This window comes from Lethenteron reissneri, chromosome 26, assembly GCF_015708825.2.
Source record: "Lethenteron reissneri isolate LAM-NWPU_2019-01 chromosome 26, ASM1570882v1, whole genome shotgun sequence".
In the NCBI taxonomy this organism is placed as follows: domain Eukaryota; kingdom Metazoa; phylum Chordata; class Hyperoartia; order Petromyzontiformes; family Petromyzontidae; genus Lethenteron; species Lethenteron reissneri.
Genome location: NC_083804.1, coordinates 13,157,241 through 13,229,329, shown reverse-complemented (window position 1 = coordinate 13,229,329; position 72,089 = coordinate 13,157,241). Strand labels below are relative to the sequence as shown.

Genomic DNA, 72,089 nt, shown 5'->3' with positions numbered 1-72,089 from the left:
GTCCACACCAGAGACAGCTTTCTTTCGAGCCTCGTCTCAAAAAGGCATCCTCTGGTCTAGCCAGAAGCGCCAAAAGGTGTTTGAGACGAGGCTCAAAAGAAAGCTGTCTCTGGTGTGGACCAATCAGTTTCAAGGACAATGCATTTATTATCAGAGTATGTTTTTTGTTTGCATTCTGACCACGAGCATTGTGGTTAATGCAGACATGATTCCTTGAAAAAGGTTTCAGTTTGGTGTTTTAACATCTTAACACCTGTTTTGTTGCCAGATAAAAGGGGGAAATACCTATTATCAAACACCGCAAACTCCAAATATAGAGGCATCAGGGTCGGAATCGAACCCACGACCTCCTGTATACCAGACGAGGTAGTTCACATCTCGTCACCCCGGGGGCACTAGATATACAATCCTTTCACACAACTCAAATCGCACTCTCTCTCTCACACACAACTCAAATCACACACAACTCAAATCACACACTCATACTTCACAGCACAGACACGCACAGAACTCAAATCACACACACACACACAATTCACAGCGCAGTCACAACTCAAACCACACACACAAATAGCTCATAACATTCCCAGTATTGCAACAAAACACACCCACCGCGGATTTGAACAACCCTGGCATGCTTAAGAGACGACGAGTGCCCTTAATCCGCAGCTGCCATACTCTCGCACTGCAAGAATAAAAATATGAATTATCCCCGGAAAAGGAGGAGTGGGAAAGTGAATGGACATTGTGGGGGAAATCCCCATTATCATGTGACACCCTCCACTACATAAGGGCGCGCACGTGGAGAGAGAGAGCGGTGGCTCTGGAGGAAGTGAAAGTGCGTGGCTGGAGCAGCACACAGGACCGCGCACAAGAGCAGCAAGCCAGAGAGAAGCAAGCGAGTCAAGTAGTGAGTGGCACGTTGCAACAATTAAACGGCGACCAACAGAACACACCGCAATTCACTTCGCAACCGCCGTCACAGCCGCTACGATGCTGCTGAAGAGCCGAGGTGGATGCAGACGTCCCCGCTTGCCTGCAGGTAGGTGCCAACGCGACTTTGAGCGCACGCAGCTCACGAAAACGAGCACAAACCACACGGGGATGAAACATTCTCTCCCCATCACCCGTAAACGCCTGTTGAGAGTGTTGGAGCAAAGTTGCCGTGAGCGAACACGCATCTTGTATTGTGCGGTCAGCAACCACGCCCCGGGTCGCGCTTGATCTGTCATGCACACCGCACCGGGCGAGGGTAAATGCGTGCACCGGAGCGCTTCGGATATTTGTTTTGCCACTGACCTTGGCCGAATCGAACTGAGGTCGTTGTGGGTTCGTTACGCGAGTTGCGTGAGCCACTCCGCTTTGGGGCTCCCATCACCACCACCGCCACACCAAGTCGCGACACACTCACACACACTCACACACTATTCTCAACACTATACAACACGTAAGTTTTCGCGAGCCGTAGTAAAGGTTTTTTTGCAGTTAGATCAGCGTAAATATAATATGGCGTGAACCCACCACGACCACACGACACAGCCAATTAGTAAGGGTTGTCATGTTAAGCTGGTTCGAGTCACCGCCAGCGAAATGCCTTACTCAAATTGTAAAATGTGGGTTTACTCTCCAACACACGAGTGTTCTAAAGTAGTAACTAATTGGCATGTTTCGTGTACGTGACAAATCTTACGAGTTGGGTGTGTCGGGTGGTAGTGGGTTAACGACACAATCATAGAAACGCGATCTAACCCAAAAACCTTTATTATGAATCCCTCATATAGCAGACTTGGGGCAAGTGCTGTTAGCAAGCACCTATTGAATATACACACGACGAACAGCACACACAAATTCTGAGCACACTCACTAATTTTGTACGTAAGCAAAGGTTGTGATACTATTCGCATTTGGCCAGCTTCATACACATTATGGTTTAAAAGTCAATGTGATATACAGTAGTTGTGAATTGTATGTGAATATCAAACTTTGAAACAACTTTTACCTCGGTCAGATATTTGTATAAACAAAACTACTTTTGCATCAGTTGCAGAAGTTTACAGTCTTACAAATTAAAAGGTCCGTTTTTGTTTACGTTATAAATTGTAATCAATGTTGTTTATGAGGGGTGGATATACTTTTGGAGATTAGGTCTTAAAAGTAAACATGATAACGATACTTCTGTGTGTTCTATTTTAGTGGTATTTAAGCATGATAACGAAAGTGGGGTTCTATTGTGCTGTAAAAATAACAGAGGTGTTATATTACAGTTCAACAGAGTACATAATGAGGTAATAACACAAGCCCAATTGTTTAATATTAGATTTAAACTTCCTAAAACATCATCAAATCCTAGTTTACACTACACATTTACACTATGGGCCTCTTCATCGTGTACATTGAGATAAGGATGACCACATTTTCTCAACTCCTTGAGTTGGTGGTCGAAACAACAAAATATCCATACACATTTAGTTATTTTTAACTCTGTGGTCTGGATACGAGCTTCTGTACACGCAATGCTCATCTTTCTTTGTGTGTTGTCAAATCTATTCGCCAGATGTTTGCTGATTGTCTTCTCACTGCAGCGTTCATCTCGCTTGAATCCGCCAGGGAACGAGACGTAGCCAAGTGAAATATATATTTATGTCCAGACACTGCTGCCTTGCAGAACGTGTTGCATTGCATATTCGTAGGAAATATAATACTGCCGTCATGTGCGGCGGTTAGCACGCTGGCATTTCGATCCCGCCTCAGTCCACCCAGCAAGTGTCATTTAGTCGATCGGCAGATCACGTGTAGTGGAGTAAAGTGTGGGTAACTCTCCATCTCTTTCAAGACATCTGGCCAGCGTGGAAGAGTAGGCTAAATATCACCGAGAGGGGCTCTCAAGAGCTCCTCATGGTGGTGGTGGTGGTTTCTGTGCCAGGCAGTGGCTTGCACCATTAACTTTTCTTTACTGCCATGCGAGGGGATTACACAGGCGACTTCTGGATTGACAACTCAACCTGCCAACCATTACACCGTCACAACAAAAGGCGTCGTTATAACTGCACACAGGCTTTTTCTTATTTTAAATGGCTGGGCATGGAAATTGGAACAGAAAGAATTCATAATCAAACGTTTTTGGGTTTAGATCGCGTTATTTATAAATGTGTCGTAACCCTCCACCACCCGACACGGCCAATCAGTAAAAATGTGTCACGTTGACAAAGACAAATAGTTCACTGCTTTAGCCCACCGGTGTGTTGAAGCCACAACATTTACAACACACCGGTGGGCTAAAGCAGTGAACTATTTGTCTTTGTCAACGTGACACATTTTTACTGATTGGCCGTGTCGGGTGGTGGAGGGTTACGACACATTTATAAATAACGCGATCTAAACCCAAAAACGTTTGATTATGAATAATATTGGTCGCGAAAGCCTACGTGTTAAACATGAAAGAATGTTGGGTACCTTGGTTATCTATGCATTCATCACGGCCCCTTTGCGTCGTCAATCTGGCACGTGCAAGCATGACAGTGTATGGGAAAATTACTGTATCTAACCTGGAGCAGATATATTCCTATGACTTTGTTTTTGCGGGTTTGTGCGCGAAACATGTTTTGTCATGTTAGCCGTACATGCCCACGGAATCCAAGTGATAGGAAATAAAAACTGACGTTAGGTCGTTTGATCAACCAGTGATTAAATTCGGTGGCCAAGTTTCTTAAATCAATCTCCCTGATGACGGACACTTGTGTTGCGACAGAAACGTCGTGTTATTTTATTATTATTTTCTATCTACGGGACTTTACCGAAAGAACCAGAGAGTATTTATTAAATAAATCTGGCCTCTGTCCACCCAGCAGTATAGTTGGGCACACCATTTTAAAAAGCATAATTACAGTGTTGGAAACACATTCTTCCAATTAATTTTTAAGTGATATGAATATTTGTGTTTATGCAATACCGATATTTAATAAACCTGTACTGTAATAACATAAAACTTAAAGGCGTAGTGCACAGTGACGGTGATCACACAAGTGTTCATGTATGGCTCAGAGTTCTGGGAAAGAAAAATGGTCTGGAACACATAAGGGTGACAGAGATGATATTGCTGAGATAGATTTGTGGAGTCAGTTGAAAATATCATCAACACAGAAGTGGCACGAGTAAAAGTAATATCGTCGAGAGAGGAGAAGTTGAGTAAGGATAGACAGATATGGTTGTAACACATGGCCAAGATGTCAGTAAACTACATTTTAAATAAAGTTCAGACCATGAAAGTTTAGGAAAAGAGAGAGAATGGCAGAGCAAAGAAGACATGACGAGAATTTGTCAACGGGGGTCGCGTTACTGTGGTGATGGCGATAGATCGAATACTGGAGAAAGTCGACTCAGAAAGTAAACTACACTTAATGAGATAAGTACTAAGAAGAATAACTTATAACATAAACACTAAAAAAGTACCATTGTACATCGAACCAATTTCCTAAGGGTAAAATTTATTTGAAGTCTGGAAATTGTTGCCACCCGCAAACATTGTTATTATACAAGCATGATGTGACACTGCATCAGCGAGAAAAGCTTTCCATTTTCCTCGTCAATTTTTTGACAGAATCAAAAGAACACAAACGCAATTTGTAATCGAATTGCGTTGGTGTTCTGCTGCTCATGAAAATTGTCCCAGTATTTTTTTTTATAAGAGTTAGAGGGTTATCGAGTTGTACGGTGAACCTTGACACCTATGTTTGTGCCGTGGTGGCGAGATGTTAACTACCTCGCCTGGTATACAGGAGGTCGCAGGTTCAATCGCTGACCATGACACCCGTATTATTTGGAGTTTACATTTTTTTCCCGTGGTCACGAGGATTTTTTTCCGGGTCGTCCGGTTTTTCCCTCCACATTTATAAACATGCGTTCAGAGCATTCGGCTGCTATACATTTCCACATGATAAGCCATTTACTTTGTTGCACAATCATTTGTGGCCAGGTCGCTTCTGAAAAAAAAAACTATATAGCTCAGTGGGCCTTACCTGGTAAAATAAAAAGTTGAGTTTAGCTTGATTGATGCCCATCCATAGCTAACACCACTTGAAAGTGCTATTGGAACCTTTACCCCCTTCGACCAACGCCCACGGGCTATTTTTTTTACATTTGTCATGGCTAGGTTACATTCAATCCGAAACGGCGGTGTGCACCACTTAATTATGTATGTGTTTGTTTATCTGCTTGACTGGGTGTGATAGTCATTGCAAAAATCCATACTGTACAATTTATAGATTATAAATGTCGTTACGTGTTAGCTACGCAAGTGTCAGTTAACACCCTGGACACTCTTGATGAAAACAAATATTTCAGAAAATATTTCTATAACTAGACCAGTCGACCAAAACTCTTGCTTTCATTTTTATGTAGCCTGGGGTGCCACGGTGGTGAGATGTTGACTACCTTGCTGTATATTTGGAGTTTGCATGTTCTCTCCGTGGTCACGTAGATTGTTCTCCAGGTTGTCCGGTTCCCCCCCCCTCACCACACATTTAGAAACTAGAAACAGGCGTTTCGGGTATTTGGCTGCTATAAATGTCCACAAAGGCCACTTCGTTCAGCTATCATTTATGGCCAGGTCGCTTCTGAAAAATATCTATATAGCTTCATGGGCCTTACCTGGTAAGATAAAAAAAATAGCCTGTCATTTGTTGGAAAATACATGCAAACAAACGATTCAAGTGTCATCTCTGGGATCCGACGGGGAGTAGTTCTGTCGTTGGATGTCATGGTGGCCGCATTCTGGAAAGTTCTTAGCGAGAGCTGAGTCAGCCACACTGCTGCACAGGATTTTCCCGGGTTCTTTTTTGGTATATTTGTACGGGAATTCCTCTTGACGAGCAAAAATAAGGCGACAATTGTGTAGTGTTTGGCCGTAGTCATCTACACATTCTGTTTTCATTCTGCCATTGCTGCTTGCAGCCTACATTCCTGTAGACGTTTTTTTTACATACACTGTAAAGTAGTACTGCATATTGCAGAGTAGAAAATAGTGCAGTCAATTGAAAGCTGCTGCTACTACAGATTGAAGCAAACTAAACGGTCACAGCAATGATGAGTATTTAAATCCCTAGAATGCCAAATTTGAATGAATGTCTTAACCCGTGAGACAATGGATCCCAGTAATCACGGAACGTTGGGCCAAAGTTAGTCCAATGTTTTCAAGCACATACCAACGTTGGCTCAACATTGCACATTTCCTTGGTGAAGCCCTTTGGCTGTCCACAGGACACACATTTTCACATCGTCTTTACCAACTGCAGGAACGCGACGCTCTCGTGCGTTTGCAACCACTGGACAACCCATCCTTAAATTAGTGCTTATGCGTTTTACATGAATTAAGCAAAATGCCTTTTTTTTACAAACATCCAAGGCAGATAGTGTAGTTATGGATTGGTATAATCAACTGTCGATGTTCCACAGACTTTTCAAGCACAAAGTTGAATACTGTATGTGATGATAAACAGTTAGATATCCCCCCCCCCCTCCAAATCCGGACTGACTTCTTCTGCTATAAAACCAGACATGCTGAAGGCAATGCTACGCTCCACACAAAAAAACTGTCACAGCAAGCGGTGGGCGGACAGATTTGTTCGGATGGCTTTGGGTGATGAATGCAGTGACTGCGTAGCTATTTGCGGGTTGTACCACGTGTTGTTTGGCACGATCTGAATCAAGTGGCCTCCCTGTCGAGCCCGTGGCCTCTCGAAGCAGACAAGGCGAACGACAATTCTCTGTCGCAGCTCCAGTCGTCCGCAGTTCGCTGCACGTCGGCGTCATTGTCTTAAGACCCTTCTCTTTATGCACGTCCAATTAGTGCGCTTACAATTTTCTGAATGAATTAATGACGTCTGATGTTTCGCTGCATGTGCTGTTGGAGCTTCTTTAAATACACAGTATATAAAAAAAAGTGAAAATATGATACTACGCATAAATACACTGCATTGCATGTCTATGTTTTTCAATCCGGCCATCTTTTGCTTGACAGTGGTATTGTAGAGAAGGGCCTCGAGGGACGAGCACGGGGAAGTGTGAGTTGTGGAAAGGTCGTGCAAGGGCATGCATGATGCAACCTTGCGCAAGTCTCTCTGTGAGAGTGAGGGCAATTGGGGGCTGCAGGTGTGCGCGTGGGGACACGGGGTTGGCGCCATGGGAGCACGTGTGGACTCAGAATGAGGGGGGCTCTATAAGCAGGAGTGTGCGTGAGTTCTGGGTCGCCTTGGGGAGAGTGAAGTCGCCGTCGTTGGGAGAGAGAGGAACGAGAGCCTGCGTGCACGACATCCCAGCCGCCGCAGAAGAAGAAGGGCTCGAGATGTAGAGGTCTCACTTCGTCGCCGGGTGGTGTTGGATGATCCCCCGCCCCGGGCAGACGAGGGGAGTAGACAAACGGGAGTCGTACCCGGGCGTAAATAGCTGACGGGATGTCCGCGTAAAGGACAGAGTTCTGACGTGCGCCATAATGGGTGTAAGTGTCGAGTGCAGAGAGTATAAACAAGCAGTGAGTGTACGGTGGCCAGAGTGTGTATGAGTGAATAAACGGCAAGCGGCCTTAAGTAAGAATATTCGTCTTCGTCTGGTTCTACAATTACCCTTGGTGTCAAGAAGTACTATTCTACAGTATCATAGTGTTGAGAAGCGGTTGCATTTAGATGCGATATAAATCCCAAAATGTATTGTGGGGGTGATTAATTTAGATACCCCACTACAATAATAGGGAATCATGATAAAGAAAACATTGTATTTCAAGCCTCAACACATTTGCCACCAAAACTCAATACAAGAATTCAACATTTGAACACTCAATATTCAGTCAGCTGTTAACACATTCCTGTGGAGGGAGCTGGAAGGAAAGTTGGGTTGCTCGGTCAATGGCCAGGGTCAACGGCGACGTGGGGTATTCCGCAAATATGCCCGACTGTGAGGGTGGGCACAAGCCGGCGTGAGTAGGTGAAACGTTGAGTTTTATAAGGGCACCATGGGGTGACCAGCCCCTCCCCACCCAGCCCCGCCCCTCCCACCCCCCACCCAGCCCCACCCTCCCCACCCAGCCCCTCCACACCCTCCCCACCCAGCCACTCCCCACCCAGCCCCTCCCCACCCGTCCCCACCCTCCCCTCCCCACCCAGCCCCTCCCTCCCGACCCTCCCCACCCAGCCCCTCCCCACACAGCCCCTCCCCACCCTCCCCTCTCCACCCAGCCCCACCCCTCCCATTTTTGGATGCATGATGGACGGACGGACACAATAATCCCCTGTGGGCTGGTGTAACCAGGAGGTTCCTACCAGTAAGAAGAAATATAGAGGGTCATTATAAATCAGTAGGACATCTATAAATGTATCACTCTGTATGATGAATGGTATTAAGGATATTGATTCCAAACTGATGTAACATGAAGTTGGTGTGACATACTTTCTTACCTATCTAGTCTATAATTAATCAGACTTTATACGTTTCTGTTCTAAAGAGAAAATTTAGGTGATTTAAAAAAAAACTTTTTGGGCGTAACTGTAATTTCGGGGAAGTTTTGGGACTTTTGTGTGCAGCAGTGAGCATCACGATCAGCTGATATGTGAGACGAAATAAATGCTGACACTCAAAGATAATTTCCACGTCAACTTTTTTATAGCTTGATTTTTGTTCATGTTTTTAAAGTACCTGCCCAATATAATAATTACCGCTGAAGGGACACAATGTAAAAACACATGACGTAATATATGTACCTCGGGCTGTTATTGAAGCAGCTAGACATGAACGTTATGAAATAACGCAGAGAAAAAAAACAGGGTGGAGTGCCTTTAAGAAGTGGAACATGATAATGAAAAGAAGCAAACCAATGTATATGAAGAATACCATTTTGAATCAGTACATACTGCTGGCTTTGACATTAATCAGATACATGGAGGCTAAAAAAATGGAACAAAAGTTTAACATTCCGTAAAGAAGCTTGAAGACATGCATACCTGTTATTACACTGAGAGACAGACAACTTGCATGCCGATTTTGAAGCAAAGACAAAGCAGAGCTCATTTTGACAACGAAGAAAATTGAATGGGCTTGGGCAGGATGCATGGCTGGGTGGGGATGATGGCCGACCCATGAGGCTGTTGATCGAATGGAAGCCAAAGGAGAGAATGCGTCCAAGAGGACGACCACCACAGAGATGCAGCGATGAGATCGGTTCATGTGCGGGGAATGAAAAGGATGGCAGCAGCACTGGGCCGTGAGGGATGGCATCAGCATCGATACACATTTCAAGATTATAATAATGATGGAGAATGCTTTCCTTTTTTAAAATCCTTTATATTAAGTTCACTTGCTTGCTTGCTTGCGCGCTTACGACCGTGCAAATCTTTCGGTCGTTTTTTAACCCACTTCCCGTGATCCAATCGAGCTGACATTTTGCACACAGACTCGTTGTGCGTGACAATTTCTTTTCGTGAAATTTTCTTTCCAAAATGTTACACTTTTTAGGAAAAAATAAATTATATTTAATTACCAATTGCTTAATGGTGGCAGGCAATCATCTGACCTATAGTTGGCAGCCATCTCAAGCCAGAGGACGAGAGGACTCTAGCCGCCACGCATATAAAGAATTTTTTAAAAAATTGGCCAAAGGTAACAAATAACATCGGATTACAAACATTTCCTTCATGTTTGTGTTGCACGTGGAAGCAATGGTTTAACAAATTTTTTTTTTTTACCAATTGGTAATAAATATATTTTTTACTCTAACCCTAACAAAAATAACCTCGATTAAAATACTTTTTTAAAAGCCATGTTTTAACTTGAGATATTTTTTACATTACAACATCGAATCCATGTACTTAATGTTGAATAGGTAAAAAGAGATCACATTATCGTAATAATATACGCTAACATACATAAATTGGCCTACGGAAAAATGTGTCATGTAATCTAATAATTTGTCTTTTTCTTTCCCCACAGCACTTTTCACTCTCCTCCTACTACAGTACCGACAAGTGCCTGGTACGAACGCTCATCCTGCCAATGAAGATGCTTCTGGTCATCTGGAAATGATTAAGAACATTGTATCGATGGCCAAATTCAAAAACAACATGGTAAGAATCGCTTAGCTCACTACTACACAAGTTGTTTCACTCAATAGTGTAGTTACTTCACATTGATTATTGACGTATTTGTTAAGTAATTCCAGCGTGGAACAGCAAGCAAAATACTCCCGAGAATGGCTCTCTAAAGCTCCCCCTAGTGGAGCAAGAAATGTAAGGGCCATTAGTTTTCCTTTAACAATCCAGATTTATAAAATAAATATCTCCTTCCAAAATGAATATTCACATTTGATTCAAGCATAATAGTTGATACTCGAGAAAATATTAAGACTGAATTCGCAATGGTGTGCAGGCATAACTGAAAACCCACACTCCAAACACATGCAATTTACACTGTCTTTTAACACAAATTAACAGTAAAGTACTTCATATTGGAAGAAGATATAATAGGCTGATATATCAATAGCAACTTAAATCACAGTGACACTCGGTACCTATTAATAATTGTGTATTTGGGTTGCGCTGCATGTTGTTCAGCATGATGTCCGACGTTTCGTTCCACGAGCTCAGAGCTTCTTAAAGGGATTGCATTTAGTAACTCGTGTACTCTATTGAGCTGCTGAATTCAATTTCCAAAGCTCCCAGCATGTGGAGAAAAAAACGTCGGACATCACGCTGAACATCACGTGGTAACAACGCAAAAATACAACGGAGAGCCGCACAGCACAACTGCGAACACCAGTGTAGTGCAGGATATGAACGATGTTCAGTGTTGAGAATGGTATTGTATACACACTCAAATGGGTTTTGTTTAATATATAACCACAAACATTTTGTACTTTTAGATGGTATTATTTCCACTGGACTACAAGGTAGAGACAAACGTGTTGCCTGATATTAAGGCGGAGGATGAGGTGAGTCACACCGTGTATAAAAGCACAACATTTTGTATGCTGCTTACACGTATATTTGATAACTCAATTTTAATATTCCTACCACGCTTCATATAAGTTTACTTTTCTCATGTTATCCACTCGCCTGTAGTCCATCCATGAACATTGTAATATGCCAATAGTACGTAATGTATATGCAAATGAGGCAACATATATTGGAAGGTCGGCGGTGGAATCATGAGGGCTGTGTGTAATGTTTGCTTTGCTGCCCGGCATACACCCCAGAGGGAACACTTTGCAAAAGTACTACAGTGTGGAAAACAAAGATTATTTTGATTCATGAGTATCATATAATTACTGTACGTTTCTTTTTTTGTCATAACCAGATATGTACCACTGGATTGTCTTTCCACCTTCTGAACAACGATTTGAAACGTCTATACAATCATCTGCATGAACTGCATCCAGTTCGGACAAACATCAAGCATATTTTAGAAGAAATGAGCATCCTCGACATATTAAAGGAAAAGGTAAGAAGCTAAGACTTGCCCGTTTATGTTCGGTGTCACGTCCAAATTTGGAAACTTTCACAAATTACTCAAAAACTACTTAATATAGAAACCACTAAGCAACATCGCCCCCTACTGGCAGCCTGATGTCCACCTGCTGGCCAGTGCTGGATGGGGACAGCTGTCATCGGGAGGTTCCCTGCCACGGGGCTCCTCAATGGGAGGCACGGGATAAATATGAAGTGGTGATGATATAACAAACGCACCCACTCTCCGGACCCAAATAAATCAATACGGAGGTCGCTTGTTGGGTCGCGTTAAACATTTGTCACCGCCAAATGTGCATAGCGACAAACGCAATCAAAGAGTATCCAAGATATACTCCAAACTCAAACTAAATTTTCTTCTGCGTAGGGTTTTGCAGTATTTTTGCGGTTGTGCTGATTCGCTCTCCTAATACTTTCCGGTTAGTTATACAGCATGGTGTTCGGAATTGTGTGCGACGTATCACTCCATGTGCTTGGGATATTTTTCAGGGTAGGGCTGACAGTCATGTCCGAAGGACAGGTGTGCTACTTGTTACTACTGTATGTTGCTCATAAGAGGTGCGGGGGTGGACAACAAACTATATCAACATGCTATGATTAATGAGCTAACCGATTAGCATGGTTGGCTACATACAGTGCGAAAAAAAAGTTCAACACGCATGCATGCATAAGAGCTGTAATAATCCCAGCCAAAAAACGTGAATTCGTTTTTTTTAACGGACAGTCATAGAGTTGAAAAGAATAAATATTGCAATTACACTATGAGCGAATATTTGGTTAAACAATGTTTTTGTTCCTCAGAAAATCACCAAGAGTTACAGCAAGACAAATATATCTCCTTCAGAACTTATTGACAAATTACAATCGGATTTAGGCTATTTGGAGAAATATATAGCCGATTTTAAAATATTTCAAAATAAGTTAGAGTCCTGCATATTCCTACATCATACTGAAAAACCGACAGTGACAGGTGACACACATATTTCATTATCCACTGCCACGTATTCAGACGAGACTTTGACCACCGACACCTCCATGTATTTAGACAATCAACACGAAACCACAGCTGCTCGTGGTTTAGACCAGAGCGTGACTATTGGCACTTTCAATCGTGTCCACAACATGTCCACCATTTCCATTGCCTTAGACGAAGTGAACGCGACAACTGTGTCCATCTTAAATTCGACCGCAGCATCCAATGCGACAGCCCAGCCCATACCCATCATCAGCTCCAGCGCAGTGTCTCACAGGGAGATGGCCATCCCACCCATGGAGACAAACTCCACGGATTCCTATGCCTCTGACTCGACTCTCTTGACCTCATTCGTCACTCACGTTACTTCATCGACAAACAATGAACGCATTCACCTCGACAGCACGACAGTGAGCGGGTCCGTAGATTCTACCCAGACTGGTACAGGCGGTGCAACTGTTGCACCGTCGAAAGTTACTTCAGACAGCGATCTCAATCTCAACACATCTCCCGACAAGCAAGTAAATGCCACCGGCACGCCACACTTTATTGGAAACTTTTCGGCTGCAAGTCCGAGTGAACCCAGATTCTCGTCGAGCACGAAGAGCCAACAAATAGAGTCGAACACCAGGCCGTCAAAAAACATTTCGTCGCATTCCACCGAAAGCACGAGCCAAACGAGCAGAGGTACGACCACAGACCACCAAGCCAAGCGATCAGATGCTGTCCCCACCTTGGCAATTGGTCGCGAGCTACCCACAAGTTCCGAGAATTATCGTCGTCCAGCAAAGCGCCACAATGGTACGGAAGCAAACAGGCATCGTGGCAAACATACGCCTTCAGGCTAAATTGTTCAACACTGATTGAGATGAAGTGGACAAAGGGGTAAATAAACGTGCATATTTTTCCATTGCAGAAGGACCACTGATCGATCCTCTTAAGCCAGCAGATCAGCGTCATCAGTGTTCCACCTCTGCAGCGAATCGCACTGTTCACACAGACACGGTCTTATTTTTGATAATGGGGATTTATATAGGGTGTTTGCAGAATGTACTAGGAGTTACAACATTTTTTAAAAATTCAAGAATCGAATGTCGTTTGTTTAATACGTTTTAATATTTTATATTGTACATTTATCGAAATATATGTGAAGTTGCATTGTGATATTACTGATGAAAAAAAAGCCTTTACCCTTTTCTGGCATGAATACATGTGTTAAGATGTTAAAATACCAAATATACACCCTGTGCAAGGCATACATACTTGTAAAAACATGCTTTGATATAAAATTTAATCATTGTCTTTGAAACTGATTGGCCTACACCAGAGAGAGCCTCATTTGTGGCCTTGTCTCATCGGTGTTAGACTAGAGATTGGCCGGCCAAAGGGCGAACAGCACAAAGGCAATGAAAATTTCAAAGCATTGATGGCTCGGATTGAGCAGTTATATAACGTGTGATTAATGCGGTCTTGATGCCTTGTCATAAGTGTCTATTTGGTGTTTAACATCTTAACACATGCATTATTTCGGGCACGGGTAACTGTTCTTTTTTCATCGTTTTGATACTATCAAAGGGTCCCACAGATGATAATACTACTGTTTAGTTCAGCTTAAGGTAACATATCTTGTTCCGTGGAAACTACCAAAAATCCATGAAATAGATATTTTATTTATCATTTTTTTACACAGCCAATTTTAAGTGTCCAGTCATTAAGTCTGTCTTTTAAACATTGCAGTTATAAATTATTTTCTCAGCCATTCTGCTAAGTAATAACCTGAACAGCTTGTATTCTCTATTCAATGCCATAAGAATAATATTTAGCGAGCAATGACACATCTTAAGTTTAGAGTTGAAATTAAGACACTTTGTTCCATAAGTTTAAGGGGTGGAGTGATAGTGCAGTGTTTAGCATGCTGTACTATGAATCGGGTGATCAGAGTTAAATTCCCAGCCATAGCTATCAGCAGTGACGAGTGATATATCTGAACTGGTCTGCACCGAACAGTGTGCCGTCAAACATCCTCCACGATCAATAATGGAAGATGTCATCCAGCAGCGGCTTGCCGAAGGGCAGGACAGTTTGTGAAAAATGTAAACTGTAAATTACATTTTACTTTAAGTGGACAACTGGCCATATACCGTATATGCTCACCGTAGAATGTATTACAACACTTGGATATCATAGCTTCGTGTTATATTCAAAAATCATTCTCAAGCATTGTTTGAGAGTGAGTGTATGATGCATGTCTTCAGCGAGGTCACCCGGGTGGCTCAGGAGGTAAATGTTGAAGTGGCATTGTTGAGTTCCCGAGTTCAAATCCGGGCAGCCGCCCATGATGATCTCGAGTTCTATAACGTGTTGAGTTGATGTTCTCAGCCTGGTCACCAGTTACTGAGCAATAACACCGACCCCATTTCAGATGTTGTTCGGCACCTAATTTGGCAAAAAAAAAATAATTCCAGCTGTGAGCATTTAAAATTCTGGTTGACTGTGATGCATTTCTCTCTCGCAAGGTGGATGGGAAAGTGCTGCCCCCTCATAAGCAGCCATACCTACTAGAAGCACCCAGGAATGTCTGTCCTTAACACTCGGGACGTCACTCCACGTCGACCAGCCCCCCCTCATTAATAATCATGAACAGTCACGTAGGTAAAAAATAAAATTAATAAAAGTAAAATAAAAAATCACGACGTTTCGGAGGCAACACAGGCTTCCGTCTTCAGGTGGAACCGTCACAGCACGATTGCTGTATTTTTACCTACGTGACTTTACCGAAAAAACCCAAGAGTATGAATCATTGCAGTCACGAAAGCTTCAAATCTAGAATCATGAACAGGTTACGTCCGCCATATGGACACCCCCCCCCCCCTCATTAATTATCATGAGCAAGTGACATCACTCTACATGGAGCACCCTCCCCCGTCATTAATAATCATGAGCAGGTGACGTCACTCCACATCGAATGGACCCCCTCATTAATAATCATAAGGTGACGTCCTCCAAATGGACCCCCTCCCCATTCATAATAATTAGCCGATGACGTCACTCCACATGGGGGCCGAGGCGCCTCCTCCCCCCTCCTCGGCGTCAACTCACAACCCTAAAGACACGTCACGTGATCTCCGTAACGCTGTAGCGCTGTTGAGACATCAAAGTAAAAAGGACATCATGATGAACAAGGGATTATAACCTTAAAATGAAATAGGTCCGTGTCCCCGCGCCCTTACAAATTGCACGCGCATTGATGCAATTCATATCACGTCGCGGTCTGCTTTTCGCTTGCAAGTTTCAGATTTACTGCCTTGGACAGGCAAAAGGCGAGTTTAAATAGATTTAAGAAGCAGTTCTGTGATCTCTTTTCTCGGACTTCTCCAACACGGCAGGGTGAATGTTGCACTGTTGGTAATTAAAATGGACACAATACTTTATCTTTCGTGACATAATTCCAAAAGCATACTTGGGATAAAACTGGGGGGGGGGGGGGGGACGTTGAACGTATACAATCACAAAAGTGAATATAATGAAAGTTAAGCATTTCCCCTGTAATGTGCCAGTGATAAACAGGGTGCTTCAAAAAATGTTAACACTTAGATGGAACTATCGTTTTTGATGGAAAAAGAACAGATAGTACTCTGTAACATAATAACAAATGTATGTTAATAGCTTCAAAAAGTCAGTCTCCATTTGTTCGCCATCGTTGTCAACACGTCTGGAATCTTCTCCAGGTGGTCTCCAAAGCCTGGAGGCGCATTTATTTGTGGTATTGTTGCAAATTCTCATAAGTGTTGACATTTTTTTAAGCACCGTGTATTTATTAAAATGTATACTTGAATATTTTTTATCCTGTTTGTTGAGCTTCATCATTGTCAGAAATTACACCATGTTCTCTGAACTCACCAAGAGTGAAATGAGTTTAGAGTGCAAATAATTCCAAAATCTTTGTCATTATATGTAACAAGCACTTGCAGCCATTGCTGATATTTACAATCATTAATCATTGTCATTTACAATCACTAATAATCATTTGCAATCGTGAATCATAATATATTATCAGTAATCATCTATCAGTGATTATTTAAAATTAGCAATCATTTACAATCAATAATGATCATTATTTACAATAAGTAATCATCATTTACAAACGGTACAATAATAGGGGTTTTCCCATTTTTTCTGGCAACAAAACTGAAACCTTTTTACAATGATTCATGTCTGCATTAACCATAATACTTGCAGTCAAAATGCAAACAAAAAACATACTATAATATATGCATTGTCCTTGAAACGGCAAGTATTGTGGTTAATGCAGATATGAATCCTTGTTGCCAGAAAAAAGCGGAAAAAACCCTATTATTATATTTTGGTACTGGCAAAGGAGGTCTAATGATCGAGATGCTCACCCCGAGCCCTCATTACTTTGATGGTGCATTGTCTTTGAGCTGTACGCCTTTTGGCGTCCTCTGGTCGTGCACCAATTGGATCGAGGCTCAAAAGAAAGACGTCTCTTCGTGTGGACCAATCAGTTTCAAGGACAATGCATATATTATCATAGTATGTTTTTTGTTTGCATTTTGAACTGCAAGTATTGTGGTTAATGCAGCCATGAATCCTTGTAAAAAGGTTTCAGTTTTGTTGCCAGAAAAAAGGGGAAAACCCCTATTATTATATTTTGGTACTGGCAAAGGAGGTAAACGGTACAATGTTTTGTCGTAATGAGAATTCCTTTACCATCCTATATTGTTCTTTGAATGTATTTTCTTTGTAATGTGAATGCATTTTTTAAAGGTAACGGTTACGGTTGTACATACTGTATTCATGTTTTTTTTCCAAATGGCATAGAGGTATGTTACTCAAGCCATATATGAGAAGATATACATAAACCCATGAGTCTCTGAATTGTGCTTTGGAATGTGATAAAATGCATGGAGCTTAATGTGTTCGCGGAAAGGCAATTTTAACCACATTTTTGTTGCATAAAACTGGTCAAATCACCATTCTGCTTTGTGAATGTGGTTGTTTTTATGATTCAAACGTGCTTTTTTAATGTCTGATACTTTGGCTGAAATATCGATGCAAACGGTGTACTGTAATCTATACACAGTATATAAAAGCCAAAAATTGTCTGTTTGTGGGTGTGTGTGTGGCTTTGTGTGTGTTCGCGCACTTGCGAAGGATTTGGCTCTCCAATGGTGGGGTTGACGCTAAATAAAAATTGCCGGGTACCACACCGTAAGCCCCGCCGTGGGCAAGCGCTATTCCGTTTTCACATCCGTCAACTTTAAATTAGTTTCATGAGCGATTTAGTGAGATTTTTGCGTGCTATCTATTTATTTATGACACGTGCACGACCATACCAACTCACACGCTTTTTGTGGGAAAAACGGCCCATGCCAAGTTCCACGCCTTCGGTGGGAGTGAGGGGGACATTTTCTTTCGCGTAAAAAATGTTATAAAATACACAACGCTGAGCTTAAGTCTTCACTGTGATGTCCCCCCCACCCCGATGCGTGCAGTTACTACTATATAGTCGCTAGATGCTACCACTATAGGCCGTAGATATTACTGCAGAGCGGCCGGGGAGATCGTGGATGGGGGGAGGGGGTGTCAGGGGTAGCAGCCCAACCCGCCTGCCAAGGTGCCACCTCGGCCGGCTGGACAATCTAGGCGAGGCCGGAGGCTCTGCACGGGACTAGGCTTCACCACGCCACTGTCAGGTGAGTACTTTATGCTATAGTCGATAAATACTGCTAGAGTCAGCATGTACTACTGTAGTGATAGCAGGTACCATCACAGTCGGTATGCACTGCTGTAATAGGTACCACCAGTCAGTATGCACTGCTGTAATCATAGAAAGTACCACCATAGACAGTATGCACCGCTGTCATCCTAGCAGATACCACCAAAGTATGCACTGCTGCAGTGAAAGCAGGTACCACCACATTATGCACTGCTGTAATCATAGCAGGTACCACCAGTTAGTACGCACTGCTGTTAGATTTTTAAGAGTAGTTTTGACATTTTGTTAAGACCCGGGCAATGCCGAGTACTTCCCACTAGTCTAAAATAAAATCTAAACCAGATGTAAAATGGCCTGACTGGGTGTATTGCAGGGCTTCCTATTTGGCAGTAAAATTCATAAACCTCTATGTTCTGTTGCAGAGACTGCAAATAAAGTACAAATGCCATGATCCACCATTCACAAATTAACGTAGTACTTTATAACCGTGTCAATCCACTGCGAGTTGAAGGCCTCTCCAAGGCGTGCCAATCATTCAGATCCACGAGACCTATTATAAAATGTATTCGCCACGGAATGCACTGCAGAAAGGTTAAACGATGGTGAACTACCATTTAGCATTGACGAGTGCAGCAGTTAAGCACGTATAGTCTATCAAGACCCCTTAATGTGGTTGGAAATCCAGAAAGGAAACGTCTTACATGTTGGGCACTGATAAGCACACGATTGTGGTTTAACCCCTAAAAACACATTCATATACCAAGCAAGTGAAACCACAAGTAACTTTATTTTATTAAAATGAAAACAAATATCAGACATTTTCAATACATCAATGTATAAAGAAGCTCCTTGGAGACGTCCATTTTCGAAAAAGGTAAAGTTTATTTCTAAAGATAACGTACGGTGTCAACTTCGAACGTAATTACAACTTTGCCAGTAATTACTCCGCTATCAGTCAGCCCTGATGGTTTCCACCTTGTTACTACACGATCGGTCAGCCCCAATGTCGTCCACCTTATTTGGTCATTGGGGTCCCCAGTCAAGCACCCAGATCGCAGGCCTCACTCCCCTAATATACCCACTCGGTCCCCTCGCTGATCGGACGGTGCCCTGCACACCCTTACGGCACGTGTCTTAAACTATAACAGTACCTTTCGGCCACCTGTTCTGAATTATTGCAACAAGTACACTCTAGCACATTCTCCTTAACCCCCCCACCACCACAAATGGATGAGAACAGATTTTATATTACAGCACTTGCCACTGATGTTAACCGTGGCTGAGAAATCAAACTCAGGTGGCAGGGTTCATGGTGCAAAATTAACAAAACAGTAACCTCTATTTGCCAGGGTTACGTTCTTGAAAATGTTTGGGAATGCAAGATTCGCAAATGCAGAATCCTTGTTCCACAGAGAAAAAGTGTGGTTCTGTTCCTGGTACGGGTGAACATGTGGTGCCACGGCCACGAAGAAACTCGGCAGCGCTGTGACTCCCCCCCCCCCAGCCCCCACGCTGAGCACACACCCGCAGCGCAGTGTCTTGGTGGGGGATTGCCTGGCATGACGGGTTTTAATCCGAAGGGCATCCAGGAGGAAAGTCCCACGGTTTCCCGGTGCCAGGAGATTGGCCGACCTTCGCAAGACAGATCACATTGCGGTGCCACTGAGTTGGCTTAAAATTGTATGGGTGCAAAAAGGTTCACTGGGCCAGCCGCAATGAGTCATTCACGACATTGGAAGATGCTGAGGGTGGAATATTAGGCAAGAAGGGCAGACAAGGTCAAAATTAATGAGCACGGGAGAACAATGGGTGGGTGGAGCAGCAGCACTCCCCGTGGCACGAGGTCCAAGTGAGCGGTAATCAGAGGTAGGCGCACGATTGGCTTGTGGCACTCCATGTAAGAGAAAATAGTAGGGGACGATAATCACAGGTAGTAGGTGCCCGACTGGCCGCGCGGAACGACGTCACCCCAGGCCTTTGAAGTTAGGGGCATAAAAAGGTGAGCCCGGGACGACTCTTGCTCTTGTCTTCAACCTCTGGGCCACCAAGACTCGCTCCCTGCCATCCTGCCTCCTCGAGTTGCTTGCAGCATCCATGTGATGCCAGCGAGTGCTGCTACGAGGCAGTGATAGGTAAAAAGTTGTCTCGTCTTTCTCCCTCCGACTCTCACTGCGTCCGTGCGATGCCGTGAGTACAGCCTCGAGGTACGTGGTAGGGTGTTTAAGTGACTGGGCACTTAGGTAGCAGGAGGCTAGGATCTTCTCGCAAAATATTCCCCGAGGTAGTGTGTATTTGCACCGCCAATAAAAGTTAGCACAGAGCATCGGTGTGGTGTCTGATTTGTGTGTAGAGCGATTGCGTGGGAAAAACACGCTGCGAGAGTGGACGCGGAGCCGAGGCACGGGCAAGCGGGCAGGTAATCGCTCGCAGATGTCGGGCGTGGGCATACCACTGTGCGCCGCGTGAGCTGTGGCCGACTGATGCGGTGGAGGGAGTGAAAGGGGCGAATGTCGTGCCCCACCTGCCTCGCGACGAAAGTGGGGGTGGACGTCAGCCCCACAAACATGGGGGGGGGGAATGATAAATGTTTAATAACAATGACTAATAAATACCTTTTTTTCCATAAACTTTGATGATTTGACAATGGAGGTGGTGGTAATGGTGAGGAATTCAGGTTGACTCCTCGGGAGATTCAATAAGGAAAGTGCAGACGTACTCCCCTCTCTCATTGAACGCTTCGGAGCCACGATTAATGGCAATTTTACAAGCTAGGGCAGTGCGTATAGTAAAAATGCACAATAGCAAGCTCACGGGAGCTTGCAAGGTAGTACCTATTCGTGGAACATGGGAAGCAATGGTGAGGGGCTCCCACATGCAGCAACACAGACTTGCCCAGTGTACACGATGGTGACACGACGCTGCTGCGGTTGACATTTACTCCGAGTGGAATTTAAGAACTCTGCAGTGAGGTCAGGGAGGCCTCTCAAATCCTGAACACGCTGATCCCACCCACCACCAATGGTGTAATAAACACTCAGCACCAAGACGGGAAGGTGCCTGTGCTGTGGTCCCACACTGTACACTACATTCAGTCTTGGCACCTTGTCGGTCGTATTATGTATGCCCAAATCGTAGGCAAGTATCCATGACGGGTTCCCACGCAATTGTCACGATAAAATTGTTATAAATTGAACAATGATTGCAATGTTTCCGAAATTTTTTCTAAATATTTCTAATTTGCAATGTTATTTTTTATGCTTCAGTATTTGCAATATGGATGATTACTTAAGTTATTCAAATGCAGTCCATTGAACACGAGCATGACATTTTTATATATTTTTCCTTGTCTGTACTCCCATTCCCGTGGTGTGCCATGTGTAAAACGTTTCTGGTGTCCACTAATCGAACCTCCGATTAGCACGGTTGGCTACGTAGTGCAAACGTTCAACATACATAATCATTGCAACCTTAAATAACACTTGCCATTCTGTTAATAAGCACTGTACATAATTCTAGAAAGGTTATTTCGTGATATGGCAACACGATGACAAACACCCATGAACTTGAACCTGTCATGTTATGAACGGGAGAATAAATGGCAATAGAAAAGTGAAAACAGGGTTATTTAATTATTTTTTCGCTCTTTATTATATATCCTTTTTAAAATCAAGAATTGTTGCTTCGCTTCAACAGAAGCTTCAATATTTATTTTATTTGCCACGTCCTCGGCAAGATAAGCCACCACAGTTAGCACAGAATATGGTTGAGAGGGTGGCTGGTTATGTCACATTTACCTTAATTCTAAGCAATGCATACACTCCAAAGCAAATAAGAAAAGCAGAAGTCCAATAACTTGACAATATTGTGGTCACAATTAAGAATTTTCGGGAAAAAAAATCATAACATCTGGGAAACATGTAAACCACAGAAACACTGTGAAAGTTACGTAACGATTATGGCAAACATGTGAAAGTCAACAGTATAAAAATAAATCACGTGCTGCAAACTACAACCAAACAAGTCATTGGGTGGAACTATACCACGTTTGTTTACCAAACCATTTGTTGCAATACAAAAATCTAACAAAACACCAAAATGTTCACATGGTTTGGAAGTGCGATGATTGGCGCAGCATTCATTATTCGTTCATTAGCTGGGTTGGTTTAAAAAATGCCAAACTGCTTTTTGCAGCTCAATGCTCTCTTGCGTATTTAAACGAACCAGCGTTGGAATCACCTAGATGCAGACACACAGGGACACAAAACAGTCCATTATTTCAACGGCAGGGAAGGCAAGTCACATCTCTTACTTATCGATTAATTACCCACAGGATAAAAAAAAATCTTCCTGTCTTTTTTGTATTTGAATACACATTTTGCCTTTACACTGCAGAATCTAATGCATTAGGTATATAACAATTTTATTTAAATAGATTCGTATGCTCATGATACTTTCATAGAATGGCGTGTACAGCAATCCCTCGGCAACTGTGGACTTGCCAACTGCGGAATTCATGTACACACGGTGCATTATCTGTACAGCAATCCCTCGCCAAACGCGGCCTGGCAATTTTGAATATCCACAACATGCATCTGTAATAAAGGACTCTTCAGACAGTGTAGGTCTCCGTTGTCCTTTATTCGGGTTCTTGTCTCTCTCGCCCCTGCGGCGTCCTCGCTCAGACCCGCACCTCCTCCACCGTGCACCCTGCAGCCACACCGCTGCTCCGCTCCACAGCCACACTGCTGCTCTGTGTGCCCCGCACACTCTGCTAGCTCTTCACACCCGGCTAGCTTCCCACACTCCACTAGCTCTCCTCCGCTAGCTCTACTCCACTAACTCTAGCCCACTAGTTCTGCTGTGCCCCACGTACACCGCTGGCCGACAGTGCCGTGGCCTTCCACCACGTGGCAAATGGCGCCACCCTCTCGCCACTGCCCAGCGGGGCCTCCCCCTGTTTCCACTCCTTCTCAACTCCTAGATCGCTTCCGGTTCTCCCCCTAAATCCTCTCTCTCACGTGACCCTGACTCCTCCTCCTCCTCACGTGACCCAGACTCCGCCCCCTCTTTCCTTGCTCGCATTACACATCTACAAATTTTGCGGGGCCGCGGTTCTCCCCTGAGCCACCGGACAATCCGTGACGCTGTGTGGTAGCTTATCAGCCGTCCGATTTGTTGTAATTATCGTAACCACATATTTTGCTTCTATTTGTTGTGGACTGAGCACCTCCTTCTAACCACCCTTCCCCCATCATCGCATTGTCATAATCATTAACTTCTACCCCCAATATTAAAGAATAGAAAGTTTATTTAATGTTTATATTTTATTATACTTTACCAACCAAGGATATGCCTACCGTGACCTTTTCCAGGAAACCTACTTCCGCGGTTGGCGAGGGATTGCTGCACGAGACTATTTACTGTACTTTTAATTCAAATTATATGTGAATTGCATCTTAGACCACGTACAAAACAAGGTATAACATAAGAAAGATAATACAAGACTAAAAGCAATGGATTATTAGGATGAATGGCAATCCTGAATTGTAAGAACTCATTTGAAGAGGGTTGAATCATTACATGCCTTTGAGTGATAAATATGTACTTAGAAACTATGTAGAATGTTGCTCATGTCAGATAAATGATGTTTATGTGTGGATCATAAGATACGGTACCATTCTCAAAATGGACCAAGCAAAATTTTGCCTAAAATTACCCATGACCCCACCCAAGCTTGACATCTCTGAAATTGGCTTCAGAAATAAATATTCCAATTTCAATAGCACTGAAAGGATTGCCACTTGAACCATATGAACTGTGACAACCTTCCAACTGTGGCCATTGAGTTATATTATACGATTATGCCGTGACTCAAAACAAAATTAATACAAATACAAGTTGGTTATATAAAGCATCTAACTAAATGCAACCACATCTCTCTGTAACCGACTTTTATTTCAGTGACAAGGTGTGTTCATGTGGCAAGCCAGGGCTATTTGTAAATCATATTTGACGCCCACTGCCAGCAGTGAGAGTTGGAAGTACTGCACTGGTTTAAAACTCTGTTATATTGTAACAGGGCACATACAAGTGAAAGATGCATCACTCAGAATTTACTGGCCTGAAATGTGTTAAGTACAAAGTAGCAAGAATTGAGCTCCTAATAACAAAATCATCAACAGAATTACATGTAGTCCTAACAATTAAAATGGACAATGCTGTACATTTGTAATTGGAATTAAAGCATTTTACAACCTTCCCTTCTCTGTTAACTGTCAAAAAAACCCCGATTTATTTCCTTTATTTTTCTTAAATATAATAGGCAAAACAGTGTTTTTTTTTTGCATATTACCGTGGACACCATCCATTTTTTGACATTTTCCTTTTCTGGTTCAGTGGAAGCGTTCCTTTTAAAAGAGAAAACATTTTAGAAAGCCCCCAAACATTCAGGAACAGAAATGCAATGTAACACCAAGACTGGCTCTTGGGCGAGCTCTCCGATTTTACACTTACATGCAAATTTCTTACATTGACATTCTAATCTCTCACAATACAATGGCCACCCACACAGGTTCGTCGTCGTGGGTATGGCTCAGCTCTCAGATCTTACATTTATATGCAAATTTCATCTCTAGCTCCGCCCACTTACCCTTGGGCTACACCCATCAACCCTTTATAACATCCTGCCCCAGCAGCTCTCCTGCTATATTTTTTCACCTGATGACGATTGCTTGTGATGCGATCGAAACGTCGTGCGTGATATTGTTATTATTTTTATATATTTATTCTATCTACGTGGCTTTACGGAAAGACCCAAATAATATAAACACCAAGACGTCATACACATTTTATGGATGGGTTATAAAAAAACATTTTAACTGTATTATGATTATATTTCATATTTAACATGTGCAACTTTACATTTATAACAATTATAAACATTTAATCACAGACTATTAAAAATAGATGACACTTAATGGGCAAAATCCAGATAAGATGCGTTAAATTGACGTGAAAAATGTTTTTTATAAAAGATAAGAAAACATGATATCCAAAATGAATTAAAAAAATGCGCGAATAAGGTAATAGAGAGCACAAGGGTTATGGATACGTGGATAATGGACACAAGTGATGGAAACTTATGATATAACGGGGAACAATTTATATACGAGGCATATATTCTGAGTAACTATCTTCTATGTGAATGAAATCTCACCCCTTGTTTGTTTGTACGAACTTTTAAAACTTGATACAAATCCACTTTTTTTTCTTAGCTGCTACGGGCCCCAACTTTGGTATCGTTCTAAAACCCGTTGGTTGCGCGTGCCGAATAATGAACCAAAAACAAAAGCACAAAGTGGACTACAAAACAGAAAACCCCGCTATGCTAACGAGCTTGTGTATTATGAAAGCAAATGTCTGTCCTGGCTGCGAGGACCAACCGTCAGCCTCGTGACAAACGTCCCTAACAACCGTTTCCCAAGCAACGGTGTGCCTAGCAATGGTGTTCATAGCAACAGCTGGGCCAGGAAGTCATGGGAGAGCCTCAGTAATCCTGGTGGGTGGTACTGGATAAAAATTATTGATTGAATAAGGTAAGAATGAGAAACACTGTACAAGGTAATATAGGAATGAGTGCCTGAATGAGGTAAGAATTAATGCGAGGAATGAGTGATTGAGGTAGGAATGAGAATGAATGAGATGTGAATTATTGAATGAGAATAAATGAATGCATGAATGAGGAGTGAATGAGAGGTTTGAGTATATTAAGATTGATAAGTATAAGTGATTAAGGTAATAATGAGAATCAATTACATGTAAAAATGATTGAATGAGGGCTGAATGAGAGATATTTATCTGCAAATATTTAAAAAAAATCTCACAACTGTACTTGTTTGCATTGTGAAATTCAACACCTGGACCTTAAATCTATCATGTGCTTTGTAAAATCCATAATTTTGAGGACTGCCTTCTAGTTTAATATAAAAACACGCTTAAGTATTGTAGTTGCATTTGAGAATTTTAATTTGTGATGTCTTTTGATTTTTTTTACAATTGTCCAATTTAAATATTTTTAATCTTATAACGGGTGGCCACACTTTCTGACACTGTGAATCGCAAACCAAATCTTCATACAGCCGAGAGCTACAAGAGCCAAACGGTGACCACACGGCTAATTCACTGGGGGCTAAGCTGGCTTTGTAGTTTTTGAATTTAGAAATGTGGCAGTACCATGGGAGATCTCATGTTTGCCTTCACTGCCGGGGGCAAGTCTTCAGGTTGCCGCTCCCTTTATGTAGATTCTTCCCGTTTCTAATTAGGTTGTATTGAAAAGTAAAAACAAATGCTGCATCTCCATCGAGCTGAACTTGAAATGCTCGGCAGCCCGTGCAGGTTGTGAGTTGAGGTTTGGCCACCAGTTATTTACTGTGAAACTCAAAGAGCCAATATCCTCCTACTGAAATGAGTGTGCAGTGGGGTGCTCGTCTCCATGGGAGGTCCTGAACCAGTAGTGGAAAATCTGCTTGCTGGGGAGTACACCTCCATAGGATTTGTCACTTTGCATAAATGTTTACAATGTAAAATCATGAACCATGGATGGAACATTTGGTGGAGTCAACCTCTGATAACGATTTGATTAACCGAGCATTTTAACCTTATGGCGGGTCCCATAAGCCCCTGGCTCTCGCAAAAACTGCATCACGACGTAATTTCATGTCTGTTGAAGGCTAACGATACGGCAATCTATTCCTCTCGACGAGCTCTACACGATACACTAATCAAAGTTTTGTTTCTTCTGCGCATTTGTCCTCGCTGCGCTTGGATGACATGACAACAGAATGATCCGCGCCCGGTGGGTCGCGGCGTTTATGTGCGCGGTGGGACGGAGTCGCCAAAAATAAATATATTAAATGTTTTACTTCCGTTTATTCGGGACCCCAGGGTCACACCATAAGGTTCACTCTGACTGCAGTACCACAACCCTGGTTATCTAAAAGGAGGATTTCTAACAGGAGGGCAAACTTAAAAATAAAATGCAATTCATATTAAATCAACTTTACCAGATCATCTTGAGAAAGAGTAGACAAATGTAACAATTCAACCTCAGTTATAAAGTGTTTAAAAACAACATATACCTATATGCCTACAGTAGAATGTTTTTAGTTGGTGCACTGCTATGACATACGGATCAGGAACACTTCCCAATTGTGGAGAAGTGCATGCTTGGAATTACACTTGAGATCACATGGTTTAAAAGAAAACACATTGACTTGAGAACAGTTAAGTGGGCTTGAGTAGGACACATCCCTAGAATGGATGGCCACAAGTCAAGACTCATAAGAGTGGCAGTTAGAAGAGGGAACACGCCTGAGTAGGTATCTACCAGAGACAGTGTAATAAAATCAACTGATAAACAGGAGTTAATGCAATTTATGCATCGCATGATGGCGACATATGACGTCATGCAGAGGCTCTTTCATAAGCGTATACAAGATGGCATGAAAGACAATGGTACAAGTAAAACATTGTCTTTCTCACCACCGGTTTTTGTGCTAAAAACTGCTTCAGTACCACTTACGTCATTATGAAGAAGAAGAGTAGGCTTGAAAAGTAAATGCCAAGGTGGTTGAACTCTGCATGGTCGACCTTCCTGAACAAGTCAGTCAGAGCACATATTTGTTGACGGTGCTGCACAGCCAACCTGTCAGCAATCCAGCAGATGAAGCAGAGTTCAGGTACGAAACATTGGACTTTTTCCCCAAAGATTAATTATTTAGCAGAAGAAATGTAGCCAATCTTTTTTTCTTTTTAGAAACTGGTCCAAAATAATTCACTTTCAGGATCATTATGTGGATAGATATACAATATAATTGTATTTTTCGATTTAAAGCTTTCATGACTGCAGGGATTCATCTTCTTGGTTCTTTCGGTAAAGTCACGTACTGTTAGTAGCTCAGCTTATTGGAGAGTATATTTAGTATATTTATAACACAGATGTAGTTTATATTTTAGTTTTTTACGTAGTGGTTTAGCTGCTGCAGCTCCATACTATTAACATTCCTTCCCTTTATTAAGCTAACCCTACTCCCTCCCTTTGTTGCTGCTAATCCTGCATACTGCATAATGCACGGGCATAATTTGACTTTGAAACCCCCCGCCCACCTCCTACGCATTCCAAAAGTAGTGACTAATCCCATATCTGCATTTCCCATAAATATGGTAAATTCCTCTTGATATGTAAATTAATTTGTCAAGGCGCTCTTCCCCCTCCAACCCAGCTTAAAATATACGTTGCCAAGCGTAGTGGTGTTCATTCAGACGCTGTCTTTCCGACAGACCTGTTCTTCACCTGAGGACGGCTGCTTACATTGTGGCCGAAACGTCGTGAGAATTATTTTATTATGTTTTATTTTTAATATTATATTACTTCCCTTCTACGTGACTTTACCGAAAGAACCAAGAAGATTAATATAATTGTATTTTTGAATAGTTTTCGGTTGACAATTATAGTTGCTGGACACATTTACAAACACAAAATGACGATAACATTTTACGTGAAAAAATATATATTTCTGCGTAGCTTAATTTGCATGATTTACAGGACTGTATGTGGCAAATTATGACTTTAACCAGCATGGTCCAGAATGGTTGCAGGTAAACAGAACAGAGCACACGTTAGAAAAGCACATTAGCAAGTTCAAGCAATGTCAAGACATGTTTTAGTCACACGGCCTATTGGCTTTCCAGGCAAAAATAATCTAGCAGCACTATGGACTTGTTTTGACTTTCTCAGTCTCATCGTCAGTCAAAGTTGTAAAACGGATATTACAGGAATCCCGCACTATATATTATGGATGCACAAATGCGTTCCTGGGAAATGCTACGCGTGAACAATACAGTATTACATCACAAAATAATACCTTTCCACCGCGTGGATTCCGAGTTTAAAATTGCACGAAAAAAACTCTTTGGTTCTTTCGGTAAAGTCACGTAGGTATAAAATAAATCACAGCAAAAAAATGTTCTTGCTGTTTTTTCCCACCTGATGATGATTGCTTGTGTTGCAATCGAAACGTCGCAATTTATTTTAATTTCCTACCTACGTGACTTTACCGAAAGAACCTGCAGTCCCGAAAGCTTAAAATCTAGATTGCATGAAAAATGTTTGTCATTTTTTTTCAAGAAAGGCACATGCGTAACATTAAACTTATAAACAAATGTTCCCTGATTCATCAGCAACATACATGCGGAAAACAACAATGTGTAAAGTTATAGTGGCGGATACCTGCTTTGTCAAAAGCACTCCATATAAATAATGGAGCCATGGTCACTTAAAAAAATCTATATTGTATGCGAAGTAATTTACATTGTTGTGGAGAACGATCATAGTTTATATTTACATGTGAAGACAATATTTACATAAGCACTCTGCATATATATACGCTTTAATCCATAAAGCACCACAACAGCACAAAGTCAGCCCAATGTGCAATGGAATGAGCATCACCTCTCGACTATCCCCTCACGGTAGGCGAAGTTTTTCATATCATCAACAAAGGTCCACTTGAGGCAATGTCGGATGGAGGAAAGCAGAAACTCCACTGCCCACATGTTTGGCTGTGGAAATATAACAAGTTTCTTCATTATTCTTTCTACTTATTACAAGTCACAACACTGCAATTTCAGAACCAGCTCAGGTTTTCTACGTTATATCCCAAAGACACAATTCTTAGTTGATAGGTATTCTGCATGCCAGTTCTAGGTCATGTAACGAAGTAGCTTATGTTCCCAGGAAAGCTATTAGAAATCCCATCTAAGTTAACATTTTTCACCATCATTTTCATCATCCATGGTCAATCCACTGCTTCATGGATTAAGGTGTACCCAAGCCGCCATCATCTATAACTATCCTGCAATGTAATAGTCCACCCACCACCTGCACATAAGGTGATTTTAAAGTGACATCTCCTCGATAGATGTGCTCTCAGACAAGTTGAATTCCTTTGCTGCCGCTCCATTATTATTCTTGATCGATCAATCTTTCTAGTGACGTGTGCTGCCCAGGCCTACCTTTTTTTAACCGTTAGATGTTATTGAACAGTACATGTTCTCTACTCCGTGTGTTTATCTCAATGCAATTCCAAGAATATATCTTGCTTATTATCCAAGGCTTTGGTTTGTGAGCACTTGGATAACTACGTCAATTTCTACTTAGGTTTAATGATTTTTCAGTCTACAAAGGCTTGGTATAACGATAAGATCAATTACCATAATGGTTAAATTGAAAATAAAAAAAATACTCATTTATTTACATCCTTGTCAATGTTATAGAAGTGAGCAAAAGCACCAAACTATGTCATTATAATGACATGGCCTAGCGGTAGCACAATTGAAACTTGTTGCAGATGATCACTGTCTGAATTCAGAGGCCACCCTGATCAATACTGTGGGCGTATTGACAATGACAATAGTATGCGCCGTCTATTCTACACTCGACACTAAAGATTCCGCGAGGTCGTTTGCAACTGTAGGGCCGTTGTGTGCTGGCAGTCTAAATCTTAAAAATTATCTGTAAATTATGCAATTAAATGAACGTTAGTATTCATCACCCCCTGTAAACATTTGGCAGTGCCCTCCAAAAAACGAGTTATGAGACGAGTGATTGCCACCGATGTTTCTACCATCAATACAGTTGCTATTTTTTTAATATAATCACAAGTATTTCTTGCCTTTAATGGCTAACATTGGTTTTCTGAAATGTTAAACTACTGCTGATGTTTTGCTGTAATTGCTCGACCTCAATATTCTGGGTCACCCAGGATTCTACTCCGTGTGCAACACAAACACATCTTTCTAGATAAACTTGTAGATACAAATAGTATTCTGCGGCCATCTTATCAAAATTACATCAACAAAATAGCATGATGAAAATAGGATTGTGGTTATTCAAAAGAAACATTATCAGTGCTTTGGCTCAATGAATATGCTCAAGAGTATTCAGAAAAAACATACCCCATAGGCTAGCAACAGGTTCCAAAAGTTGTCAGGCCTCAACAGTTGCAAGGAGAAGTTCTGGACAATAACGTGTGTAGCGATGATAACGCAGCCAGCCTGCCAAATGAGGATCGAATGTACATGATTAATATCAATGCAGAATATCTATTCAGGAGGAAAATGTACTTTTGGGCAGTAAAATCTGAAACTGTATAAGTAAAGGTAAAATTTCTACCAGTGATGAGAAGGTATTTGGGATGGAGGGGATGTGTGTATTTCCTTCATTCAGGCCTTCAATAGCATGGGACATCTGCATCCATGTATTAGGGGAGAGAACAACATCAGAACAATTTACTCACCAACTGCCCTTGCCATTGCAGATCAAACTTACAACAGTACATTACAATTCACGCTGGTAAAATACCTTTAATGAGCTAAAATGCTGATTAACCATGAATGCAGCAATGACTTTCAAAATAAAATAGTAATACATTTTCTGGGCAAACCGCATTGGGGATACTTCCCCATTTTGCATGATAACGTTTGTAAAATTCTGCAGCAAATCTGCTTGGTCTTCTTAACAACTGAAGCAACCATGCTTAGTGTAAAACGGTAAACTTGCATCAATTGCACATAATTATGATAAAACAATAAGGAGAACATAAATAGTCTGTTCTCTTATAAAGCATGTTTTCATATCGCGAATTGGATATAACGCGATGAATAGATTAGGGAAAATGTTTTTAATAACGCGGATGCGAAATGGATATAACGTGATTGAGTGAACAGACCTACGTCACCCGAGTAGGAATAAGCGGTTGTACAATTGCCTCGGCGTACTATCACACAAAGCGGGATGCTGCTGGATGCTACCCACGCGCCCATCTTTGTTCAGCCTGCATAAGCATCTCACGTGTTATTATGGGCTGTGCTTTACTCAAAATTATTATATATATTATAACGCGATTTTTCCATAATGCGGAGTTAACGGAGATCAGGCAGTATACAAAATTCGGTATTGAGTACATTACTAAATCGGTGATAAGCCATGGAAGACAAGCTGGAGTCATACAAAACAGCTGCATAAACCCCTACCACATTTGTGAACATTAAAAAAATACAATGAAAGGCACTGCAGAGATTGCACAATTGAGGGGTGTTTAACTTTTGAAGTAGACTGCCGGGAGATATAGCGCACCGAGACAAAGGGATACAGATATAGGGAAACAAAAGCAAGATAAATAAGAGACAGATGAAGAACCTGGAGTGGAGGTACATGTTCATGGTAAAATGTAGACATTAGGATGTCATGACCTTATTAATATGACACCGCATGTACTGCCAGCACATGCCAATTTATTGTGGTTTGCTGGAAAATAGTTGGAGAACCGTGATGCAAGATAATGTAAAGGAAGATAGAAAGAGACAAACAGGCATTGGGGTGCACACCTGGAGGATTGCCAACACTGACATGACATACAACCAATGGGGGGAAAAAACTATAGAAGCAGACTCAGGAGATTGGGTGCCGACTGTGCAACAGCTGCAGGTAGAATTTATTATGGAATGTGAGTGTCAGCAGCCAGGATAATTGAAAAGTGGCACAGTAAACAGGCAGATTGGACATATCTTCTAAACTACTGAAATCATATTCCACTCAAAATCTACACGAGTGAGAAGGAACTGTGACCGCGATTAGTCATGACCTTGCTTGGGTACGAATTGACAAGGATAGGTGTGACTTGCCTCAAACAGCTCTGGTGGTGGACATCCGAGGGCTTGAATGTGTGCACATTGAGTACCCGCTGGGGTTGGAGGGGTACACAGCAACTTGACCAGCATTACCAGGGAGTGAATCTGTATGGGGAAAATAGAGACATGCAGTAAAGCACTCAACAGGTAACGCTAATGCTAGTCATATACTTAACTGGGAAACAAAGCTCTGTACACAAAACTGTCATATTGCATTGGCCAGTGTTTCATTATAACCCAGTAATGCATTGTATATTTACAGCTTCACATATCACTGTGAGGTGATAAGATAAATGCCTTATAATGGCAGCCTCCTGCTAAGGCAAAGAGTAATTCAACAAACCACTGTTTATGTGAGCAGAGGGGGGAGGGGCAGTGCAACTTCACAGCACTTAAATAAAAGGAATACATTTCTGGATGTAAAAGCTGATCTTTAGCTTACTCGCTAACAGCATGTGTTTGGCTTGAGAATCTCAAGATACTTCGTTGAACTTGTTCACAAAAATTACTGCATTTATGTAATCAGCAGGAATGATGTCCAAACATGCACACCACCTATAATAAACGTGCAAAAACCTATAATGCCTGGAAACATGTCCAAAAACAAGGCTTCGTTATGGAAATTTGAATTTAAATAAAATATTTATATTCAAGTTTGCATCAGGTCAAACTGTATTTAAAGTATGAATTGAAATTGCTATCCAGAATAGGCATTGATGAATGAATGAACAGTTCCGCGAAGAGAAATTACGTATATTTTAGGACTCACGTCATTTTTGAGTTCTTCATTGAGAAAAATTATTCTCAGTGCAAGACTGAGAAACAAAGATGCCTTCTCACGGGATGCTGTGAAGGCATGGATAAAAGAGATTGCTGGCATACACAAAAAATCAGAAGGACATCGAATGTTGTAAGGAGCGGCGAGGATAATTCGGGAATAAGGGTGTGGCCGGACCGAGTGAGGATAAGAACCAGCGCGAGCCGGAGCTGTGGGCTGTTTGCTGTGGGAAACCGTCGTTGTCGCCTTGGATCAGGTCGTCTCCATCGTCTGCGAGTTGTCTTGAGACAAGAAGCTATGCTGTCTCTGAATAGAGTTGTCTCACTACCCAAGTGTACAGAGTCACTCACAGTTACTTGTTGAGTTGTCAGTGGACTTCATTCATAATAAATATACAGAAGACAAGACGGTGTCTGAGAGCTACATTACAGTGGAATCAACCAACTCTATAGTAGTATATACCGACTCTACAGTAGTATCTAATAACTATAGTAGTATCAACTGACTATAGTAGTAACTTTTAACTTTAAAGTAATATCTGCTGACTCTATAGTAGTATATACCAACTCAACAGCAGTATATACTGACTGTAGTAGTATCTGACTACATAACAGTATCTACCAAACTCTACAGTAGTGGAGTGACATCGCTGGATTTCACCATGCTGTGGGTGCAGTACCGGCCCTAGAGGGGCACGGTGTGTGTGTGCCGACCTAAGGGGAAGGTCATGTGAGGCCATGGCACTCTGGTTGTCCCGGGAGGACACGTAACTGGTTGAGATGACAGGGGGGCCCCCCAAGAGGGGGCTAGGAGGGTCACGTGATTGGATCCCAGGTTCTTCCCGATGGTTCTGGAAGGAGGGCGTGGCCAAGGGCGGAAACGGCCTCGCCGCAAAGAATATAAGTAAAGTCCCGCGAGGGATCGAGGTTGTTCATCCCGGTAAAGCAACCCTTCGTCTACGATCTCCGTCCTCCGAGTCTTCCAGCACGTGGACCCGGGCAGCATGCTGTTGGTCCCTGGTCCGTAGTTACCAGTTACCTTAACTAGTGTAGTTAGCCAGGTGGTCACCACCCTAGGTTGTTATCGTCTTAAGGGGAAGGTTTACCCCGTGTGTTGGAACTAAATACATGCGCTGCCTTCAAGTCTAAGTGTGCGACTCAGTTGAAGGCACTACAGTAGTATCCCCTGACTAGAGTAGCGTAGTGACGTTAATGGTGTCACTATGGTGTTCGCGCCAGCCACTGTCACAAGAGTGCTACTGTAATGACCCTGTTGGGGTCTAGTTAGCGTGTGTACGTTCATGTAGTAGCCCTGTTGGGGCCTTGTAATAAACGTGTTGCCTCCAAGTCAAAGTGTGCACCTCCGTGAATAACACTACAGTAGTAACTAACTCTATAGTAGTAACTTCTGACTCTATAATAGTATCTACTGACTCTATAGTAGTATCAACTAACTCTATAGTAGTGAATACCGACTCTAAAGTATCTAATGACTATAGTAGTATCCACCGACTATAGTCGTAACGACCAACCCGATAGCAGTATCTGCTTACTCTATAGCAGTATCTACTGACTCTACAGTAGCATCTACTGACTCTGCAGTAGCATCTCCTGACTCTACAGTAGTATCTACCAACTCTATAATAGTATATATCGACTCTATAATAAGTACAGAGTGCCGTGGTGAGGCCTAGTCCCGTGGAGAGCCCCTGGCCTTGTCTAGATTGCCCAGCCGGCCAAGGTGGCACCTTGGCTGGCTGGGGTGGGGCTGCTATACCCCCCCCCCCCCATGCCCGCTCTATAGTAGCAGTAACTACAAACTCTACAGTAGTATGTACCTACTCTAGTCATAGAAACCGACTCTATACTAGATATCAACTCTATAACACTAACTTCACAGAGTGTAGTGGTGAAGCCTAGTCCCGTGCAGAGCCCCCCGGCCTTGCCTAGATTGTCCAGCTGGCCGAGGTGGCACCTTTGCAGGCTGGGCTGCTACCCACCCCACCATCGCCCTGCCCTACAATAATGTTATCTACGGACTATAAGTGCACATATTGAGACGAGGATATCACACTGTAAACGATTTACCTCCGCCTTGTGTATTTTTTACGCAAATGAGAATTCCCCTCCCACCAATTGCGTGTATGCATTGCTAGGGCAACGACCACCACGGACCTGGCTTTCTCGCGCATGTGTGGTGGGTAATTGTTGGGCGTAGTACGCCGCCACCACTATGGTTGAGCAGGTCCCTCCAGTCAGGGGCCAACAGGGGGCAATAGCGAGTTCGGCCTGTGCCAAGTAGGACTCGTGGGTCAGGCAACCTGGGGGGACGGTTGTGAACCGGAGGACACCCCAGGCCCCCGGGTGTGGGGCTGGGGGGGATTGCGCAACAATCCAGGTCCCTCCAGAAGGTTCCAGATGATGGGCGAGACCAGGGGAGGAGTGACCCTGGGAGCCCCATAAAAGCCGGACCCCAAAGCGGCTCGAGTCAATCCAGAAGCCCACCTGAAGATAGGACCCTGGACCCCAAGCCCCGTCGCCCTTATAAGGGCGACGGGGCTCAGTGAGGCCAGTGGTCAATAGGCTAGGACCCCGAGGATCCCCCGACCCGACGTCCTTCTCAGGGCCGGGTCTGTGTGGGCCAGCGGTCGAGACCCGAGGACCTTGGCTGGGTCGGGTCAGCCTCCCCTCGGTCCCGCTAGCCGGAAGGCCGAAGAGTGGTTAGCCCCAGTGGTTAGGGCACGTTAGCCTGGAGGCTGTACCTCCTTAGGTTGTGGGTAGAAGGGGCCAATACCCCTTCCTGTTAGGGACCTGGTGTTACCGTTATTACTGTTATAAACAACCTAGTTTCTTCTATATAAATATTTTGGCAAGTTTACGTGTTAGTGACAATGACAGACAGAATGACACACAGAACTGTGTGTTTGTTATATTATTTGACTTTCATAGTGGAAAAAGTCAGCACTGTGCATGAGTGCTGTACTTTTTAAATCCTTTATATTAAGTTCGCTTTCTTGCTTGCGTGCTTGCTTGCTTACGACCGTGCAAATCTTTCGGTCGTTTTTTAACCCACTTCCCGTGATCCAATCGAGCTGACATTTTCCACAGACTCGTGCGTGACAATTAATTTTCGTGAAATTTTTTTTCCAAAATGTTACACTGTTTAGGGAATTTTTTAAAAATATTTAATTACCAATTGCGTAATGCTGGTAGACAATCATCTGACCCATAGGTGGCAGCCATCTCAAGCCAGAGGACGAGAGGACTCTAGCCGCCACGCATATAAAGGATTTATAGTGAAAAACTTTGCTTTTACGGGTTAATTTTTTGTGTTCAAATGCACTGCTGGATGAAGGCCCACCGCAGGCTGTGCGCGTGTCGTGGTTGGAGGCGTGACGTCTTTACACACGAACGCGGCTGAGGTGTTGTGAAAGAGAGCTGACGTTACCGCCCATACATGCGCGTCGGGGACGTCATCCCACACGTGCCTGTTCAGGGGCGTACATGTTTGTGAGGGGCACACCTCTGCTTGACTGCTTGGTCCCGGTCACGTGACGCACTTCAACCAATCCGTGCCGTGTTAGTCACAATGACAGAATGACAGACCTGGGTGTTTATATTAGGATACGTGTTGCCTCCTAAGAAGACTCCGTCTCCATACAAACCCACTACACATGCGCAGATGCGTGCTCTGGCACCACCCCGTGCTTATAAAAGGGAATGCATTGTTAATTTAACTACTTTAAACTTGACAGATGTGAAATACAAAGAGCTTTTTCGTCCCGGGCCATACGGCGCGCATATAGACAGACACGCAGACAGACCAAAAAATAACTATATTGGTAACATTAGAATCATTGGCAAATAATAATGTAAGAATACGCCAAGATAAACAACGATAAAATATTAATCCATATGGTAACCTAGAATGATATAAAATACCTTTCTAGACCGATTGATCATAAACAATTTGGGTTTCCAAGAGTAACCAGCAAGTGCGAGCAAATTACGTTGTGCATGCAGAGCGTCCATTGCATTTTTTATTCACTTGCAGTTGATAGCTAGTTAGGATGCCTCACAAAATGGATAATTGGTTAAAATACTGACATTCATTATTCATACATTTATTTCTCAGAACCATGTTGGGTCATGCAAGGAGTAGTCAGTTGAAACAAAATTCAATAATGGGTACAGTAGTCAAAAAAGGTCGAAAACCACCGTTGTATAGTATGATTGTTATAAAATTAACCTTTTAAAAGAATTAAGATAATACATGTCAAATGCAAATATCAATATATAAAGGAATATTATACTGCACAGTACGCAAGTCCAAAAAACTGTAAAGGAAAGCACGAGTGTAAACAGTGGCAGACGAAGACAGAATGAGGGAGAGGTGCGTGTGGGGATCTTTCGTGGTCCTAAAATCTGCGCCACTGTCATGCGTGCTACGGCTGCAAACATTCAAAATACAACCCCATGAATTTCAAATTGCACTCCAAATTAATTTGTCGCACACACACAAAACCGCAATAATAAAACCCTGCCCCATTATTTTAATGGTCGCACTTGAAGACTGAACCAGCGACTTCTGGATTGCTAGCCTAGTGTGCTCATGCTTCACTTGTGGTAGCAACTCGGCTAATACAGAAACGATACAATTGTGCAAAGGAGCAAACATTAACCAAGGGTACCTGGAGCCGCTGTGTCATGGATGAGTTCGGAGGCATTAACGATCATTGTCTTGATGACAGTGGGAGGAAGATTGCTGGTGCACTTTGGGGATGATGCCATCCACCGCAAGGCATCAAACATCTTGTTAATTTTGCAAAGGTACACTGGGATCTCATACTGTAGCTTATGCAATCTGCATCACAGGCAGAGGGTACAAGGAGATGAGTTAAGCAAATAAGGAAGATATATCCATTTGTACACCCCCGCATGGTCACTTAACACAGTAATAACATTTTCCCCCTTTAAACAAATTTTACTTTAGTCCAGTTACTCCAACGAGTATAAATGCTCGTCAATTAAAACTGTGTTTATTAACTGTTAAAACCTGTACAATCATAAAGTATAGTTTGGAGTTTTAATTCCAGTTAGTTGACATAAACGAACATTTTGCGAACAAATGAGTCTAAAATGACATTGCTCGTGATAGCGAATTCTTGTAGAAAGAGTGCTCAATAAGGGAGACATGCCTGTACAGTACACCGTTTCTTTGATTTATGTCATGTATATTATATTAATGTATTGTCTGTTTATAATATGTATGGAAAGTTATGCAGTGTTTATAGTGTGAAATGGTAAGTTACGAAGTTTGGAAATGCATCATAGTACAAATATTATAAGTTATTCAAAATAGGAAGTTTCAATCTAGGCAGGTAGCTCCAGAAATAGAGGTGTTATTGTACTGTATGCGCTACTGGGAGGCAGCCGTCTCAAGAAGTTTCGCTTTGTGACCCTTTTTTTTGGAACAATTTGACTGGTCTTGTATAGAGAATGAATGTAATATCAGCACTTAACTAAAATGCACAGTAGATCATGTTTATAAACGTTATTGTGACGCCCTGAGACAAACGAACAGAATGTATAAACACATTGAACCTTAGAATGTTTATAAAAATTATTGTTCAATGCATTCCCTTACCCATTCATGTTGTGCGTAAGCACAACCTTGAGGTATCTAATGAGTTCCTGGTACCTGGGCACAGGATCAAAAAGGCAATTAGCTCTCTTAAATATCACAAACATATTTAACCTTAAAAATAAAAATTCGTTTTTGATGCAAGAGAAATCAAAGAAACGAAAAGCACATGATAACATTTCACCCAGGTTAAAAACATAGATGAGTATACACACCGGTAAACTAAACTTGTCACATTTCACATCATTGAAAAAAATACTCTTATTTTATTAAAATCGCTGAGAGTAGCCATTTTAATCAAGTGACTGTTCAATGAAGAACCAGGCTGCACAGGACCCCATCAAGCATGTGACCCAAAAGGTTCAAATTAACATTAGTCTCATGGATGAAGTTAGCATATTCAATAATGCACCCACATTCACTGGCTCTGCCCATGGGCATTTATTGTGCATCGTGAACTCACTAGCTTTCACTCTTTGGGAAATTATGTGAATTAGCATATTTTAAGCATTACAAATGTATACATTGACTGTTTACAATGGCTATTAAATATTATTATGCTATTAAATAGCAATTGTAATATACACAGGCATTTACTTTAATTTAACGTGTTTGTTGTGGTTAAGGTTTACTTCAGATAAACAGGTGCAAAGGTCATCCCAAGTGCTTTGTGCAGGTCATGCCAGCGTTTTCCTACTGCCCCAAATTGAATTCAACCAGCCTTCAAACTTAATACATAGTTTTTCGACAGCCTCAATAATTCTTGGTTCTTTCGGTAAAGTCACGTAAAAGGGCAATAAAAAAATAAACAATAAAATTCTCACGACGTTTCGATTGCAACACAAGCAATCATCATCAGGTGTGAAAACCACAGCAAGAATTTTTTTTAAAGAAAAATATCTATTTTTAAGAAAAAATAATTTAAGATTTTTTTTTTCCAAAAAATTTCTTGCTGTGGGTTTTCACACCTGATGATTGCTTGTGTTGCAATCGAAACGTCGTGATAATTTTATTGTTTAATTTTTTTTAATTTGACTATTTCCCTTCTACATGACTTTACCGAAAGAACCAATAATATGAATCCCTGCAGTCACGAACGCTTTAAATCGAAAAAGTCTCATAATTACACACAATTACAGTAGTGTGCATTTGAGTGAAACAAAAACGACTTGCTTTTCTTCCTGCACCAGCTTATTTTTGCGAGCCACCACCACGTCAAAGTCTTCATGTAGGAGTTGCCGCTTTCCTTTTATGTAGAATATGCCAGAAATGTTCTGTCCCCTCATCACAGACGAGATCATGGGCTCATCCCAGCCAATGATAAACATGCTGGCAAGCGAAAAAGAGTAAAAATTCTATGCCACAAATCAGACACATGCAATTAACAAATGTGTGCATTACATAAAATAGATTAAATAAGCAATGTCAGCATACTGCCTCACTTGTCCTACTCATATAATAATGTATCAATCGAAGTTTAGTTATGAACAGCTATAAACAGGACAACATTGTTTATGTTTATAGGTGTGATGGCACTTTGGGTGGCAGATTTTTGCCAAAAAGGCCCCACGTAAAGCAAAAATATTGACTTGACCTACTATATCATAACTTGTTGCAAAAAACTCTTGTTTTGGTAAGTTCTCACTTGGTAAAACAGAAAACCCATGAAACTTGACACGGAAATCGAGAAATTATATTGCTTATGCACGCTTATGGATAAAGGGATCAAAGCTATTTAAGTCAAAATATTAATTCTCCCAACCAGACCAGCAAAAAAAATCCAAAATGACATATCGTTGGATCACTGGTAGAATAGTTTCAGATGAGATATCAAAGTAGTTTGGCTCATTATAAATCGTTGTCATGTCATAAGAATACAATTTTAGCTTTAGAATTCCTCCAGGTTATTTTTTTTATCACCGAATGTTGAGAACAGCCAAGGTTATATAACAAAAACTGAAAACCCTCAATCTCTAAAATCCCTGAACGTGCCTCTTTCTCTGAACCTTCTCCATGCTCTGCTGTAGAGGTATTGTTTACATTTCAACCAAAATAGAAATGTGATCCATATTAAGTGAAAACTTGGTTGAGAAAATACAACCAGTTTAATTACAAATGGTTGTCAAGATTCTAACCTATTATTCTAGCAGAGCATGAGATGTGCCCCAGACAGTCTCAGCCATCTGGTCACATCTGAATGATAGAATGTTTTAAGAAAAAAAAATACTTTTGTTCATAATATAGCTGATTGTAAATGGGTATGTCGAACTACTGGGCAGGTTGACACATTTAGAATTATAAAAATGGGTTGTATCTGCCATGGTGGTAACAGTTATTGTTTGCCATGTTAGACCGAGACCAGTGTGTGTCTCATTGCAGTGCTGACCCATCTCACCTGTTCAAAAAGCGAAGGCAGTGGATTGGGAAGAACAGGCCAGAGAAGAAGATCTTCAGCCCCTTCAGTAACGCAGGTGGCAGCTTATGCTCAACCTGTATCATGCGGGCCTTTAACTGGATCCTATTTAACAATAATACAATTGTTACAATGCAGAGCTTTAGTACAGATAATACTTTATTAAGCTAATTTTTGTCATTTTGAATAAATTCCCTGTGGAAAAATGTAGGTAGAATAGACAAATATTTCCTAGTTCACCGTCGACACATGAAACATAATAGTCAGTGGATGAAATATGTTTACGGAAGAAATATGTTAATGTCCATTAATATTTGAAATAAATTTCACCTCTGTTCAGACATTCTAATTCCAAAAGAACAAGCATTTTATTGAGCCAATTCATCTCACTGGTAAATCGTTGTTTAAACAGATCCATTTTAAACATTGGGCTTATTGCATGTGGGTAAGGTATCGATGTACATTTTTATTCCAAAGGAAACACTTGAAGCATTTAAGGTGACTTGTTTGTTTGTTATAAAGTATTGTAAAATAATAAAGCCTGCATAACATTAAAGCAAACAGCCAAAAGAAAATATTTAAACTGTATTAAGCCAGACTTATTTAATGCATGCAAAATAACAACACAAAACCCAAACGACTTCCATATCAGTATTATTATGTATCTTATGTAAGACAACCATTTAAAATGAATACTTCTTTTAGGTATGTCATAGACAAGATTATTATATACCCTAGGAGGTTGTTAATTTAATACATATTTATTTAATTATGTAATTGAATAGCACTGGTGAAAATACTGAAGAGGGCCTATGCACACCATACAGGTCGTGGGGGTTATTTGATTATAATTCACTACTGGTCAGTGTGTGTTGGTGAAGGCCCCAGTTATGTTACGTAGACATTAAAATGAAAGCAAATAATCAAACTTACATTTCCATCAAGTGCACGACAGCTGGTTTTAACAAATTTTTCCAGCTTGACCCCACGCAAGAGGAAGTCCTAGAGCAACAATACTGCCAATGATTATTTTAATATACGTGTAAAATTAAATACATCATTGCAAATGCTACCGATGTACACATGTAGAGCACCAACACATAAAATAGATCACGTTTTTACATGAACTGAAACGATCTTTGCTTAATTTGTCACCGATTACACATTACATTTTTCCATTTCTTTTTTTAGTCACAGACTGAGCAACTTGATGGGACGCATGAGGCTTCCTTGGTTGTTTTTTGAAGAGCGCATTCCCAGTGACTAAACAGTGTTGAAATTCACCCATTTTACAATTGAACAGACAATTGTGCAAAATTATACAGAACCATCTTCTTGGTTCTTTCGGTAAAGTCACATAGAAGGGAAGTAATAAAATAATAAAAATAAAACATAATAAAATAAAATAATTCTCACGACGTTTCAGCTACAACGCAAGCAGCCGTCTTCAGGTGAAGAATGAGACACTGCCAAGCTAGGAGCTTATATATAAGCTGCGTTGGAGGTGGAAGAAGAGCGCCTTAACAAAAGAATGTGCATATGAAGAGGAATTTAGCATATTCATGGAAATGCGTAGGAGGTGGGCGGGGGGGTTTCAAAGTCATATTATACCCATGCATTATGCAGGGTCAACAGCACCAAGGGGGGGTGCAGGGATTAGCAGTAACAAAGGAAAGGAATGTTAATGATATGTAGCTGCAGTTACTCAACAACCACGTAGAAAACTAAAGTATAAACTACATAAAAAACTAAAGTATAAATTGCATAGCACCATCAGTATACTTACTATACTCTACAATAAGCTGAGTTACTAACAGCAAGTAATACATTACAATTCTACGTCGTAAAAATTATATAATATGCTTCCATCTAAACTTTATTCTATTGCATCACACGAGCATATACCGTACTATATACTGCCAACATTAAATTATATACTGTATTGCTGTAAACCAACCTATACCTTATACATTTAATATAACACTATGTATTATTCTACCCACCCTAATGTGTGTCGAAATGGTTTATTACGTCCTTCCAATGATTGCTAAGCCAGAATCCATCTTCTCGGTTAAAATTGTCTCTGTGTTTGTATATGTGGATCGCCTCATGAACGAATCTCTCATGATAGCCAGATGGCTTGCAGAGAACCTCTGTCTTGGAGAAGTCAATATCATGTGAGCCCACTGAGTTGTAACAGTGATCTGCCACGGCTGAGGTGTTTAAACAGAACCAATTGATTGGAATTTACAACCAAACCATATTATTCATTATTGATACCACAAAATGATTTATTACAAGTAATTTTGTAGCATACTTTTTATCCAGCATATTAAACCATTAATATTAATGAGCAACTCATAAGGTCTTGGGACAATTAAGAGAATCCACATCCCTGATACTTAAAATATATTTTTTATAATCTTAGATGTAGAGAACATTAGGTTACGATACATTTATTGCAGCCAAAGTATTGAAGTCAGAAATAATAGTAAGTGTTAACTCGTGAACCAATCCTTTAAGAGCTGGATTTAATGTTCCATCACTTTGCAGGCAACAATGGATTAATTTATAAAAAAATGATTCTTATGCTCAAGGTGCATGCATCAAATCGGGTTAAGGATCACTTATATCCCATTTGAATACTGCATGCAATTGCATTATTTAAATTCTGCAGCCACAGGAAGCGTTACATTCACTACAATGTTTAAAAACTAATTTTATTCTTTAAATCGCACTTTGACAATTTATTAAACTGTGGGGGGGGGTAATCTATTCCATGCTCGAAAAGTTAAAAAAACGTTAATGTCCATGACTGCAGCAAGGCTACATACATCGGCATTTCCGTGTGCAGCATGATCTCTTTTGCGACCCCCAGCATGGCCAGCAGCTGCCCGCTGGGGCCGAGAGAACCCAAGACGTTGAGGAAGGACTCCACTGCAGAAAACACAGGCTGGTAACTGCAGCCAGATAACAAGGCATATTTTGACAAATATATTAATGTATACATATGACAAGCCGATACAATCAAGTCACCCGGAATGCACTTAATCTCATCAGATATCGGAAGGTAAGCAGGGTTTGAGTCTTGATATGCACAAAACAGGTTGTCAGATTGTTATTGGGCTGTGGGGGCTCGGTTGTGAGGCAACATTGCTGTGTTTCCACGTCTTTGCTCCCTGCCTTCGTCAACGCACACTGACCAGCATGGCTAAAAGTATAAAAAAATGCTCCTTGGTCCACATTAAGCGGGGGGAGGCCCTCATCCAGCAGAGGATTGATAAAGAGGCTGTACATGTACACTTCCAAACAAAAACCTAATTAAGGACATTCCTCATCTACAATTGCATTATTCTAAAACATGAATATGAAATGTTTTTTTAAGGGTGTTATCTATTTTGCATCTATTATACATTTTATACATTTATCTAAAAAAATGTTTCTAAAAAAAAGTATAATTAGAATTAGATTTAAGCATGGAAGAGACAATATTCATATTGCTTTTGCATGGAAGATCTATAGAACGAAAATAAATGTTTCATGCGTGCTTTTAAAGCTAAATATAAAAACATTATGTTAAATTAATAAGAAATTAGGTTAACGGTTCCTGGACAAACAGACTTCTAAAATAAAATGTATTTTCTGAAGGTATTATAAATTTTGCCATTTTTATTATTGTTTGAAACAATTTTTTAAAATTATATTTAAGCATGTAAGAGACAATAATCATATCCCTTTTGTATGGAAGATCTGTAGAATAAAATAAATGTTGTATGTACACTTGTAATGTTAAATATAAAAACATTTAATGTAAAACTAATCAGAATATAGGTAAACTATTCCTAGATAAACAGACTTCTAGTTCTGTTAAAAGGACGACTTAATTATACCAATGGTTAATGGCACATAAATATTGGAACAAATTCAAGTCAGACGCCATACGGATTATTAATAAAAGTAGACAGGACCATATTGCATATCTAGCCCATACGGTTTACCCGTATTCTTGTACGGGAACGTGATTAAAAGCAAATTTTTGTCCATTTTTTTGTGTTTCTCTCTTGTAATGGGGACTTTGTAGGATGAACGTTGAGATGTATGAGGGTACGGGGTGACGAATAAGGACCGAATTGGTCTGGAATAAGACAGGCACTGATAAGGGGTTAACAGGTATGAGATATTGCTAAAAGGGATGATGCCTGCTTGACAAAAAGTAGAATGCACCTCAAACGACAACAGCCATGGAGTGATGTATGTTGAAGTTCTTTCGCCCTGTACGTAGCCAACGGTGCTAATCCAAGGTGCTATTTGATCAGTTTATATGTAGGAGTGAGATGGATTGTCATATCACAGAATCATGAGACATTTTAAAAGTACGGGGAGAATATAATACATCCGATGAGGATTCTGGTTAAAATTAATTCCGAACCAGCTGTACAGGCATATTCCAAAAATATATTTTAGCAGTGTTATACATATGCTTTTTTAAATTTTACAAAGGTTAAACTCATTAAATCATATTTTTAAAAATGTGTATTATCTTACAAATGCTCCTTGACAGTCAAGTGGTGCAAATTGCAGAATTGGCAGGGTGATACGGGAAGATTGCTGGCTTCGCCATCGTGGCAAGTGCAGGTACATGCATTTCCTGGCTCTCGTGTACCGATAAAGTACTGGCAATACAAAGGCTTCAAGATCATGAGGAACGTCTCCAGGAGCTTTCCTGCATGCACCAGACATATCGCTCACAGATCAGTAACAATAATCCAACTCGGTACCAACATGACCAAATCCCCTTTTCAGAAGGAGAAAAAAATATTTCTAGCTACGAGTCCTACTGTGCTGAGAGCCCCATAATTAATAATCATGAGCGGGTGTTCGTCACTCCGCATGGAGAACCCCCCTCCCTCCATTAATAATAATTATCGGGTGACGTCATGCCACATGGGGGGCCGAGGCACCTCCTCCCCCCTCCTCAGCGTCAACTTGTAACCCTCAAATAAAGGCAGAACCCTCACGTCACGCGACCTCCGTAACGCTATTGAGACGTAGAAGTAAAAAGGACGTCATGATGAACAAGGGATTATAACCTTTAAATTAAATAAGTGTCACCGGGGCATTACAAATTGCACACGAATGGATGCAATGAATATCACGTCGCGGTCTGATTTTCAATTGCAAGTTTCAGATTTACTGCAATACACCCGTCCTTGGATGGGAAAAGGGTAGTATGTAATAAACAGGCAGAGTATTTAAAATATCAAAAGCAATACACTATGCTCGTGTTATTGCAAATGCATTAAATATGGAAATGTGTTATTTAGAATTATTTCATTTTAACGAAATGCATTGGGCTACTTCATCTGACCTGATCTGACTGAATCAAGTGACAGATTCTAAAGATTGTGTGCAACCATGTACCGTATAGGATGGGCATTGTTGAATATTTGACTACCAAAGTCATGAAAATGTATAAAAATTACCCTACCAAAGCACCCTTTGTATTGAGACTCCAATCATAGTACCAGATTGAACATTTTAAGTGAAGGCTCAATTAAACTTCGATAATAAATAATTGTAAAACTTCTCCCAATTGCACAGTAACCATATTGCAGCATGCCCCTCCCCCCTCAAGTATTTAATGCCACCCAGGCAATGGCAGAGCCAGGATTTTCAGGTAAAGGGGGTAACCCCTTCAGCAATGAAAAATGATAGGAGTTGTTAGTAAGTAAGGACTTGTCCCTTGCTTTTTATTAGACGCGTGTGCGGCGATAGCGCAACCATTGATCGAGGGTCGAATTCGAACCGTGTGTGATCGGCATCGCGCTCGCTGAAGTTATGCCTTCAGGGAAGTCGCATACTGTATACGCAACTGCGCACAATTCTGTGAATCACTTGCTTTGCCATTACTTATTGTCAATTTTGGACTGAGACTATTGTCCTACCATCTCATAGAGTCCCTGGCACACAATAATATGCTACACAGTGGCAGTGGGGGACGCAAAATAACGATTTATTACTAATAAACCCCAATTATCTGATCGAAATCCCGAGGCACGGTGCCACCCTGGCTCCGCCAGTGCACCCAGGGGTAGGCCTCCGCAAGGTAAGGTAAAAGTTAAAAACAACGAGCCTATTTTTACCCTACCTTTTGCCTTACCACAATACAATCACTCTACCCTATATTTTACCCTTTAGCAGGTAAGGTAAAAAGCAACGAGCCTACCTTTTACCCTTACCCCATATCAATTACCCAATTACAGGGTAATTACTAGGGAACTACTACACATGAACAAGGTTTATAACGGTAAATGTTAGGTAGAACGCTTCATTCATATAGAATACTCTCGAGGATTCCAATTTTACAAGCTTGTTGTCATTGTTGTCCTCGTTGTCATTGTCGTCGTTGTCATTGTCGTCGTCGTATCCTCAAATCTTGTAACTACATTTTTACCCACTTCCTAATGTGGTATCGACTGCAAACTTGGTATACTTATGTCACTGATGACAATACTATATTCTATTATAAAATCCTTTTTCACATGTTATGTTTCGGCTTGGGTCTAATTGTCCACGGTCAACTGACGTTGGCTGTAATTGACCACGGCCCCTTAAGTTATTGCAAGCATCGGGGCCACTTCCTGGAGTCGTGGAGTTCTGTCATTACTGGCAAATTTTATAAAAGCGTGTTTTTAATAAAGTTTGTTTTAAATTACACATTAAATGGAGGCCATGGACTGCGCCATGGAGGTTTTAGCGGTAAACAAGGTACCGTATTTACCGGGTAATACTTCGCGCTACCTTTACCCTACCGGGTAATTCTTCCGAGCTACCTTGACCCTACCCTTGACCTTACCCCTTGGCATGTCGACATTTTTACCCTTTACCTTTACCCTTTTACCCGGTAAAGAGGGTAAATTACCTTACCGAGGCCTACCCAGGGGTATGATCGACAGGTAGAGAACTGCTGCACTAGTCTCTAGTCAAGGCAGGAAGTTCAGTGGCAAAACGAGTGTGCGTAAAGTTTGGTATAACACAAATTAGGGATGTAATAAAATGTTACGTGAAGTGTTACCTAGATGTATTACAAGTACAAACCTGCATTTTTTATGTCAGCATCAATCAGCTCGGGGTTGAGGTTGAACATTGCAAGGATGCCACCATTAGAAGCCACATTCCGCGCTTTCTTCCAGAAACTGCTCTTGTTGTGTGCATTGCAGTGGAATATTCCAAGTGTTGTCCAATACTTGCACTTAAAAAGGAGGGCAAATTTGTAATTATTAATTTCACAACCTGTGCACCAACAACGTGGACTGGGATACAAATGGGAAATAATACAATTTTGCAGGCAACTCATTTAATTGCTTATGTTAGTGCAGGCACAAAAAATGCACGCCCAAATACCTGTGAAGCCAGGCCATCGCAAACGTAGCAGTAACACTGTTCACAGAATGCACTGTTCATGCTCAATGGACAAGAAAGTTCATTTTCTGCAGGCCTGCAAATACAAAAATACACGTTCTATAATTGTTCAGCATTTCAGAGAAAAAATATTTCCACATAATTTTTCACTGGTACAATCGTGATGAACGCAATTTTTTTTACATAAACCAAATCTTTTTCCTTGCACCAATATTTTTCAAATGTAATTGTTTTAAGTCCGATTCAGCTCTTGCTGTTAAAATGATGCACTCCCATAAAGCCGTGCGGCTGATGGGTTGTCAGAAAGACATTTTTTTATGTTGAGAGCTGGATATGCAAAAAATGAGACACGGTCTGCTTTTTTATTTTATTTAATATTCTCCATGACACGAATGTTTATTTTAAGTTGTTTTGTATTTTTAGTTATGTTCTTTGCATATAACTGGGGGATGGGTCCTTGCCAATATGATCAGCAGTTAACCAGCATTGCTCCATGCAAGCTGATGAAACAGTAGAAGGCTTTGTAGCTGATCGGTTATGTAAGATATGTCTTCAATTTTTTACATGGAGACACAAGATATCGTAAATATATATTGTCTGCCTATTAAAAAAAGAAAAAGTTATTTGTATACGCCACAACGGACGCGAATGATTATTTATTTTGAGTTACTCAAGACAAAAATGGATTAAAGTGTATGTAGAGCACCTGAAAATATTGGATGTGCAGTCGCTGCGGGCATGAGGCAAGACTTCAGCCTTCTTGCTGAAGGTGACAATGATGCTGTCGTCTGCATCAGCTGCTATACACATGTGAAGACCAAAAAAAAACAGTATATTTCACAAAACTTTTAAGCAATACTTGAAATTATTGGCGGTTTGTCAATGCTATGACATTGATTACCTGTGTTAAAAATGCACTGTGTTCAATATTCCATTGTTTAAAAGGCAGGGGCAGAAGCTTCCCTTCTACGTGACTTTACCGAAAGAAACAAGAAGATATCAATAAGAGGTTTGTTTCCGGTTAGATGGCGTAAATATAAATGTCGTTAAACCCACTACTACCCGACAGCCATTTAGTAAGATTTGCCACGTAAACAAAACATGCCAATTCGTTCAGCACAATGGTGTGTTGGAGAGTAAACCCACAAAAATTCACAATTAAAGTTTACATTGGGGTGTTACTGTATGCATTATATAAATCATGTCCTGTGTAGCATGTTCATTATAAGTGATGTCAGCTGTAACGATTAAAATACCTATGGAAAGCTTGTTGCGTTCACTGCAGTTTACCAACTTCTAAGTTCTCTATTTATATAAAATTCAGAAAAGAAAAAAACGACACTTCATAAAGAAACAATGTTTAAGTTCATGCAAACGTTTACAGTTAAGCATTTTATAACTTTAATATTATATCGCATCATGAAATATAATGCAGCAACCAGAGCAATCATACCATCCTGCAAGTGCCCAAGACACAATGACACATCCAATTACACGGATAGCATCACTTATAGTCACACCGCAACTTACACCGTGTGGACAAGTCGTTGCTGCTTTGGTTAAAATCATCAACATCGCTGATTATGATCACAGACTCATCGCCCACGTTGTTCGGCATCATGGACACCGCTTTGTTAAGAGTTCTGTGAACACAAATCACGACATCCACAACTATTGCTTTGTGTGGCAGTCAAAATGTGGATGTGTATTGTGTAGGATCTAAGGCAAAGCTACTGATACATCACAAACATACAATAACGAAACGATGCAATTCGGCTTTAAATAGCATCTCAACTCTAAACGAAACACATTTGTTTAATTTACCAGGTAAAGCCCACTGATTTATAGAGCGAGTTTTTCAGAAGCGACCTGGCCACAAATGATAGCTCAACAAAAGTGTCCGATCATGTCAAACGCGCGTGTTATTAATTCTAAATGTGGAGGGGAAAATCGGACGTCAGAATTTTTGGGATCGAACGCGCGACCTCATCCCGGGCGAGATCGATCTCAGCTCACCACGGTCCTAGACTTAGGAACAATCGCAATTACGAATCAGCAACCATGATATGTTTTAACATCAACAATGCCACCTCGCTCCCAAAAACAACATCATAAGATGGCATCATCTTGCATCACCCCCCCCAACCCCGCCGTGAGCACGGGCGAGCGATTCCATTGAAACGTTACACAGCACAATGCAAAGACAGCATTTTACACACGCCATGAACAACGAGAGGTGGGTAAACGTGATGGGGGAAGAGACCAGAGGAAGGGATAGAAACAACACCGAGACGCTGGTCGCGGGAAACTCGCTTACTCGCGCTCTTGTCCCGCAGCGCTCATTGTGTTGCCCCACGGCGTCGCCGCAATTCCTCGCTCTCTACGGCTCAATTTGTCGATGCAAACGTTGGTTTAATGTGCTTGTTACAAGAACAAGAACAACAACGACGACGTACGTCGAAAAGCTCGCGCGTCCAAGTCGAGACGTGCTCCCGCGTAATCGAACGCGAGTGAACCGAGTGGGGGGGGCGGGGAGATTTGAATTTAACGGGAAGCGCGCGACAGCCAATCAGCGCGCGGTCACTCTCTCCACTGGCGAATCGGAGCGAGGCGCCGGTGGGGGGCGGGGCGGGGCTTTAGTTTATTGACCAATCAGCGCGCGGTCGCTCTCTCCACTGGCGAATCGGAGCGAGGCGCCGGTGGGGGGCGGGGCGGGGCTTTAGTTTATTGACCAATCGGCGCGCGGTCGCTCTCCACTGGCGAATCGGAGCGAGGCGCCGGTGGGGGGCGGGGCGGGGCTTTAGTTTATTGACCAATCGGCGCGCGGTCGCTCTCCACTGGCGAATCGGAGCGAGGCGCCGGTGGGGGGCGGAGGGGGCTTTAGTTTATTGACCAATCGGCGCGCGGTCGCTCTCCACTGGCGAATCGGAGCGAGGTGCCGGTGGGGGGCGGGGGGGCTTTAGTTTATTGACCAATCGGCGCGCGGTCGCTCTCCACTGGCGAATCGGAGCGAGGCGCCGGTGGGGGGCGGGGGGGCTTTAGTTTATTGACCAATCAGCGCGCGGTCGCTCTCCACTGGCGAATCGGAGCGAGGCGCCGGTGGGGGGCGGGGCAGGGGGGGCTTTAGTTTATTGACCAATCGGCGCGCCGAGAGGCAGAGAGAGGGAGGGAACGAAAGTCAATGGGCGGGGACGTCACGCACAGCAAACTTGAACGTCATAAATTTCGATTTTAACGTCATAATTGAGGTTGGTTTTGGGTTAGATCGCGTAGATATAACACATTTCTGCGGAGGGAGCTGGTAGTAACGTTGGGTTGCTCGGTCAATGGCCAGGGTCAGGCGTGAGTAGGTTCAACGTTGAGTTTTATAAGGGCACCACGGGATGACCAGCCCCTCTTCACCCAGCCCCACCCCTCCCACCCCCCACCCAGCTCCACCCTCCCCACCCAGCCCCTCCCCACCCTCCCCACCCAGCCCCTCCCCACCCTCCCCTCCCCACCCAGCCTTTCCCCACCCTCCCCACCCAGCCCCTCCCCACCCTCCCCTCTCCACCCAGCCCCACCCCTCCCATTGTTGGATGCACGACGGAGGGACGGACACAATAATCCCCTGTGGGCTGGTGTAACCAGGAGGTTCCTATCAGTATAACTGTGTCGTTAAAACCCGCCACCACCCGACAAGCCACCTAGTAACGGTTGTCACGTAAACATAACACTGTGTGTGTCTCTCTCGACGTGTCTCTGTGTTATCTCTCTCTGCTTGTGTCTCTGTGTGTCTCCGTGTCTGTTTTGTTTCTCAAATTTAGCAGTTTTTGGAAGAATGTAATCAACCAGGTAGGGTGTTGACTGTTGTGTTAGCCAACTCTCTGTGCTGTATTGCATTACATTTCTAAGTTTACTCGGTTTGTTTTCTCTTTCATTTGTACCTGATGATGATTGCTTGTATTGCAATCGAAACGTCGTATGCTATTTAATTTATTTTTTCTTTCTACGTGACTTTGCCGAAAGAACCAAATGGTATCTTCTTCTTGGTTCTTTCGGTAAAGTCACGTAGTAGGGAAGTAATAAAATAATAAAAATAAAACATAAAACAATTGTTTTTATAATGTTAATAAAACAAATAACAAATATAAAACATAATAAAACAATTGTTTTATTATGTTAATAAAACAATTGTTTTATTATGTTTTATTTTTATTAAAACAATTGTTTTATTATGTTTTATTTTTCTTATTTTATTACTTCCCTACTACGTGACTTTACCGAAAGAACCAAGAAGATGAATCCCTGCAGTCACGAAAGCTTTAAATCGAAATTTAACCAAAGGGTAATTCCTGCAGTCACGAAAGCTCCAAATCAAGTTTAAACACAACATGCCAATTTGTCACTAGTACAGCCACGACATTTACAATCTCAGTACGACGTTTCGCCAGTAATTACAACTAGCTTCATCAGGCGACAGACAGATTTGTGGAGAGGTCAACCTGTTTCGTTCCTTATATAGAGGTGTAGATGTGGTGACCACACTTCTGATGTGGCTGGGCTCAGCAACACACCGGTGTGCTGTACTAGTGACTAATTGGCATGTTCTGTTTACGTGACAACCCTTACTAGCTGGCTGTGTCGGGTGGTGGCAGGTTTAACGACACATTTATATATTTACGAGATCTAAACAAAAAACCCATCTATTATGGATGATATTGGTCAAGAAAGCCTACGTGTTAAACTAGTCCCAACCCCATCGCCACGTGTAGCCTCAACAGACAACGTATCCCTCTTGTTTTTGAGTTAGATCGCGTAAATATATAAATGTGTCGTAAAACCCACCACCACCCGACACGGCCAACTAGTAAGGTTTGTCACGTAAACAGAACGTGCCAATTTGGTACGAGTACAGCACACAGGTGTGTTGAAGAGCAAAGCCACAACATTTACAATCTTGAGTACGACGTTTCGCCAGTAATTACAACTAGCTTCATCAGGCGACAGTCAGATTTGTGGGGAAATCCTCCTTGCTAATTTGGCTGTGGCGCGTTTAACGACACATTTATATTTTCGCGATCTAACCCATAAAATCTATATTATGGATATTGGTCGCGAAAGCCTGCGTGTTAAACTTAAAAGACTGTTGGGGCAAGTGCTGTTAGCAAGTAGAACCTACAAAGGCCGGCACGGCACACGAGAGGAGGGTGAGTGGCCAGCACCACGCCGCCCGGTCGCCTTTGCCTCCCCCCCCAGTGACGATGTTTTACACACAGACACACACAGCAGGTACTCGTTTGACCTCGAGGAGGAGACGCAGTACCGGTTCGGATAATCATCACCGGCAGAGCCGGTCCAGCCACTAAGCGACCCTTGCTATTGCAAAGGGCCCCGTGGCCAGCAGAGGGCCCCCTAGAGTCACTGCTAGCTCGTGGGTGAAAAAAATGATACATCAAAGGGGCCTCCAACCAAATTTTGCTTAGGGCCCCCAAAGGTCTAGGGCCGGTTCTGATCACCGGCGGTGGCCGTGAGCGGCAGTCGAACTCGGGTGGCCGGATTCGCAGTGCAGTTGCGCTAACCACGACACCACCGCTCCCCCGCAATGTCAACGTACGCACGCGATGGACTCGAGAAATCGCGCGAGAGATATTCACTCAAAACGTAGATTCTCGCGGATTCCAATGCACGCGGCAGACGCGTCGAATCGGGTGTATTCCAAAAAATCATGACCTCATCTCACTCTGTGCTGTTCAACTCGTGGTTCACTTCCTCGTGTTCACGCACAACTTTCGTCTCGTCTCGGTCTTCCTGCCAACGGCTCAACCACCTCCATATAAAATTATAGTTGTTGCTCTACGTCAACATCAGCTATACGAAGAAGATAAAATGATCAAGAAAATACCCTCCATCATTAAAAAAAATGCTCTGTAATCCCTTCAGCATAATTTAATAAAAGGACATTATTATGATTTATTATTAGCCTGTGAACCAAATCATGTGTGAATGTTCCCGATCTCATTAAATTTCGGAAGTTAAACACGGTGGCGAGATGTTAACTACCTCGCTAGGTATACAGGAGGTGGTGGGGTCAGTCCCGACCCTGAAGCCTGCTGTATATTTGGAGTTTGCATGTTCTCCCCCGTGGTCGCATGGTTTCCCTCCACATTTAGAAAGGAGCGTTCACAGTATTTGGCTGTTACAGACTTCCACATGATAAACCACTTCGTTGAGCTATCATTTGTTGGCCAGGTTGCTTCTGAAAAAAAGATAGATATATCAGTGGGACTTACCTGGTAAAAATAAAAATTGTTTATAGTTTCATAGTTTGTGCAAGATAACCTGCTCGCAGGATATTTCAGGGTTTCTTGCTGCAGAGCTACGTGGTCGACAGCAGAGGACAGTACAACACCATTCTTTTAGGAGTTGCTTTCATACCTGTAGCTGGACTGAGAAGGCCAATTGCCTCATTCTTTGGTTCTTTCGGTAAAGTCACTTTACCGAAAGAACCAAAGAATATGAATTCCTGCAGTCACGAAAGTTTTCAATCAAAGCCAATTGTCTCATCAATACGGTACATTTATAACGCGCACCATTTGAACTTGAACAGGACATTCCGAGGCGCCAATATAAGGGAAATTTGCATGTAAAGTTGTGTTGCTTTCAACAACTTAAACTATAAATTGATTAAATAAAACACCTTGACAATAAACAACTGCGCTAAATGAATACGCCTTTCTGGCCACCGTGAAGATCAGACGCCATGCACACACCTCCCAAAGACGCCCTTGTGTGATTCTAAATTAAACTATCACATGGTTACACTATGTACAATTTTTTTGTTTTTAAACTGCAAGAGGACGATGCTGTTACTGTCAAGAAAATATATGGCCGACTATGGGTTCCTAGGGCTCCAGAATTTGAGCCGGGAAAAAGTAGCTGGAATTGAGTAGCTCCAGAGCTGGAGCAGGGGCTGCTGGAGCCAGCCTGGAGCTGCAGATGGAGCAGAGAGGTCTTCCTCAGCTGTGGAACCAGCCCGGAGCTGAACTATTGGAGCCATTCTGGAGCCAGAGCCAGATGGCCGGAGCACTGCCAACTCTCATTAAAACTGTTATGACAAGTGGGTTGGGCAGGACGCGTCACGAGAAGGGCTGATGGCCAATGATCAAGTGAAAGAGTTACAAAGGAATGGAACGTGTGCAAGAGGATGCAAACTGAAAAGATGGAGTGATAGAAATATTGTTGGATCTCAGGACCAAGAGTCGGAAAGATCATGGTTAACGTTCACTGTGAAATTCTGTTATCAACTTACAGGGAGCAGCGTTTGCATAGTATAACCACTGTTTACCAAAAACAATCGTACATGTATAAAGTATCTGAAAGGAATGATAGTCTGAGTCGAACCCTGACTGCGCTTTGAACTCGTAAATTTCACATTGCCACGACAGCTTGTTTCATGTTGTTGACACACATTGCCCATTAGGTGTCAGTATTTCCTCAATGCGTTTTTCTTTATAAATGTGTAGTGACGTTGAATGGATCACTACGGCCCGTAGCACCAAGTGCCGTTGAAACAGGCGCAAAGGCCAACACATTCAGTGGGCCACTAGGGGCATGGTACTGGGTGCTTGCCTGATGAGTCCTACCGACAGAGTAGGGGATTGCAGCCTCCACCAGCGCCCCAGGGAATCACCAGAGGGGGCCACTGGGAGAGTGTGGTGGGGGGCGGCTGATGGTAGAGGCCATGTGAGGACGAGTCACCCCGGCACCGGGTTAAGCACGTGATGGGCCGGGGTGAGTAATGTGGGCCAAAGGCGAACGAGGGGGCACGGGGGGAGTAGCTCAGAACGTCTGGAGAGTTCCCGAAAGAGGCGTGGTTAAGGGCGGAGCCAGAGAGGGAACAGGTGCGGTGTAGCCTGGAGCCGTCGGGAATATTCTGGACGGAGGGCGAGGCCGAGGGTGGAGCCAGGCCGTGGTGAGAGAGATAAAAATTAACCCGTAAAAACAAAGTTTTTCACTATACATCCTTTATATGCGTGGCGGCTAGAGTTCTCTCGTCCTCTGGCTTGAGATGGCTGCCACCTATGGGTCAGATGATTGCCTGCTACCATTAAGCAATTGGTAATTAAATATAAAATGTTTTTTCCTAAAAAGTGTAAAGTTATGGAAAAAAAATTTCACGAAAATAAATTGTCACGCACAACGAGTCTGTGTGCAAAATGTCAGCTCGATTGGATCACGGGAAGTGGGTTTTAAAAACGACCGAAAGATTTGCACGGTCGTAAGCGCGCAAGCAAGTGAACTTAATATAAAGGATTTAAAAAGGGAGGCCCTGATCACAGATCCGGGCTGTCTGCAGGTGAAGTGGAACCCAAGTGCTATGTCTTCGTCCCCGTCTTTGACATCGTGGGTCAGGCAGCACGTGGCATCTCTGACCCGATTATAGTTATCTCGAATGCAAGAGAAATAGGTGTATTGTGGTCCTATGAGTAACAAGAGTGGGAATAGGTGTATTTAGTCCCATGTGTAACGGTGTTGCGTAAAGTGTAGAATAAACGTTGTTGCCTCCTAAATAGTGTCTCTGAATGACTCACTACAAATGTAAGAACATTATCTCTAATCTCATAAAAATGTAAATTAAAGGGCTTTACGATGTTTAATTATTTTACAAAAGGTATTAAAAATGTATCGTGGAAAGTTATAAGAGTTCAACATTTTTTTATAGGGTGGAGTGCTTTTATAGTAGTTAACACACTTCACGATGAAGCTGGCCAATTGAGGTCGATTCCCAGTCACAGTTCTTCGCAGTGGCGAGTGTATGATATTTGAACCGAGCCTGAATCCCCTCACCGTCTTCACCAACCCGTACTGACCAGCTTGAAGTATGTTCAAACAAGCCCTGTGAGTGACTTTATTCAGCAGCGGACTGATCAATGGCTGTATATTTGTCATTATTCTCGACATCATTTTTCTGCTTCATATGAAACTATGTTTTATTTTACCAGCTAAAATCCACTGGGCTATGTAGCTCTTTTTCAGAAGCGACCTGGTCACAAATGATAGCTCAAAGAAGTAGCTCATCATGTGGAAATTAATAGCAGCCAAATACTCTCAACGCATATTTATAAATGTGGAGGGAAAAACTGGAGGACCCGGAGAAAAAAATCCACACGACAATGAGGCAAACATGCAAACTCCAAATATACAGAAACCACGACCTACTGTATAACAGGCGAGGTAGTTAACATCTTGCCATCAAGACACCCATATATGCCGTATATACAGTGGTAAGTACTACACCAACAGTGCAATTTTTACTCGTATTTTCTCATGTAGATTGCGTATCTTATATAATTACATGTTATAGAGCAGACAGCCCCAACAGGTCTCTTGGGCTCAGAGGACCCTTCCTTCCCCATCCGCTTTTCAAGCCACTTTCTGCACTAACATGTTTGTCCTCTTGTGATAGTACTTCAGAAGCTTGTTTTGGTGGTCAACTGCACGGACATCCAATTACTACTGCAGCTCACCTCTCACCCACAAGTGACAGCTGAAAAGAGCAGCCTCTCCCCTTCACAGCCCGTGGGATAGCACACAATGCGGACATAAGGCAGGATTAAAGCAATGCTCAAGAAAAGAGGACAATTTAATAAACAATCTAGACAATGTAATTTAATAAAACTGCAGTGGTGATGGCAGATGCAGGCATCGGCAGTCCTTTTTGGCCAGTGCATTAGAATGTGGAGTGGAGTGGTGATGCCGTGGTTCGCGCAATGTAAAACCGGTGGTGAATTTGGCAAACATCAGTGGCCGATATATTAACCGGTCTTGGACACCCCCCTTCTGAAGTACAGTATGGTCAAACAATACTCATGACCAACGTGGCATGTGGAGGACTTCATCTCGCAGTGGATTTACATTTCAGTACATTAACAACCAAATGTATACTGTATAGCATGGACCAGAAGAGTAACGTTACATAAATAGACCAGACATCCAAACTTGATTAAGGTCAGTGTAATTTCCACATTGCAGCAATATCTAGCACTTGCAGGCCCTTGGGCAGACGACTAAGTGCACAGAGGTCCATGAGGTTTTTAATTGGATGCTGCTATCGTTGGGTTTCTAATATGAAGTAGGAAATACACCTCAACTTATTGGAATGAAAATTACCGTTTTTTTTTAATAAACTGAGTAACTAACAAATGATTGTTTTTCTGTTTAACACGTAGGCTTTCGCGACCAATGTTATTCATAATCAACGATTTTTGGGTTTAGATCGCGTTTATTTATAAATGTGTCGTAACCCTCCACCACCCGACACGGCCAATCAGTAAAAATGTGTCACGTTGACAAAGACAAATAGTTCACTGCTTTAGCCCACCGGTGTGTTGAAGCAACAACATTTACAATTGATTGGCCGTGTCGGGTGGTGGAGGGTTACGACACATTTATAAATAAACGCGATCTAAACCCAAACATCGTTGATTATGGATTGTTTTTCTCTTTTACATCCACGACTGGCATTGTGTACTTTGATGAACGAAATCTTTAACAGTCCTGAGTAGAACCGAAATTGAGTGGACAATAACATGAAGCTTTTGTTTTACTTAAGATCTATTCACTTCATCCTGACAAAACATAAAGGGTTTGCTGTTTTGTAAAGACAATGTGTATTTGAAAGGACATACTAGTAGTCATAACATTTTAAACAAAATTTAAATGAATAAACAACACTTATTCAAATAAAAAAAGTGAGTTGGATTCCTGATTTGTGTCTAATTATAGTGACATTGGTAGTGTTCATATTTTACCGCATCACCCATCAAATGTACATTATATATTTTCCATATTACATTAAACTCTCAACTTTGGTGAGCCTGATCAAAATTCACAAGTACCTAGCAGTTCAGATAAAATATAGCAATCATTAAAACATATACACTTTTGTTTAAATGTACTTAAATTTATTTTATTTATCTTCTTTGGGTCTTTTGGTAAAGTCAGGTAGATAGGTTCAAATAAAATACCAACAAATAATTAAATAAAACTACCACGTTTCGATCGTCATCAGGAAGTCATCAGGAGGATGACTAACGCTTGTGTTGCGATCGAAACGTCGTAGTATTTTGTTATTTTCTTTGAACCTATCTACGTGACTTTACCGAAAGACCCAAAGAATATGAATTCCTGCAGTCACGGAATCTTTATGTCAAGATTTATGTATTTTATTCTTTAAGTGTTTGATGCAAATACCATATAAAATGGTTATTTTAAAAATGTGTGCATGGAGACTTAAAAAAAAGAAAATCTCTTTATCTCACAGAGCAAAACGAAAAACAACCAGGAATGCAGCATGCATTCCAATGTGGCAGCATGAACCACTCTCAGATATTAGCCATCATTCCTTCTAAGGCCACTTACTTTTCTTAACAGTCAATATGATCAGTATAACGCCTAGGCTTTCGCAACCAATATTATTCATAATAACGTTTTTTGTTGGGTTAGATCGCCTAAATATAATTGTAATTGTTGTGGGTTTACTCTCCAACACAGCAGTGTGCTTAAGTAGTAACTAATTGGCACGTTTTGTTAACTTGACAAACCTTACTAATTGTCTGTGTTGGGTGGTGGCGAATAAATATCACGTCTCAAATTTCCCTCTTAACCAATCCACAAGCTCCCTCTTACTATCTTTGAGTATAAATTCAAGCACGTGCCTCTCAAGTGTTCTTTGCACAGTTTTGCGATTTTTGTTTCTCCAGTTCCTTTGTTGTTTTTCCAACGCATAGGTCATAGCAGGTGATATGCACTGATGGAAAACTTTATTCTCCAGACACATGTCACACGGTATTTTGCTTTTTATAATTAAGTCAAGTTATCTGAGTGCACGAACACCTGCTCTCCGTCCAATAATTTCATCATTTTGATCCCAAACCACCTTCAATAATTGTGTTAGTTATATCCTCTGTGTTTACCAATTGTGTCCCTTCAAAAAAAAAAATTGGTTCATGAGCGTTTGGCACGTGACTTTAGTTTTGCTCATTTATCTTGAGCACAACCTCGCAATCCTCTTTATTGAGATCATCAGTCATTGCCTGTAATTTAATTCCAGCTGTTGTCATAGCGACTAAGTTTAAAGGAAATTTGAGATTGTTAAGATTTTCTCCATTATATTTATTACTTTATTTTCCAATATACACTATTTTGAAAGATCTTGTAATTTCACTGTGCATTAATTTGATCAAAGTGTGTCTGGTTGTCTGACGCCCCTTCTGATGAAGTTTTTTTTTTATTTCTTCATGTAATCTCAGTGTTGCTGTTCAATCCTAGTAAATGGTATTTAGAATTTCTAAATATGTTTGTGGACCTATTTACTAAATGTTTGCACATAAATGAAATGCTTCAATCATGCAATGGTGCATCAATAATTATTCTATTCCATAAAGAAGACAAACTTGACCTTAACAATTACAGACCCATCTATTCAAGATGGTGAATTAAACGTAATTGATAGTGTGGAGGCCATCAAACCACTTGAGTAAGATGGGTTTAGGAAAGGATTTTCCACCATTGACCACATATATACAATAGATCACAGATTATTTATCCGGGGCTTGATTATACGGCATTCCAACATTATCCAGTGATCCCAGGCCGATCCGGCGAACCCGGAAAAACATCAGTCCAGCGATCGTCAAACACATGGTTGTCAAACTAAGAGCCAAGTACGTACATCATCACCCCCATGCAGAGTCTTCGAGATTGGAGTGGTAAAGTACGGTATAGTAAATACAGTACTTTTGTACAGTGGGATATTTATTTGTGTCGATATGTATGCTTATTTATGCCAATTTCATAAGTAAACAAATCTAAAACACAAAAAAACACAACACCTAAAACACGTTATCCAAGAATGTCCAAAAATAAGCTATTTAAAATAATGATGTGATTATCCAGCGCTTTTGAAAGTCCGCCACCCCTTCCCCTGAAGCCACCGGATAATTATCGATGCACTACTGTTTTCAAATTATGTCTAGTGAAGAGGCATTCGAGGCATTCGACTCGGTGGAAAATTATGCAGTCGGCCAAGATTTCACAAACCGGGGGCAAAGAATAAGATCAGGTATTTGATACCTCACCACAATTTGAATCTATCACGCACAGAATTGGTCCACTTTGAGGCCGTCCATAAATGACGTCACGCACCTAGGGGGGGGGGGGGTCAGACATTGTGACGATGTGTGACGAGGGGGGGGGGGGTTGAGAAATATGTAATTATAAACAACACGTTCTACTCAATTAAATAGATTTTCTAATACATGTTTTCTCCTACAACATCAGAGTGAAGCGCCACATTAAATACGCACTACAATGACAATAGTTTAAAGCGATTTGAAGCATGTTTTATTTTGGGGGGCGGGGGGGGGGGCAGAGCTTTGTGACGTTAAATTTGAGAGGGGGGGTCTGACTTTTTGTGACGCCGTGTGACGATGGGGGGGGGGGGGGGGGGTCAAAAATCGTCTAAAATCGCGTGACGTCATTTATGGACGGCCCCTTTTATTCTATTTACAAATAGCTTTACAACACAATACACACATTGTTTCAGAACTCCAAAGCACGTGTAACCATCAGTTTATATTTGTGTCCAGAATTCACTTTAAAGCATTTCACAGTCGTTGCATATCTTTGAACACTTATAAACGTGACTGATCAACAACACTTCTTTCATTTTAAATTCACAACCTCCTGTTGATTCTGAGAATGACGTGACCTTTAGAACTGCACACTAAGTGAGTCAGTGACTTCATGTATGATGTGGCAGTCCTTCACGTCAATACAATACATCTTAATTTTTTTATGGGTGATGGACTAATGGATGAAATGGGAGAAATGATTGGAGATCAATAGGATTGTAATGATTAATCAATCAATGAATTGATTAATGAATTGATTAATATTGATTATTAAGCTCACACTATATGCATCAAAGCACGTGTAAGAATCCGTTATTTTCAACGAATATACCCTGTGGTATCATGATTAGCGCACTAAACTTGAAATCCATTTGCTGGAATACTGGTCGTTTGGCAGTTGGGAGATGACACGGTCATCCTGTGTAGGTGTAATGTGCCAATACAAACCATTCATCTTTCTCTTCAGCTCTCCAACCAAAACATCCTGTGCGTTCAACAAAAGTTGGAGAAAAAATTATGGAGGTTTCCCCAGACTGTCCAAGGCGCCCAACTGGACATGGTCCAAACTTTCTTCCACGCTTGACTAGCTATGTCTGGAAGTTGCAAAACTGTATACATTTTATACGGGGTTTTCAACGACATATGTGGCACTAACCTCTTTCCGTTGGTCGACGAGACTCTGTGGGGCCTGAAACCCGGATACCTTTACGAGATATCAGCATGCCCGACTCCAATCCTTTAACATCATAGCCAGGGAGACCATATTGGTCAATTGGAAGGACCAACAATCCCCTTCATGAAAACAGTGGCATGATTACCTTCCTAGCACAGGTGGGCATGGAGCACTGAAGCCACAATCTTAAAGGGAGGGAATGGGAGTTCTAAGCCAGGCTATCTCCTTTCCTATACAGTCTAAAATGACCAGGCCGGACGAGGAGGTCAGGAAATAGGGATGGGAAAAAGAGGGACAGAGCCCCTGAGGGATCAAGCGGGAGCGGAATTAGGAATGATGGAAGAGCAGCTTGTATGTTGCTTTGATTCTTAGGGTTTTTCTTTGTTCTACGCTCCTCCCATCTTCTTCCCCCCTATCCCGGCTTTCCCTTAGCACGCCGGTTATTTCTCTCCCCCCCCGCCTGTTTTCCCTCCCCATTAAAATCTTCATCTTGCCCTTGAAACGAGGTCCCTAATTTTTCAGTGCGTTGTATCGGGCGCACGTTTTGTAGTTGTAAAACATACTTAAAACATTTAACAAGGTTGGAGAGCTCACAAGAAAATTGAATGGGCTACACTGGCGCATTACAGTATTCCCTCGTTATTCATGAATTTGATATCCGCGATTTTGGATATCCACTAATCGCATCTGGAACTCTACACGACTGCATCGAGAGAGAGAGAAAAAGTGATGAGCGATATAGTGATGAGATAAAGTGACGAGATAAAGTGGTGAGAGAGAAAGATAATGCATTACAAAAATAGGTTTTCATAGGCCAATATCATTATCCACTCACATGCATCTCCAGAGCGTATACCTTTCGAATAACGAGGAAATACCGTACACTTACACATGATGACCATTCACTACATTGTAAAAAAAAAAAATCCACAAATTTAATTGCAACCCTGAATTGTGAAAATGCATTGAATCGCCAGGGAGGTGGTGTATAGGGGTGTATAGTTACACCCATCGAGACCAGAGTTATTCTAATTAATTCCACAGAGACTGCCAAGTTACCGTATATGACGTGACATCAACAGTGTTTGGTCAGTGACCCATGGACGTTGGTCTACAGCTCTAAATGAGTGATTTGAACTGCTTGAACCATGCATGACGACTTCCACAGTTACAACCCACCACACCCCATGACACACTCTACGTAGCCTGCCATCAGCCCTCAATGATGTTCCGTGGATCGGAAAACAGCTGTGGCAGTCACCGTAAGATGTGCACACAGACTGCACAAACAGAGATTGCATTGTAAAAATAATGACGCGTTCACGTTGACGCCAATAAGGAAGCAATATAAAGTGTGAGTGCAGGGGAGTCCGTGAACTAATTTAATACAACGTAGTTCTTTACGTGCTGCATGCTCAAATACTCTAAAACCCTTACAGCTACACCGCAGGTAAAGGCACTTACTTACACACACCACTGCCTTCACGAGTGGAGTGGTCGTGAAAGCCCCTCTGGATGGCATTTTTCTTACTCTTCCAAACTATTGATATTGCTGGGCCTCCGCCAGGTTCACTCAGCTTCAAATGAGTACGTAGTGCGGTGTTTAAACATCGCCTGTATGGAGACAAAGGTGGCCGGGCGTCGTGTTGGCCACCCACTCCCTCGTGTGCCGTGCCGACCTTCATAAGTGCTCGCTAACAGCACTTTCCCCAATAGTCGGACCTTTGTCTTTGTTTGATATTGCTGGGTGATCGAATTAAACTAGTGACCTCTGGATTGCAAGTCCAGTGTGCAAAACATTACAGAACAGTAGCACCAAAACTTTCTGGCAGTAATAAATTACTTAAAGTGCAACACTTCGTAAAAATAATGCTTCTGTTATTTCCTAAGGTGGAAAAGAAGTACCTTTATGTTAAATATAATGTGGCGGTCGACGCCCGCCCCACCGCCCTCGCTGGGCAGGTGGGGCACTACGTTGGCCTCCTCCACTCCCTCCTCCACCGCCTCGCTCAGCTCCCGCCGGGCCCTCGCAAATCGGGTGATCGGCCCTCCCGCGCTAGCGCCCTCTCGGAGAGACATGGCTGAACCATTGGCTTACCGCCGTACAGGGTTAGTCCTCACTCACTCGTACACACCACCCCTAAGGCTAACGCGGTGGTGAGCATGCTCGCGCCCCTGCCGGCGATTACGCCCTACCACGCGCACACACCAACGCTAACGTTAAATCGGCGGTGCGAATGCGCGCGCTCTTGCTGGCGATTATATTTTAATACGCACACATACCACAGTTAACACTACAGCGGCGGTGCGAACGCGCGCGCCCTTGCAGGCGATTACGCCCTACCACGCGCACACACCAACGCTAACGTTAAAGCGGCCGCGCGAATGCGCGCGCTCTTGCTGGCGATTAGATTTTAATACGCACACATACCACAGTTAACACTACAGCGGCGGTGCGAACGCGCGCGCCCTTGCAGGCGATTATATCAACGAGCGCTTGTGCTGCGGCTTAGCCCTCACTCTCGCCGCGCGTCTGCCCACGCAGCCGTTCTTACACACAAACACAAATCACGCTGCACCGATGCTCTGTGCTAACGTTTATTCACGGCGCAAAACCCTGCACTGCCCGGAGGGAATATTCTGCGAGCAGAGCCTATCCTACTACTATCCAATTCCCCAGATACTCACACGCCCTATTACGTACCTCGCAGCTGTCCTCACGGCGTCGCACGGACGCTGTGAGAGTCGGAGGGAGGATGACGAAAAAACCTTGCCTATCCCTGCCTCGTAGCGGCACTCGCTGGCATCACGCGGATGCTGCGAGTGGCTCGAGGAGGCAGGACGGCAGGGGGTTCTTGGCGACCAAGCTGTTGAAGATGGGATCTGTCCTGAACGGTTTTTGGCTCCCCTTTTTAGGCCCCTTGACTTAAAAAAAGTCCAGGGTTACATTATTCGGCGCAGCCAATCGTACGCCTACCTGTGATATTTCAAACGTTTCTCTGCCCTTACATGAAGCGTTACGGTACGTTTTTTTGCGGCCGATTGTCTCTGCACCCGTCCTCATTAATTCCTGACTCAGCCTGTTCAATCTGGAAGGCCGTCCGTAGCGAATACACACCTGGCTAGTGTGTACTTGGTCTGTGGCGCTGGAATCCCCTGGCCTTATCGTTTGCTCTGCTTGCTTAATATTTCACCCCAACCCCTTCCCCGATGTCGTGTGTGACTCATTGCGGCTGGCCCGGTGAACCTTTGTGCGCCCATACAATTTTAAGCCAATTTAGGGGCGTCGCAATGTGATTATTCCTGGGAGGGTCGGTCAATCTGCTGGCACCGGGAAACCGCGGGACTTCCCTCCTAGGGACCCTTCGGATGAAAACCTGCTGTGCCAGGCGATCCCCGGCCGAGACACTACGTGTGTATGCTGCGTGTGTGCGTGTGCTCAGGGTGGGGGGCAGGGGGGAGTCACGGCGCTTGCAGATTTGCTCCGTGGCCGTGGCACCACAATAACAAACAGCAAACATGCACTGACGCTACTGCACTTGCGTTGTAAATGCTATTGAATGGTTAGCTGGCCTTGTATACATTGATTACATACTCAGGGATACTTACATAATACAGTACATCATTACTTTCATTGTCACACTTTATATGAGTAGAGAATCTATAAATTCACATATGAACAGCTGTAACCATGCGGTATTTTTTTTGGTGATCTCACGTAAACAAGGCAAACGCACATAATTGGCATCTGATTCCCATTTGGGCAACCAAATTATCATTGCACCACAAAATGCCAAAAGTGTCTATTTACCCAAGTACTTTGTTTTTATCTTGACCACTGGGTAACCTTGCTTATAACGTGTGTCTCTGTGAGAGTGCTTACGTGGTAACATTGTAACATTATTCTTAATCTATGTTTATTATTATATTTACAGCCTTTTCACAGTCCACTGCTCTGTTGTTCATGAGAGTTTATTTGACCAAACATCACCACACTGGTCAGTGCGAGTTGGTGAAGGGGAAGCACACAGGCCTTCGGGTGATAGCAGTGCTCTAACCACTGTGGCACCGCTCTTCCCGCTGTAATTTTAACATCATATATAATCTGTGGCGCATGACATAAAGATAAAATACGTGATGGCCATGCTGACAGCATACTTCCTTCCCAGGATGACATTGATCGCATAGCAACGAGATTAAGCAATCCTCCAGATTTAATGATATTCCAAATGTGATATTTCAAATGTGAACATTGTATTCTGTGCCGTAACATATACAGTACAGTGCAATACATAAAGAATATGTACATTCCAGTTTAATCTACTGAAAACATTTAACCTGTGACACGAGTGAGGGAAAGGTGTGAATTGGTTGGGAGCAGTGTAGTGTGTGGAGCGTATAATGATTTGGGTGGTGACACAGTCAAATGTGTGAAAAGTGGACTGGATGGCTTAAGGGAATTAATGTTTGACATGTGAGGAAAGTGGACAGGACAGTGAGCATTGCAAGTATGTCTGTGTGTGTAGAGAATGCTTATGAATACGTGAAAAGTTGGTGGCATTGGTAGGATATATGGATATTCGAGATATGGACGGCAGAGAATGAAGTAGAGAAAAGTGTACAAGGTGTGAAGCATCCGATATGCTGTGGAAAAAGTGAGGGCATAAATTGTGAAGCTGACGTTGTACACTTTGAGTAAATGTGTAACTTAGCAGCGAACAATAAAACAAGTACTCTAAGGTACAGTGATGTCTCTTTCATGTTTAGCTATATACAGTGTCATCAATCTAGGGTCTGAAAACTCACAACCTAAAAAAGAAAAAGGTATAAGTACAGCCCTGCAATTGCTTTCTCACGTCATTGCTGTCGGAAGGACCAAATTTTCTGTATCAAGTGAATATTAAATTTAGCTGTGACGGTCCCACCTGAAGACGGAGACTTGTGTTGCCTCCGAAACGTCGTGATTTAATTGATTTATTTTCATTTATTATTATTTTATTAATATTATTTTTTACCTACGTGACTTTACTGAAAAACCCTAAGAGTACGAATCCTTGCAGTCACGAAAGCTTCAAATCTAGGGTTATTAAGAAACTTGCACCACTGTTTCAACTGCCATTCCCACAAGAATGAATCAAAACGGGTGACATCTGGGATTGCACGTTCAGTGTCCTAACCATTACACAGCCTGGCAGCATCCCAACGTCTGCCTGATGGAGATCCAATAGTTGACCCAGTGCCGGATTATCCCAGCAAAAGTAGCATATGCTACGGGCCCCGCACTTTCAAGGGCCCCGCACTAAATACTATATTGCCTTCAACTGTTATGACCGGCTGGGTGTTTAAGGTTATAGATTTGTCGTATTATCTGGCTGTATATCAAATGAAAAATACAATTATTTTAATATTTATGTGTTTTTTTTTTATGTAGGGCCCCTTCATAACATATGCTACAGGTCCCGCACTAGCTTAATCCGGCACTTAGTTGATCTATGGGGAGGTTGTACTCCAGCCAAGTAACACGAACTGACTTTGTTTATTTACATTTTGACGAGTTTGACATCCACCATATACATTACCCACTGTGCTAATAATTACAAAACAGTACTGCACAGTATTGTGGGGCCCCACCGCCCTCGCTCGGCAGGTGGGGCGTGACGACCGCCCTCTTTCCGATCCCTCCTCCACCGCGTGGGTTGGCACCCGCCGGGCTCGTGCCCTCTCCGAGGGACATACTCGTGCTGCTGGCTTTGGAGCCACACGGAGTTATACCACTCGCCCGTGCACACCGCAGCTATCGCTAACACGAGGGGGCCGCGGACGCGCTCGCACCTGCGAGCGATTGCCACTTAACGCGCGCGCGCATACCGCGGCCCCGCGTTCTCCCACGCAGTCGCTCCACACATAAATCACAGACACCACACCTATGCTGTGTGCTAACTTTTATTCTCGGCACAAACCACACACTACTCGGGGGGGGGGGGGGGGGGAGGATACTGCTGCCTAAGTCCCCAGTCACTCAAACGCCCTACCACGTAACTCGCAGCTGTACTCACTGCATCACACGGACGCTGTGAGAGGCGGAGGGAAGAGGACGAAAACGCCTTGCCTATCACTGCCTCGTAGCGGTACTCGCTGGCGTCACACGGGTGCTGCGAGCGGCTAAAGAAGGCAGGACGGCAGGGGTGGGGGGGGGGCAAGATGTTGAAGATCTCTGTTCGAACGGTCCCGAGTTCCCCTTTAATCCCCACTGACTTCAAAGGCCTGTGGTCGTGTTGTACCGCGCGGCCAATCGTGTGCCGACCTGTGGTACCAGCTCCGCTTTTCCCCCTTTTTTTCCCTTACATGGAGCGTCGCGGCCGGTACTTCTGCGATCCATTGTCTGCCCGTCCGTACTCAGGAATGCATTGCTCACCCTCGTTAATTCGGAATAACGCCCGACTGGTGAATACACACCCTGCGAATATATATTTGGTAGGGGGGGTCGGTAGGGGAGTCGGGGGGGTCGTGGCGCTGCGCACCCCTGACCTCATGGTCTGTCGTTCTCGCTTATTCCAATCCAGCTTCTCCCGTTTTCGTGAATGACTCATCGCGGCTGGCCCGGTAAACATCTTTGCGCCCACACACTATTAAGCCAACTCAGGGGCCCCGCGATGTAAATTGTCCTGCGAGGGTCAGCCAATCCTCTGGTACCGGGAAACCGTGGGACATTCCTCATAGGGACCCTTCGGATTAAAACCCGTTGTGCCATGCAATCCCCCGCCAGGACACTACGTGTGTACGCTGCGTGTGTGTACTCAGTGTGGGGGCCTGCGGGGGTCGTGGCGCTTGCAGAGTGGCTTCGAGGCCGTGGCACCACAGTATTACATTTCATTTGAGTAAGGAGATACGTTACTTTAATTGTACATTCAGGATATACTAAACTGCACTATGGACATAAATATTACTTCAACAATAGGCAATTTTCATGCCAATAGTTTTAGGTAATTTTATGAGTCCCAAAATGTCAAATTAATTCCTAAGAATTGTTCTAGTGTGTTGTAGTAGTGCTTACAAATGCTACTTTATTACAGTGCAGTTGACTGTTGCTAAAAAGGGAAGAGAGTGGTTTGTTGACCTCTATTCTATGCACAAATTAGATGGCCTCTAGAGTAATATTCTTCTAAATAAATACGTCTAGGAAATTAGCAGTGCGCAGAAAAAGGAAGATATCCCATGCAGAGTAATTAACAGTGATAATACACTAAATGGATGATTGCCATTTAATGTTCCTTTGAAGGTAATGCTGTATTGTACTTATTTAGATAATAATAGCAATACTGTAATTATTTACAACCCTTTGTTAATACAGTGCTGAATGAGGGGTCAACATGCCATGTCAGTCGTTGGGATTTCTTGACCATACTTCACCACACTTGTAAGTGCAGATTAGTAAAGGGGGCGCCGATGATCACTCAGATATCACATGTTACCTGTGACCAGAAATTTAACTCAAATTGCCAGGTCCCAGTCTCGGGTTCTCGAGCCAAGTCCTCGGCCTTGAGACCAGCTCAGAGACATTGCCTCAGCTCTCATCCTTGACCTGACCTTGACAAGGGCCTCAACCTAAAGGTATTTAGGCCTCGGTCTTGGCCTATGGGTCTTGGTCTTGAATCCATGACTGCCAGGTTTATAGTGCAGTGTGCGAACCAATGCGCCACTGCTCCACCCCATTGGTAGATACTAGAATTGAGGTGCAATAATAGCAGATCACATCAAGGTACATAAATAATGTAACCCAACTTAATCGCAATCTTACACAGTGTCGATAAAATTTAAAATCAGTGAAATAATTAAACATCGGGGTGCCACGGTGGTGAGATGTTAAATATCTCGCCCGCTATGTATCGTGGGTTCGATCTCGACCCTGACGCCTGTATATTTTCAGTTTGCATGTTCTACCTGTGGTCGCATGGATTTTTCTCCGGGTCCTCCGGTTTCCCCTTGCACATGTAGAAACATGTGTTTATAATATTTGGCTGCAATACATTTCCACATGATAAGCCACTTTGTTGAGCGATCCTTTATGGCCAGGTTGCTTCTGAAAAAGAGCTATATAGTTCATTGGGCCTTACCTTTAGTTAAACACCTGATTGAGAAAGCATTCCACAATGGAATCAGAGATTGAAAGAAAATGATTTACGTGGCGAAGCTGTAAAACACCTCAAAATATCTAAAATTAGCTTCACTAACTGGCAATATGTTAAACCTGTTTCATCAAAGTGACATTGATTGACAAGATGTTTATTTCCAACTCTGAGATTTGTTGCCAAACATGCACTGCTAATTGTTGAATGAGGTACACACACTCTACACGGTTGCATTGAGAACTTGGAACACAAAACAATATAACAAGCCCGTAAGTAGGCAATTGGAAGATGATTTACTGTAAATCCTTCCAAATCTTTACGAAAATAGTTAACCTAATACAGTTTTAAATGTGATTCAATGCATGTGACACAATGTAGAGAATGTTATAT

General features: G+C 42.4%; 2 protein-coding genes across 7 annotated transcripts; one reads left to right on the top strand and one right to left on the bottom strand.

The window, feature by feature from the left end:
* Nucleotides 1-834: 834 nt before the first annotated feature.
* Nucleotides 835-17,607, top strand: LOC133347713 (serine-rich adhesin for platelets-like). Of its 2 annotated transcripts, XM_061560217.1 has the most exons (6): nucleotides 835-1,042; nucleotides 9,973-10,106; nucleotides 10,901-10,969; nucleotides 11,335-11,478; nucleotides 12,306-13,278; nucleotides 13,394-17,607. In XM_061560217.1, exons 1-6 carry the CDS (start codon nucleotides 994-996, stop codon nucleotides 13,591-13,593), a joined length of 1,569 nt encoding a protein of 522 aa, XP_061416201.1. In that variant the 5' UTR covers nucleotides 835-993; the 3' UTR covers nucleotides 13,594-17,607. The 2 variants fall into 2 exon arrangements, with proteins under 2 accessions (XP_061416201.1, XP_061416203.1); XM_061560219.1 differs by having other exon boundaries at nucleotides 12,306-17,607.
* A 3,714-nt stretch (nucleotides 17,608-21,321) lies between these two features.
* LOC133347711 (uncharacterized) lies at nucleotides 21,322-51,756 on the bottom strand. 5 transcript variants are annotated; one of them, XM_061560215.1, is made up of 20 exons: nucleotides 51,539-51,756; nucleotides 50,752-50,864; nucleotides 49,928-50,021; nucleotides 49,204-49,297; nucleotides 48,898-49,051; nucleotides 46,345-46,522; nucleotides 44,634-44,759; nucleotides 42,733-42,801; nucleotides 41,782-41,904; nucleotides 40,560-40,715; nucleotides 39,390-39,443; nucleotides 38,434-38,606; nucleotides 33,735-33,811; nucleotides 32,960-33,070; nucleotides 31,449-31,523; nucleotides 31,232-31,330; nucleotides 29,727-29,836; nucleotides 27,798-27,869; nucleotides 24,570-24,624; nucleotides 21,322-22,453 (listed from the first exon to the last, which is right to left on the bottom strand). In XM_061560215.1, exons 1-20 carry the CDS (start codon nucleotides 51,562-51,564, stop codon nucleotides 22,367-22,369), a joined length of 2,046 nt encoding a protein of 681 aa, XP_061416199.1. In that variant the 5' UTR covers nucleotides 51,565-51,756; the 3' UTR covers nucleotides 21,322-22,366. The 5 variants fall into 5 exon arrangements, with proteins under 5 accessions (XP_061416199.1, XP_061416198.1, XP_061416197.1 ...); XM_061560214.1 differs by having other exon boundaries at nucleotides 21,325-22,453; nucleotides 27,798-27,920; nucleotides 50,752-50,892; XM_061560213.1 differs by having other exon boundaries at nucleotides 21,325-22,453; nucleotides 27,798-27,920; nucleotides 49,928-50,018.
* Nucleotides 51,757-72,089: the final 20,333 nt, after the last annotated feature.

Coding starts and splice junctions, on each gene's coding strand:
- LOC133347713 (XM_061560217.1), top strand. CDS start 994: ATGCTGCTGAAGAGCCGAGGTGGATGCAGACGTCCCCGCTTGCCTGCA. Junction 10,970..11,334: donor ATATTAAGGCGGAGGATGAG/GTGAGTCACACC, acceptor TGTCATAACCAG/ATATGTACCACTGGATTGTC. Junction 13,279..13,393: donor TCCAGCAAAGCGCCACAATG/GTACGGAAGCAA, acceptor TTTCCATTGCAG/AAGGACCACTGATCGATCCT.
- LOC133347711 (XM_061560212.1), bottom strand. CDS start 51,564: ATGAGCGCTGCGGGACAAGAGCGCGA. Junction 50,865..51,538: donor GCTGCGGGACAAGAGCGCGA/GTAAGCGAGTTT, acceptor TTGTGTTCACAG/AACTCTTAACAAAGCGGTGT. Junction 50,022..50,751: donor CAACGACTTGTCCACACGGT/GTAAGTTGCGGT, acceptor ACATGTGTATAG/CAGCTGATGCAGACGACAGC.